Genomic DNA, 72,089 nt, shown 5'->3' with positions numbered 1-72,089 from the left:
CTTGGGGGACCTTTGAGTGTCCGGGGGGCAGTTGGTGGCCTGGGGGACATTTGGGGACCGGTGGAGGGCCTTTGGGAGCGTGGGGGGCCTTTGCGCCCCGGGGGCGACCGTGGGGGTGGGGGGAGGAGGATTGGAACCCTTTGGGGTTGGGTTAGAGGACCTCACAACACTGTTCAAATGAAACTTGTGTATTATAACGACCACAGAGTTTCACCATTAAATTCTCTTCTAAAATCTCTTCAAAAATCTTCTTTTAAAATGTCTCTATCTGTTTCGCCGAAATAGTTCCATAACCTGTCTAAAACGGTTTCGCCCAAATAATCCCTAAACGCAAATTCAGCTTGTTCCTTTGTTATTGGCATCTCTGTGCTAACGCATTTCAAATTAATAGGAAACCTTCTCACGCGCTAAAACAATTCATCGCTAAGATGTTTCTTGCCTAATTGTTTCCATGGCCTTGGGTTATTAATATCCTTTGGAGTTCAACCAGTAGAACTGTTCCCGAGGCAAAGACATTAATGACTTGGATCTATTACTGGAGCAGTACCTGTCAGACATTACTAAACTTTGCCCGGAAACAATTTGATTAATGACTGACAGCAAAGTGAGAAAAATACTGTTTTTCCATTCTCACTGACAAAAACCATGAAACATACATACATTGCTGTTGACATCCATGAAAGTGAGACAGTTCCTGTTTTTTCATTCTCACTGACAAAAACCATAAAACCATCCATAAATGTGACAAAATTCCTGTTTTTCAAATTCTCACTGACAAAAACCATAAAACATCTAGTTTTTCAAATTCTCACTGACAAAGTACATAAAAACATACAAAAATGTGACAAAATTCCTGTTTTTCAAATTCTCAATTAAAAAATCCATAAAAAAAATCAAATAAATCGACCGACACACATAACCATCCTTGAATTATGTAAAAAAAGTTATAGGTGGTAGCAGGGGTGCGACGTGGGGGCTTTAGGGTCCCCTCTACTGACACGGTCGGTCTTCTAGTGCCTATTGAAAGTTCTAGTGCCCTTTTTAATAATCAGAAGTGACTGGAGGGTGACAAGCCCCAGCCCCCGCACCAACGCACACTCATCGTTTCCTCAAACACATCCAATGAAATTTTTATATAGCCATTTTGTTTAGCATATTTGAAAAATCTAATAATTATAGCTTTGGGATGACAACCCCACCACAGCCCTCAGGACAAGGATTGTAAGTTATGCTCCGGGGACATATAAGGTTGTTAGGGAAAGCATGGTCATGTAAAATTCGGAGGTGACTGATTGGACTGAAAATTAGAAGTTCTAGTGCCCCTTTTAAGAGTCAAAGTGGTTGGATGGCATCTACTCTCCCCCTAACTTCGTAGTTCCCCAAATGCATCCGATAGAAAGTTTTATATAGCCATTTGTTCAAAAAAAGTCCAAACATCACTTAACAAGGCCTTTGGAGCTGACACAGCCCCCCTCGAGTCTTTGGGGCAAGAGTTGATAGTTGTGACCTGGGGGGCATATAAGATTTTTATGGAAGGGGTGGTCGTATGAACTTTAGGAGGAGCTCAGTTGATTGTAAAAGTGTAATTCTAGTTCTTTTTAAGAGTCAAAAGCGATGGAGCACAACTAGCCCCCTCTCCTGTTCCTTGATATCCTCTTTGTTCCAAACTCATCCGAATGAAACTGTGAGATAGCCATTTTGTTCACAATATTCTAAAGAGCACCTAAAATGTGTTCGGGGTGCAAACAACCCTCCAAAGACAATGGGCAAGGGTTGTAAGTTTTGCCCCGGGGCATATAAGTTTTTATGGAATGGATGGTTGCGTAAGCTTTGGATCAGATGGGTTTCATTTGATTGGAAGTCAGAATTTCTAGTGCACTTTTTAAGAGTCAAAAAAGAAAAGGAGGGCAACCAGCCCGCCCCCTGCCCCCACCAATCCTATCATTCCCCGAAACAAATGCGATTGAAATTTGAAGAGAGTTGTTTTGTTCAGTATTGTTGAAAGATCTAGCAATCATGTCTTTGGGGATATCAACCTCCCCACAGTCCTCAGGACAAGGGCTGTAAGTTAGGCAAATCGTTTGTTGTCTACATATAGTATATTCATTGTGAAAGGTATGCATGTTTGAACTATACTTTCCAAAAAAAAACCTAGGTCATTCAGGAGAGCCTTTAAGGGAATGTTGAGGGGGGTGTTAAACTAAATCAAAACAGGTTATGTTTATATGATTATCAAAAGGCGTAACTCAGGAATGACTGAGCATATTAATTTGGAGCTTCCAGGAAATGACAAGGGAGATTACCAAACAGGCAATTTTTGCATGTTACCACTACTACAACTATATCCACTACTTCTGCTACCATACTACTACCGCAATACGCAATTTATAATACTGAGGGGAAATTTGAACTAAATCTAAAGATGCTATGTGCAGGGGCGGATCCAGGATTCTTTTTAGGGGGGGGGGGGCAAATTAGGTTGATCCAATAAACTTGCAGTAGGAGCAAGTTTAATTAACACAATCTTGCGTTAATTTAGTAAATTACACTACTTTAGACTACTTTAGGGGGGGCACACCCCCTTTCCCCCTGGATCTGCCACTGGCTATGATTATGTAAATTGAGAAAAGAGTGTATCTCAAGAATTGATTTGGTTATTAAGTTGGAACTTTTAGAGATGCTTAAAGGGGAAGATAATTAGACCAAAAGGCAATACGTACATACTACTACTAATACTACTATCACTACTACATTTACTACTACTACTATTCCTTCAACTACTACTTCTATTGCAACTGCTTGTAAGGCTAAGAGCATTGAGATGAAAATATCAAGAAGTATATGAATATACTGGTTATCAATAGGACATATCAGCTATATCATAGCAAGGCTAACTGTATTAAGTTGAAACTTCCAGGGCTTGATGAGAAGGATGTTCTACTGACCAAACAGCAATACGTTGATACTACTGCTGCAACCAGTCCTACCGCTATTCAATGCTATTACTAGTAATATCGATACTAGTACCGTGACTACTAATAACTATGCCTATGGGTATGAAGGTGAAATTTTCCAAGGAATTTTGAGGGGGAAGGTGAACTGAATCACAACACACTGTCTGTATGCACGCAGTCAAAAGGGCGCAACAGAAATATCTTACGAGCAGCTTGGCGTGTGAAATTGAAACTAACAGGGCTTGTTGTGAGGAATGTAGAACAAACCAAAAGATAATATTTATATCCTAATGCTACTGCTTCTTCTTATACAATTACTGCTACTATTATTACTACTTCTACTACTACTGCTGCCACAAAAGCTAAGGCTACTACTATTAATTCTACTGCTACTACTACGGCAGCTGCTATTAAAACTAAGGGTATTAAGGCAAATGATATTGGATATATTGAAACTGTATGGAACTAAATCAAACCACACTATACCCGCACAGGTTGTCAAGAGGACGTATCAGAAATGCTTCAGGAACAATTCATGATATTAAGTTGAAACTTTCAGCCTGCGTTGAAGGGGATTTTGAAGAAGCCAAAGGTGTTATGCGCACGCTGCTACTAATGCTACTCTAACTATTGCTACTGCTCAAGTTAAGAGTATTAAGATGTAGCTTTTAAGGAATATTTAAGCGGATATTGAACTTAATCAAGAAAAACTATGAGCATGTCAATTTTCAAAAAAGGGACAAAGCAATATGTCAAGAAAAGCTTACACTATTAAGTTAGACCTTTAAGGGTAGGTTTCGGCAGATTTTGAACTAGCCAGAAGGCACTATGTGTATATTGTTAATACTTCAGTTACTGCAACTAACGACACTAAGGATATTAAGATGAATCTTTTAGGGAACATTTATGGGAGTCAATTAAACGAAAAAACTATAAGCATTTAAGTTTTCAAAAGGGCATATAAGCAATATCATAGGCAGTGCTGCTCTATAATAGCTAGAAACATCATTGAAACTTTTAAAGGATCTAATTTGATTCGAAATTTGAAGTTCTAGGCCCTTTTTAAGAGAAAAATGAGACTGGAGGGCAAACAGCCTTTCTCTCAAGTCCATTAACTTTCCAAACACATCCAATCAAAATTTTGAGACAACAATCTTGTTCAGCATAGAAGAACAGTCCAGTAACTATGTCTCTAGGGATATTGGGTATGCCAACCCCCCACAATTATGCTTAATTACTAAATGTTGCTTTAAAACTAAATCCACAGGGATTGTGTTTAAGGCTGCCAATAAGAAACCTCAGCAAAAAATTGAGAACGACTGGGGGTATTAAGCTGAAAGTATCGGAGCTACTACTATTACTACTTCTGCTCTTTACAATTTAATAAATCAAAAAAGTGTAAGTGTATCCAGGTTGTCAAAGAGCATAGATATAATTTTGGGGAAGGATATGAAGTTTTATTTTTCAAATCAACTTGAGGAGGTATATAATTAAATTAAAAAATATTATTTGTGTCAGTATTAAAAATTTTTAAAAAAGTTTCTAAAGAAAAAAAATATCAATCAAAACTATGGATTCCTATAGAAAAAAAAAACGAAAAGATATAAAATATTTTTTTATGAAAAAGACTATGTCAACGAAAATTGAACAGAAGTTGCTTTAAAAGACCTTTTCCACAAAATCAAGTTTTTAAAAGACAAGCCACGAGCTCCATTAAGCTAACAATGAGCAGAAACAAAGTCAAATAATATTCCAAGCGTGAAACTACCACAAAACCCCATCAATAGATAAATGGAACTCAAAACGAATAGAAATTACAGTAAATGATTGAGTCTAACTAATAACCAGCAAAAATTAACATGAGTAGGGCTGAAAACCCCCATGACTTCTCAAGACCAGAACATAATTTGCACTTTACTGAAAACTTAAATGTTTTCACTTTGATTTACTCTGATAAATAGAAAATTATTTAAACTTTAAGGAATAAATATTTGAATATTTTTATTAAACTGACCATCAACGGTCATTTTTTTTTTAATCTACGGTCTTAAAAACCCGTAGCTTTCCAACAAAAACAATCATTGGAGCATACATAAAATAGCACAAAAGTATAAAAGAAAATTTTCTCTACAATGGGTTTAGAATAGAGGTCTCCTATACTCTTGCCTCCTTCTCCTCTCTGCAGAAACTATCGCTTCCTACCAATGGTATCAATTAGAAGTGATCTGCGCTAACGCCAGCAAAATTTTCAACCATTTTCCACTTCTTATATGGCTCTGACTATGCAACCAGTGAAAGGAATAGGGATATCCCTGAGGTCTGTCTCCATATCGTATTGGATATGTTTCCTTGGTGAAAAGCACAAATAAGGTTCATCATTTCAGGTAGCGAAAGGAATAACAAAAAAAAACCTCCCACCTGCTATCCTTTGCCGATGATTAACCCCGTCTACTCAGCGGGTAGCTTATTTTAGCGACACCAAATAGTCGCCAAGCTGTCTGGAAGGGAAAACTAGAGAATTAAATTAGCCTTAATCTGCAAGATTGAAACCCTGTGGAAGAGGTTGAAATTTGCACCACGGAAGGGGGTATACAATTAAGGACAATAGGGTTTGACGTTAAAGAAGTTAGGCCAAGTCTTGGTGATCCCACTTCCGGCCAATTTATTATGACAAGCAAGACCCGAATAAATACGTGAAGATAAGGGTAAAATGAGGGGTCGGCAAAACGTGAATGTAATCAGATCAGGTATTAAGAATGTGGTATTCAAGTTTAAAATACAATGGAGAGATACTAAAGTGAGGGTAGAGAACGAGATGAGCCTAAGAATCCCATCCTAATTACAAATAAGCACATACAGAACTAACATAATAACTTTTTTTAGGGGGATTGGGAGGAGGAGCCGAAGCATGTGGAGAGGGGTAGAGGTTTATAACATGAACCCTAAAAATAACTAACTCTTAGAAAAAATCCTCAAAACCTCCAGATTTCGCAAAAACACGTTTACTATGATCTTCTCTGCGAACTTGCTTACCTCTACAATTCTTGCACGTTCTCTGCGAACGTGCTAACATATACAATGCACAACTAAGTGAAAGAAAAACAAGTTTACTAATAAATGATGCAATATTCGTTCAAAAAAGAATAACGTAGCCTTTGAATTTTGATTTGTTTGGGTTTTTTTCTTTTTCCCTTTTTTTGGAATCACTAGCGTTTTCTTAAGAAAATAATTCACAATGGGAAATTGTCATAGCACAAGTCAACTGCTTAGTTTAAATACAAATCTGAATTATTATGACAAAACCCTCGTATTTTCAAACAGTTCCTGGTTGGCAACAATAGATACATAAAAATGATTGGATTTTTATGCTGATTCCAAATAAATAAAATTCAATCCGGTTAATGTTACCTATCAAAAGCTACGAGCCTGAGAACATTTGTGGTATTTTTGACAAAGGGGGTAAACATCCCAATAAGTCAAGGAATCTTAATAAAATCGCACTATCAGACTCAGTGTATCAGAAAAATTTTCGAGCTCCCATCTGCAAAGATTTTCATGGGTAAGATCTTCCGTGTGGATGGAAGTTTTCGGGTTTGAACTTTCCAGGGAAAATTTGCCACGGAGGGAGTGCCACAATTTGCCACATTTCCTATAAGAATTTTTTTATTTCTCTTAGTATCTCTTTAGCAATTCAATTTTAGATAAGGAGATGTTCCGGGAGAAATTTACAGCGGGGTTGGAATTGTCTGGGGATGTTTATATGGGGGGGGGTCCAATAAAGAAATTGTCGATTGGTAACTTTTAATTAGAAATTAGATAAGGAACAAACCTTTTTAAAAATGAAAGTAAGCTATGGAGAATTTTCAAGGCGGAATTGTCCATAGGGAATTTTCCGTGGGGAATTTTTAACGAGGATAGAAACGTCCATAAGAAATTTTCTGGTGGGGAGGGGGGGTATTTTACGCAGGACGAATTCTACATGGAAGAATTTCTGTGGAGGGATTTCCTATGGAGAGAGGGGGGCAGATTTCTGGCTATAATTTGAAAAAATCAGAAATTAAATAAAGTTAAGTGTTTTCAACATAAAGTAAGGAGCAACATTAAAACTTAAAATGAACAGAAACTATGCGAATGAGGCTACCCCTTCCGCAATACCTCGCTCTATACGCTAAAATTTGCCTCTTGTACCGATTCTTTAAAAATAACTCCTTCAATGCAAGGGCCATTTAGTCAAACAGTTCGTGGTAACGAACTGTAAGTAAGGAGCGACCCGGCTCAATGGTAACCGAAACTCTAGAAAACGGGTTTTTGATACCAATAGATACATCAAATGAATTAGATTTTAATGCTGATTTCAAATACACAACTTTCATCAAGTTTAGTCCTAACCATCAAAAGTTAAGCGCCTGAGAAAATTTGGCTGATTTTCAAAAAAAGGGGAAAAGACCCCATAAAAGCTATAGAACCTTAATGAAAATCACAACATCATATTCAGCATATCAGAGAACCCTACTGTAGGGGTTTCAAGCTCCTATCTACAAAAATGTGGAATTTTGCATTTTTTACCAGAAAATAGATGCGTGTTTATTTGTTTGTTTGCTTTTTTCCCCAGGGGGGATCGTATTGACCCAGTGGTCCTAGAATATCGTGAGAGGACTCATTCGAAAGGAAATTGAAAGTTCTAGTTCCCTTTTTGAGTGACGAAAAAAAATGGAGGGCAACTAGGCCCCCTCCCACGCTTATTTTTTTCCCAAAGTCACCCGATGAAAAATTTTGAGATAGCCATTTTATTCAGCATGGTCGAAAATATGATAAATATGTCTTTTATGATGACTTAATCCCCCGAAGTCCCCAGGGGGAGGGCTAAAAGTTATGAACTTTACCCAATGTTAAAATATAGTATTGGTTATTGGAAAGTATACAGAAGTTTTCAGGAGGGTTTTTTTGTGGTAATGGGAGAGACGGGGGGGTCGGGGGTTATGTTGGAGGATCTGTCCATGAAGGAATTTTTCATGGGGGAAGGGAAATTGCCATGAAGGGGGCGCCGGACTTGCCAGCATTATTTATTGGTCATTGGGAAGTATACAGACATTTTCAGGAAGGATTTTTTTCTGGAGGGGGAGGGGCTAGAGGAGGGGGTTACTCTGGATAATATTTCCGTGGAGGAAGTGTTTTTGGGGTAAGGGACATTTCTATGAAGGGGGCGCCGGATTTCCGCAAGCATTATTTAAAAAACGATCAGAAACTAAATAAAAAAAAACAGTTTTTTCAACTGAAAGTAAGAAGCAACATTAGAACTTAAAACGATCAGAAATTATAACGTATGTGAGGGGGTTCTCCCCCAAGTCAATACCTCGCTCTTTACGCTACAGTTTTTTTTAGTGCTTTCAAAAGAGCTATCTATTCTAATTACACGGCCTTTGTGATTCAGCGGTTTGTGAATCAAATTTTTTTTTAACTTTTAACGTAAAGAGCGTGGTATTGACTAAGGGGAGAACACCCTCATATACGTAATAACATATACGTAATAAAAAAAAAACAAGCGATACGGCTCAATAGTAATCGAAACTTTTAAAAACTTTTAAAAATTTTGATGTCAATAAATGTATCAAAAGAATGTGTTTATAATGCTGATTCTAAATATATAAATTTTATTAAGTTTAGTATTACTCATCAAAGGCTACGAGCCTGAGAAAATTTACCTGATTTTTTAAATAGGGGAGAAACATCCCCTACAAGTGAAATAATTTTATTGAAAATCACACCGTCAGATTCAGCGTATCAGAAAACCCTAATACATAGGTTTCAAGCTCATATCTGCAAAAATCTGCAACTTTGTATTTTTTGCCAGAAGAAAAATATACGAATATAGAAGTTAGTTATGTAAGTTAATTTGTAAAGACATCCATTTAGCAAAAGAAAAGTAAAATTTTTATGCAAATTTTTTTTAATTATTCAATGACGGTTAGCCAAAATAAAAGCTGCATTAACTAAAAAACGATCATAAATTAAATTAAAAAAAACAAGTTTTTTAAACTGAAAGTAAGGAGCGACATTAAAAATTAAAACGAACAGAAATTATTCTGTATATGAAAGGGGCTGTCCCCTCCTCAACGCCTCGCTCTTTACGCTAAAGTTTTACTCTTTCTCACAACTCTATTTTTTAAAAAAAAAAAAAAATTTATAGTAAATAGAGATGCGTTGAGGAGGGGACAGACCCTTTCATATACGGAATAATTTCTGTTCGTTTTAAGTTTTAATGTCGCTCCTTACTTTCAGTTTAAAAAACTTGTTTTTTTTATTTAATTATATTAAGAATCTTTCTTTTAAGTATTATAAAACTATCAAACAGTTCCTGGTAGCGAACTGTAAGTAAGGAGCACAGTTTATAGACAGTAAGCTTATCGCAGATCATTTCTGGTCTTCGTTCTCGGTGCGAACAAAAAGCTCCTCCCACTTATTTCTGCATTAGCGGGATCGATGTTTCCGATTGTTTCGAACAAAGTGCATTATTCGTAATAGCGGGTTTCCACTTGTTTCCGATTAGATCACAGTCTGACTTTTCTACCCATGAAAAGATCTGACTTCGCTTATGTTTATATCTGCCTTGTCTCCGGAGCACTCGCAGGAGGAAGGGTTTACGGGGTAGCATCTTTCCATGGAGGATGTTTCCTTGGGGGAAGAGACATTTATATGAAGGGGGCGCCGATTTCCCAGCATTATTTAAAAACGATCAGAAATTAATAAAAAAACATTTTTTTCAGCTGAAAGTAAGAAGCAACATTAGAACTTAAAACGAGCAGAAATCATTATGTATATGGCAGCGTTCACCCCCAATTCAATATCTCACTCTTTACGCTAAAGTTTTTTTTAGTACTTTCAAAAGAGCTACCTATTCTAATTAACCGGCCATTCTGATTCGGAGGTTTGTGATTCGAACTAAATTCGAACTTTATCGTAAAGGGCGAGGTATCGACTATGGAGTAAACACCCTTATGTACGTAATAATAACATACGAATATAGAATTTCGTTACGTAAGTTAATTCGTATGTTACGTCAGAAAAAAAAATTTGAGAAAGCTATGTAGCCTAAAAAAGTAAAATTAATATACAAATTTTGTTTTAATTATTCATGCACGGTGAGCCAATATCAAAGCTGCATTAATTCATAAACTTTCAGAAATTAAATAAAAAAAAGTTTAGAAACGTTTGTCTAATTGTAGAAAGAAAAAGCCAAGACAGATAGTCCAGGTAATTGAGAGGCAAATGTTTAAATGGATGCACGGGTAAATGGCGAACATAATTTATTCCGCATATGAAAGGGACTCTCCCCTCCTCAGTGCCTCGCTCTTTACGCTAAAGGTTGACTATGTCTCACAACTTTGTTTTCTAAAACAATAAAAATTGTAGCGTGAAGAGCGAGGCGCTGAGGATGGGACAGTCCCTTTCATATACGGAATAATTTCTGTTCGTTTTAAGTTTTAATGTTGCTCCTTACTTTAGTTAGAAAACTTGTTTTTTATTTATTTAATAGCATAAAGAGCGATGTATTGACTAAGGGGCAGCCCCCCTCATGTACAGAATAGTTTTGGTTCGTTTTAGTTTTATGGTAGTCATTACAATCATTTGGAAAAACTTTTTTTTTTTATTTAATTGTGCTAAGGAATAATGAGAACCTCCTTAATAATAATAATAATAATAATTTTATTATAGTCCAAAAAACAGGCCATACAGAACAGTATTCTTAATCACACTTAACAAGAAAAGTAACATAAATATCAAGTTTCACTCATTGATGTCAACACTTCATTTACATATTTACATATCTGCCTGATTGACCTTTTCACAGTCGTTTTCAGGATCCGCGGGAACACCAAGTTACCACCCTCAAAATAATTTTACCTTAACAGAGAAAGTTGCTGGCACTCGGTGAGAATATGGGCGACATCCTCAATACCTAGGTTACATCTGGGGCAAGAGTAATCCGCATTTGCATCTGCAGCCAGTTCTTATCCCTCCTTAATATGGTTTGACAAGGGAAGGAATCATTTCTTAATAAAACAAAAAAAAAAGTTAGCGTATTCCTGTTTAATTACCTAAAGTTTATATCATTCCGTAACTTAAGATTAAAAGTGAAGAATGAGTTGGAATGATGAGACAATTACATCTATTTAGTTATATGCCATTCAGATGCGTTTTTGAAATAGTTGCAAGACATAAAAGTAAAAGATGGAAGGGGGAGAGAGCGAATACTGAAAATTTCGCCGATTCAAACTATCTTTCATTTTAAAGCAGTAGTAACTGCAACTGTAACTACCTTCAACTGTGACAACTTGCGACTGCGACTACTTGAGGCTCTAACTGCGAACACTTATAATTGAGACTGCTTATACTTGTGACGGTGACTGCTGCTGTTACTGCTATTACTATTGTTACTACTACTACTTCTACTACTTATGCTATCACTACTATTACAACTATTGAACTAAATCAAAAAAGTTTAAGTGCATCCAGATTGTCAAATTAGTATAGATGCGATATTTCAGAAACTTAGCCTAATAGGTTTAAAAAGTTGAAACTTTCAGGGAAATTTGAGGGGGTTGAAAACTAAGTAAAAGACACTATGTGGATCCAGATTGTCAAAGGGGTTTATCCAATTTACTGGTAAAGGCTCATGATACAATGTCGAAATTTTCAGGGCATGTAGTTGAAGACGTTTAACTAAATGCAAAGACACTATGTCCATTCAAGTTTATGAAAACGTGGACCTCGACCATACCCCTAGAGAAAAATGAAAAAAAAATGAAAAAGATATTATTTTATTAACCGATAAACTATGCAATTAAAAACAAACAAAAAATTATTAAAAAAACCTTTTGAAAAAAGAAGTTTTTTAAAGAAATAGTAAGAGCTTGGCGTATAATAAACCAAAGAAATAAAGTCAAATATATTTCAAGCGTTAAACCCAAGAGGAAAAGAAATCAGAGGCAACGCGATAGCGTTGTCTATAGTAAAGGCCATAAGGCTCCAATGTTTTATTATTATATTTTTTTCGATAGGCACTTAATATGGAAGGGTGGGTCATATAAACCTTGGAGGGGCTCATTCAATTAAAAATTGGAAGTTCTAGTGCCTTTTTTAAGAGTCATAAGTGATCGGAGGGCAACTAGCCCTTCCCCTTGTCCTTTTCCTCCAAATTTGTCTGATAAGACTTTTTAGATACGCATTTTGTTAAAAGTAGTTCAAAGATCAGAAATTAGAAGTTCTAGTATCTTTTATAAGAGTCAAAAGGGATTGGAGGGCAGCTAGCCCCTCCCACAAAGGTGATTGTTTCCCCAAATGAATCTGATCACAATTTGATATGCCCATTTGTTAGTTCTAGGATGACAACAAAAACTCCACGTTCAACACAGCCCCCAGAGCCCGTGGGCAAGTGTTCCAAGTTGTGCCCGGGGTATATAAGGTTCTCATGTAAGGGGTGGCCGTATAAACTTCAGAGGGGACTCATATATTGGAAATTGAAAGCTCTAGTTTTTTTAAGAGTCAAAATTCGTCTTAGAGCACCAATCTCCTCCCACCCCCCACACACCCTCTTTTCCCCAAATACATCCAGTCATAATTTTGAGATAGCCATTTTGTTTGAAATTGTAGAGCGATCAGATAACAAAACTTCGGGGTCAACATACCCCCTCCCTCCCAGAGCCCGGGGTAAGGGTTGTAACTTATGCCCCACGGGCATACAAGGTTTTTATGGAAGAGGTGGTCGTATAAACTTCAGAGGGGACTCAAATGATTAGAAACGGAAAATTCTATTTTCCTTTTAAGAACCAATATTGACCGGATGGCAACTTGACCTCCGCCTCCCCCCTCCCTAACCCTGTTTTCGCCAAATATGGCCGATTGAATTTTTTAGAAAGTAGTTTTGTTCAAAATAGTCCAAAAATCGTAAAATTAACCCCCCAGAACCCGGGGACAAGTGTTATAAATTGTGCCCCGAGGGGATTTAAGGTTCTTATGGAAGGGGTGGTCATATAGACTTCGGAGGGGGCTTATTCGATTGGAAATTGAAAGTTCTAGTTCTCTTTTTTTTTTAGAGTCTAAAGGCACTGGAGAGCAACTAGCCCCCCTGCCCTCCTTTTCTCGAAATCCTCCCGATCGACTTTTTTTAGATAACCATTTTGTTAAAATAAGTTTAAAATCCAGATAGAAAAACTCCAGGATCGACACAACCCTCAAGAGCCCGAGTGCGAGGGCTGTAAGTCATGGCCTGGGGAGCACATACGGTTTTTATGCGAAGGTTTTTAAAATAGTTCAAAGATGAGGCAAGCCTGGATCCGGCCTCTACAAAAAAAAAACTCAACGATATTTTATGCCAAAGCTTAAGAGAACTGACCCCTGGACCTCCATTCATAGCCCATACCCCCCAACCCCCAAGAGCCCGAGGACGAGTGCTGTAAGTCATGGCCTGGGGAGCACATACGGTTTTTATGCGAAGGTTTTTAGAATAGTTCAAAGATGAGGCAAGCCTGGACCCGATTTTTATAAAAAAAAATTCATTAGCGATATTTCATGCCAAAGCTTAAGAGAACTGACCCCTGGTCCTCCATCCATAGCCCATACCCCCCCCCCCCAAAAAAAAAATTATTGATGATATTTGTTCCAAAAATTATGTTAATTCACCATTGGCTCTCCATGGCCCGGCCCATGAAGGGCCAGTGGTGAGTTCCCATAATTAAGTTCAAAAATCAGATAACAAAAACAGACGTATCGATGCAACCCCCAAGAACCAGGGTGTAGATGCTGTAAGTTCTGCCCGGGAGACATACAAGTTCTTTATGCTAGGGTTTCTAAAATAGTTCCAAGATCAGATAAACCTGACCTCCACCCAGAAAAAAGCAAATTATTAACGATATTTTTTCCAAAACTAATGCGAGCTTACTCCTGGCCCTTTATTGTCCAACCCCCTCCCCCACATCACGAAAAAACTTCGACAAGTAATGGGAGCTGAACCGTGGTCCGTCCTCAATGGCTTGACCCCCCTCTCTAAAAAAACTCATTAACGATTCTTTATTTCAAAATTCATGGGAGCTGACCCCCTAGCCCTCCCTCCATGCCCCCTCCTCCCCAAAAAATATCTTATGAATGATTTTTCATTCCAAAAATCATAGGAGCTGACCCCTAGTCCTCCCTCCATGCCCCCCCCCCCCCAAGAAAAAAACAACTTATCGACGATATTTTATTTAAAAAATCTTGGGAACTGACCCCTGGTCCTTCTTGCGTGGCCCGAACCCCCCCCCCCAAAAAAAAAAAAATCATTACAGATATTTTATTCTAAAAATAATGGGAGGTGACCCCTTCCCCTCCCTCCATGGCCCAACTCCTCCTTCAAAAAACTAAAAATTGCTAACAATCTTTTATTCCAAAAATCATTGGAGCTGACCCCTGGCCCTCCCCCGTGCCCCTCCTAATAAAAAACCTATTAACAATATTTTATTTCAAAAATTATGGGAGCTGACCCTCGGCCCTCCTTCCATGCCCCCCCCAAGAAAAGAAAGAAAAATCAACAACTTATTAATGATATTTTATTCCAAAAATCATGGGAATCCAGTTTAATTTTATTAGCTCTTTCCAAAATTGTTCAAGACACCAATAGTTTTCACTAAAAACGAGAGTTTGGCTACTGCCTGTTTCTCTATTGGTAAAAACATAAAGTCTGCTGCGTATTTGGCGCTTAACTAAAACAAATTGTATTGCAAATATTTTCTTTTTTTACTTATTGTGACATTGAAAATAAAATGAAAATTGAAGCGAATAAAATCTTGCGTTGATGAGCTTTCAACAATTAATGTTATTTTATATCAAATATTCCGTTTAATTTTATTAGTTCTAATCAAGACTGTTTCAAGACGCATACAGTTTTATTTTGGAATTTATCTTGGAATAAAAAATCATTTTAAAATAGGGAATTTTGAAAAACTAGAAACTTTTTCAATCAAATATGAACAGAAATTAATTTAAAAAAAAACTTTCCGAATAAGAAGTTTTTCAAAGAAAAGTAAAGGCCATATTAAACTTAAGATCAAAAGAAATAAAAAACTACAATAACTCAAACTCAAAACGACCAGAAATTCCTATTAAAGAATAAATGAAGAATTACTATTAAAAAAAAAATGAAACTCAAAACAAACAGAAATTAAATAAACTATTAAATAAAACTGTAAAAGTGTAAAATCTACTGCATCATTGGCGCTTCACTGAAAACGAATTATATTACAAATATTTTCTTTTCCATTTATTACAACATTGAAAATGAAAATAAAATTACAGTGAAATAAAATCTTGAACTGAAGATCTTTCAAAAATTAATATCATTATATGTATAAAATATACAGTTTGACTATATTTTATTTATTCAATATGAATAAGATTTATTTATTCATTTATATTAGTTGCCTACCTGTTGTATATTTCTTTTGTTTTGTTTTTTTATTTAATTTCTTTTCGTTCTGGGTTTCACTTATCCTTTAATAGTAGTTTCTGGTTGTTTTGAGTTTGAGTTATTGTAAGTTTTTATTCCTTCTGATTTTAAGTTCAATATTGCCTTTAACTTCTTTGAAAAACTTATTTTTCGGAAAGCTTTTATAAAATTAATTATAATAAATATAGCTAAGCTAAACCCAAGAAGAACAGAAATTACAAAAAAAAACAGAAAACGTAGTATTAACGCCCCTATTCCTACTAAAGATTATAGGGTTTAAGGGTTTAAGGTTCTACATTTGTATGTTTTTTGTTTTTTCATTTTGTGGTAAGGATCTAGGTAGAAGATTAGAAAATGAAGTTCTCAATTTTGATACACTGAATAAGAGCAGGTTTTAAATTAAATATTTCGAAATTGTAATGTATTATTTGATTTTAGATTTTAATCAAAATTTTCAGGTTATAATAGTTAGCTTCAGGGTTTGTTCAGGATTTTTAAGCTTATTTAGTTGGTAAGATTTAAATTTAATTTAATAGTTATAGTATAGGATTTTATGAATTTTTAGATTATAGATTTTAGATTTGGTAATTTTTTTTAATGTTTGTTTGGAATTTATGTTAAAATAGTGGAATTTATTTTATATTTTGAGGGGGATACGATTCACCTAGATTGTGACGTATTTGATTTTTGGGAATTGTTTTGAAGATTATTGTAGCTACCTAACAACGCAAGGCCCAGCGACAGTAGAGTGTGTTGAAATGTGATACATTAGAAAAAAATGGTGTTATATTTTTAATTTTTTCTTTTATTTATGTAAATATAGTGAAAAGTGTTTTAAAGTGTTATAAGAAAGGTGAATATATTTTAAAGTACAAAAACGTATATCACATAAAGAAAGAAAAACGAGCAAAAATGGGGTTTTTATAGGCCAAATGAAGATACTGAAAAGAAAAACGTATATGCATTGTAAATTTGTATTTTAAGGTTATATGTTATAGGCCTAAAATAATTTCTTAAACCACATTGGCCTGACTTCACATAAAGAAAGAAAAACGAGCGAAAATGGGGTTTAAGAAATGATCTTCGTCATGCTTATGGGGAGCATTCTACCAATGTTGTTACTACATTCATATCTCTTGTGAGAAAAAAAAGCTAATTTGATTAATCAACAGTATTTTCTTCATAATTGTAAAATAAACCGTATTTTACCCAAGTCAATGCGACTTTCACTTCACTTAAACACACGTAACGAACGGCAATTTACAGAACGTATAGGGTTTGGTATTTTGAATCGTGTTATTAGAGATTGCAAAAGCAAGCGCTACCGGTTAAATCAGGATATTTTCAGGCTAGAGCGAGAAATATTATGTACGCTTTCTTATGCTGATTTTCATCAAATTAAGGCTATTGCTGAAAATACTTTTAAGCATGATTTTAGGATTTCTAGACAAAGACTTTCTGAGAAATTACACCGTCTAAAATTGGAAAAACTCTCTAATAATCCACCTTTTGTCCCAAATGCGTATCCTGGTCCTGCTGTGATAAATCTCAGCTCCACGCTCCTTACAACAGAGCAAAATCAGGTTCTGTCGAAAGGATTGAAATTTTCGATAGCCCTTTTAAAAATACCTTATAATGAAATTATCGGGAACACAGAGGGGGCATTTCATGACTCTCGTGCGGATATTGGAGAGATTGCTGAGGTTAGATCACAATTTGTTGAAACTTTGTTGGATTCGCCTTCTGTTAATAATCCAAATTAAAAATTTTTTAGTAAAAATGAACACTTGGTCTTACACGCCCTACATAAAGATCGTTCCAGGATTATTACGAAAGTCAATAAAGGCAATACTGTGGTTGTATTAGATTCAGAAGACTACGACAAAAAAGTCAGAGACATTTTAAATGATTCTGACCAATATGAACAATTAGCTACCTATAACACAGAGCAAAATGTACAGGAATTCTAAAAATAGCTTTTTCATCTAAAAGGCAAAGATGAAATTACAGGTAAATTGTACAAAAAGTTTTACCAGCGCGGGTGTATGTCCACTTACTTTTATGGTCTGCCTAAAGTTCATAAGCCCGGTAATCCACTTTGACCCATTTTTTCTTCTATTAGTTCTCCTAGAGCAGAAACAGAGAAATTCTAATCAGTTGTATTTCTCCCACTAATTCAGGCTCAAAAACCCTATATTAAAAATTCCGATGATTTTGTTTCCAAGGTAAAGCAAGTTTCGGTTAAACCAAATACAAGAATTGGCAGTTTTGATGCATATTCAATGTACACCAATTGTGATCCTCAAAAGGCCGAAATAATTTTGGAGCATAAACTTAATTTTAACTCATCTATATCAGAAAAATCTACTCTTTCGTATCAGACACTTCTTTCACTTACAACACTTTGTAACAGAACTTCTTTTACTTCCATTATAGAGGCATTTTTATAGACAGAAATATGGGCTTTCAATGGGTGCCCCCCCCCGCTTTCTCCAATACAGGCTGATATCATAATGGAATACCTTGAAGAAAGGGCTATTTCGTTAATTTTTCCTAAACATGAATTTTTGATTCATTTTAGAGACGATAGTTCTTATTAGCTGAAGTATTGTGATGAGTCTCTGGGTTCTTTCCTTAACTTGCTCGACTCTTTTAATCCAAAACTTAAATTTACTCAGGAATCAGAGGTAGAGAGGCGTCTTCCTTTTTCAGATGTTCTGGTGCACCGAACTTAGACATGTTTCGAGTTTAGTGTCTATAGAAAACCAACACATAATGACCGTTACTTAAATTATTCCTCTAATCATTCTCCTGCTGTGAAAAGAGGAGTTGTCACTTCTCTAGTTGATAGAGCATTGAAAGTTTGTTCAACACGCTTCTTGGATTTAGAGCTCAACCACCTTAGAGATATTTTATTTGAAAACAAGTATCCAACTAGTTTAATCAATTATGTAATTGCAAAACGCATTAAAAGATTATCAGATAGTTCCACAGAAAACACAAATCAAAGGGAAAATTTAGCTTATCTTGGTCTCCCATATGTTAAAGGGGTTTCAGACCACATTTCAAAACATCTAAGAAAAAATAACATTTACACTTATTATAGACCCAGAAAAACTATCAGGTCCCAAATTTATCAAGGTAAAGACCCTATGCCAATAGGTGAAAATTCCGGTGTCTACAGAATTCTTTGTTCGTGTGGTCTTTGGTATATCAGAAGAACTGATCAGCGACTAACGGATAGATTAACTCCGGACTATAGTTCAATTAATAATACACTTAAGAAGCGGAAAAAAAACAGAAAATTTTGACTCTGCCCTTGCAGAGCACATTTTTGAAAAACCAGACCATACTATTTTGTTTAATCAAGCCAGCCTTATTTTGCATGACAAAGGTCCAGCACTACAGAGAAGCTGTTGAAATTTATAAATACCAACATTTAGGTCTAGCTTTAAACAGAGATTCCGGTGATTTAAGAATAAACGAGTCATGTTTCGGTTTTCTCGAAAGAGAAGCCGATACTTTAGTAATCCCTGAAATAAACCTTGAACCACCTTCCCAGTCATATAATCAAACACGTGAACAACCCGTTAGGTCTCAAAGGGTGTCTGCAAGAAATGCATTAATTAAAATCCGAAGTCAGATGATATAGTTCTCCAAGTTATTTAATTGCTGGTTCGTTCTGTTTTTAAGTGAATGAATGGTTTTCTTTTCTCTCTCGGTTGTTCGCTAGTATCCGTCGATGGCAGTTCATAATTTTTTAGATTTTGCGCAAATCGCGGACATTGGCGAATAACTCGCTTTTATGGTTGTTAGGTATTTGGTTTTAATTCTTTTAATTTTTGGCTTTTATTGAATTTTATTCATCTTTTAAATTGTTTTTTTTCTTTGGTTTTTTGGTTCTTTTCACATTGACTTTCCGCGTTTGTTTTTGGATACATTATTTCGTTTCGCTCTGAAGAAGAGAGGTGTTTGTCCTCTCGAAATATTCGCTTTGTTGTGTTTTTTTTTCAGTACTTTCATTTGGCCTATAAAAAACCCCATTTTTGCTCGTTTTTCTTTCTTTATGTTATAGGCCTAATGAATGGGAGCAGCCCCTTGCCGCCGTGGGTAGATAGAAGGAGAATTTCGAAATTTTTGTATGGTAAATTAATGGACGGAGAATCGTATGAATGAAAAAAAAGGTTTTTATGAAAAAGGTAGATAGAATGTACTAGGAGAAAAAAAAAATTATATATATGATGAATTTTAAAAGGGGAAAGCTATGGAACGTCGAGTAAGAGGTAAGATAGATAGGTAGTAAAATGAAGGGATAATAGAGAAATAGGGACAAATTAGATTACAAATAAGCAAAGAGTCTCATATAAAAAAAAGAAGAAAGAAACAGGATTTTTTTTTTCAGGAGTACGAAAAGGAAACAAAAACCGGTTTGATTCTATCCATTACGTGATGTATCACCATTTATTATTGAGAACACAAAAAGAAGAGGAAGTGCAGAAAGGAGGACCAAATACCGCTGGCTAAAAAAAAGAAAAGAAGAAGAATTTAAAATATTCATTAGAAAATAATTTTGTACCTTTTCAATATTATAGTCTATTTTTGATAAAAAAAAAAGACCAGAACATCATTTTCACTTAACTAAAAAGAATGAATATAAATACAAAATGAACTTTCAATCGACAATCATTTATTCTTATCAGTAATGTTGGTTATTATGGTGATTTTTTTTGATGCTATGACAAATAAAAACACTTAGCTGGAAATAAAAAATAGTTTTAAGTAAAATACAAAGGATTTTTTGGTCTTCAAAGATTTGGGAGGCGTTAGCCCTGCTCTTTTTTTGTGGAAATATATGTTTGTTTTAAGTTTCGATTTGTTATACATTATGATCAGTTTTATGCGGTTTTTTGTTTTTTTTAATCGGTTTATGCGGTTTTATGCTCTTTACTCTTCTTCTAAAACTTCTATAAATTCTAAAACTATTGTTCTTCTAAAACTTCTAAAGCTTTTTTTAATTAATCATAAATCAATATCTAGTAGCTATTGTAAAATATCTGTTTTTAAAAATCTCATTGGCTGTATTTCTGTAGTTGTTATCAAGGGCACCGGCGGATAATTTTAGAGGGGGGAGGGGGGGGGGAGGGTGCAAACACCAAAATGTCAATGGTGGTTGGGTGACATGGAATATATTTCAGGAATTTTTTTCGAAGGAATTAGTACTTTTAGGAAAAAACTCTCAAAGAAAAAGAGCAATTAAATTGCATGCAAAATCAAACAAAATACAGTAAATTTTAAACAACAAGGATTCCTGGCAAGAGGATCAATTTATCCAATCAGGAATATATTTAATTATTATGCATTTAATATTAAAAGAAAATCAAACCCTAACCAAAATTACAGAAAGATTTATTGCGTCCATAGATTATAACAGATATAGGCTTGTCTTTATGCAATTTCCTATACCTTAGAATAGTTTGCAGAAGGATTAGAGACACTAAAAAATCATCCTGCCTACACAGATACTGCGTTTTGATTTTATAACGGTCATGTAAAATGTACTTCTTTCGTAACAGGACAATTCTTCCTCCCTCTAACTTAGATACCTTATATATTCGGACATTAAAAAAAAAAAAAAAAATAGAATAGCGAAAAAAAAACTAAATTTAAAGTTACTATCCATCTGTCAAATAAACCCTCTTTCTTTTTAGTGTCCTGTTTAACTAAATAAAATGAAAAGGTTAAAAAAAATTGTCACAAAAGAATCTTATCAAATAGTTTATGATAAAAAAAAAACTTTAAGTAAAAAGTGACTTGGACCAATATTCACCAAAACTAAAATGAAATTCTCATGACAATTGCTACACCGGCAGTATTGGCATTTTATGCTGATTCAAAATATAAAAAATTTTTTTAGTTTATTGTTACCCACCAAAACCAAATATCTGAGAAAATGTGCCTGATTTTTGAAGAAAAGGTTAAACACCCCCAAAAATGCAAGCGATCTTATTAAAAATCTTTTTATTAGATACATCATACCAGAGAACCTTACCATAGAGGTTTCAAGCTCCAATTTTCAAAATGTGGAATTCCGCGTTTTTTTAAGAAGAAACATCGTCGATGCATGTTTATTAGTTTTATTTTTCACAGGGGTGATTGTATCAAACCGAAGGTCCAAGATAATTTGGAGGGAATTCATTCAAACGTGAATTTAAAGCTCTTTTTTAAGCAACCATATAGATTGGGACAGGGAAAAGTCTTGTTTAAAAATTAAATGTTGCCTTAAGATTAAATTAAAATGCACTGTGTTAATGCTAATTCCTAATAAGGCATCTCAGTAGTATCCCAAGAACGACAGCGAGTATTATGTTCAAACTTTCGGGGCTACTTCTGCTCTTAAAATTTAACCAAATCAAATTAGCGTAAGTGTATCCAAGCTATCAAAGAAAGTAAACAGATTTTTTTTTCCGAATGGTATCAAGTTTTCTATTTCAGGTCGATTAGAGGAGGTATGAAACTAAATTAAACACTACTATTTGTGTCCAGATTTTTAAAGGGTGTATATTGTTAAAAATTGATGAAAATTGTTCTCCAGCATACAAATAGCAGGCCAAACTACAAAGTCTTAAAAAAACGAAAAGATTTAAAGTATTATTTTCTTTTTCCCTGAGAAGACTATGCCAATATAAAACGAACAGAAATTAACTAAAAAATCTTTTTCCATGAAATAAGTTTTTCAAAGAGAGGTAAAGAACTCCATTAAACCAAAAATGAGCAAAAATCGAATCAAATAATCTACCAAGCGTTAAACTACCACAAATCAGCATCGATAAATAAATGAAACCCAAAACGAACAGAAATTACAATAAATGACCGAGTCAAACTCAAAACGAGCAAAAATTAACATGGAGCTCAAAACCCCTATGCCTTGCCAAGTCGAGAATATAATTTGCACTTTACTGAAAAAATACAAATGAATTTGCATTTTCAGTTTAATATACATATACTAATAATTGATTTATTAAAGTTGTAAAAGCAAAAAAAATTATATTTTTTCAGTAAAGTGCAAATTATATTCGAAGTAAGTGCAAATTAATTGCGAATTATTTTGCAAAGCTTTAAAAGCAGTTGATTCGTTGACTATTGTAAGCCCAACAGAACAAAAGGAAAAACATTCAGATAAGATTGACCAGGAATGAAATTAATTTGAAAAGAAAGCATTAAAAGAGACACAAATCCAACATTAGTGCCTTGAATTGTCACATAATTAGATTCCAATCTTTTTACAAGAAATTAGAAGGAAAAACATGTAATTTCGCAAAAACAAAGAACAATTTAACAAAATGATACCTAATGCTAGTAATAAACCCCAGAGATTGCTTTTAATGCATTGGTTTAAATTGTATTCCTTTTTTCCAATCCAGACCAAGTTAAAACTAGACTATTGCTATAGAAAACTAACCTTGTAACGTCGCAGCAACAGAAGTATAAGGCAGGCTAGTAACAGACGGTCGTTATGAGGGATTAAAGACGATCATACTGCATATATTATAGAGTTATCCTCAAGTGAAAAAAAAATTAAAAATAATAGTCTAATAGTAAAATATTTAAGCAGTAAATGAGGGATCTAAAACGGGAATGATCTGTTCGACACTACAACAAATATGGATTTTAACGTACCCTTACATGATTGTTGAATACCAAGGTGAAACAGCTAAATAAGAGCTCTTTGATAATTATCAGGGTTGGATAAACTCTTGAATCATACAAATGAATCAAAGTTTTTGTTGCACTTACATTTCCCAAACTATAGGTCTCTTGTAAGTGCACAGTATTTCTTTTTTTTTTCGTGTGGGTGTGGAGGGAGTGGTTTGCAAAAACTGAATAATATTATGCGCTGACAACCTATACATATTTCAATAATTGCAAAGGATAAAATATGATGAGATTTTCCAATATAAATGTGACTTTGCTTGCAAACACATCAAGCATATACTCAGGCAGCCTCCATTACCACTAAATCTTCAGCACTCTTGCGATTTTTTTGTGTTTTTTTTTTTGCTTAGATTCTCCGTATTTTTTTTTATTTTCAGGCTTGAACCCCCTCCCCTCCCTCCTAGATACCCCACCCCCTTCAAAGTAAATGTCTACATCCGTACTTAATACTTTTCTCTCTTTTATTAGAACTTTTTCACGTGAAGCCTTTAGGAAAAGTTCCAAAGCATTTGCAGAAAAATTTGTCAATTATCATTCTGTAGAAGCTTGCATGGTTTGCGTATGGTTTGGCTTTTGTCAAGCCTTGTTAAAATATATTTTATCACTGTAAACCTTGCCAAAATTTGTAGGCTAAAGGTCCAGAATAACGATGGTGCACGCATTCTAAGTTTTCTGGGTTGATGAATGTGGCATCTCTCAATTCTCTCCTTCCCCTCGATTTAAAGTCCTTTTCTTTTATTGAAAGTTCGAAGCTGATGCATTATGTGGGCACTGCTAAAGAAGTCAAGTTTGGTTAATGCTGAAGAAATAAAATAAAAGAGGATGAATATATGATAGTTTATAAACAAATTTGGGCTATATATTTGCACATTAGGGGGTGGGAGTGGGGGTTAAAGCATACCATAAATTATATACGTAACCTAACATAACCTAGGTACCTTCCCTCCCCCTAAACCCAAAAAACAACAGTTTAGATATCGTAAACGCAATGAAAACAACGCTTTGTATTCCATTTCTCTATAGCAGTCTCTTCCAAATAACCCGTTTGGCGGGTTTCGTATCTCGTAAATATGTAGCAGTGCCCACATAATGCACCAGTACCGAAAGTTCTTTGGATGGTTTTTTTTTTTTTAAAAAGTCCTAGGGCATAAAAAAAGTCGTCAAATGCTGTTCCGCAGAAAATGGCATGGCTTGAATGCGATTAGGTCTTTGTCAGACATTACATTAAGATAATTCATTCTCAGACCTTTTTTTCAAGATCCACCTTCTTCCTGCCTCTGGGTTTGACCAATTTTGTTAATTCAATTTTTAAAATTTTTTTTATATGTCTGAAACTCTGTTTATATTTAAATGTGTTGTTTCAACCTTCTGCTCCCTGGAAACGTCTATAGAAATTTAGCTAAATAGCATTAACATGATAAAATTTTATTTATTCGATATAAGTTTAATGTACATCGAAGCATTTGCAGGAGCATAAACATATCAACAAGAAAACTGATCACGGTTAACATTACAAACTCTTTGGCAATACATAAATAAAATTAAACTTATAACTATTTACAAAACTTATTCATATGGACTAGTGTATGGGAACTTTCGTCTTCTGCCAAAATTCAAACCAATCTGCAGAAAGAACAGTGACACCAATTGATGAGGGATGCATTTGTCCCATCCTAAATTACCACTTCCCCTAGACTTAAAAAAATAACCTTTTTAGTATTTTCACTGGATAAAATAAACACATCCCTCTCCCTAGATTTTGAAAAATGTGTTTTTCCCCTCCCAGAATTTTCATGATTTGGCCCCGCTGTGAAAGAAATGTATAAATTATTGTCCTTACTAGGCATGGTGTCAAGGTCACATATATTATTTCTATATAGCTCATTAATTAAAAAGTTTTACTCTTTTTTGTTGAGGAAACACTCTGGTAAAACACCTCGATAGTTGATTAATCTGTGTGGGTTATTTTAATAGGTTACAACTTTCCAACGTAAATATAAATGCAGACAAGTGTACCCGCCAGGGACGAGGGCTGATATTCGAAAAGAATTTTCATTGCGAAAAAGTTCTCCCTTCCCCTAAAAAATTAAATCAGTTTCTACCCCACTTCTATAGGTTCTTAAACATCGTCATGTATAGCTAAACTTATACATAGCCTTTGAAAAAGCTACGCAAATGAAAGTGTTCCAAATTTTTCTTTTGGAAGAGGTTGTTGAATAATGCTGAAGGCCGGAACAGCCTGTTGGAAAGGTGTGAAAACTAATGTAGTAGAAGCAGAAATTATTTTTTAATATTGCTCTTTTTACATAAGCTATTGGTACAGTATTAGCGCCTGCGAGAAGCTGATGACCAGATTTGATAATTGAAATACATTAGCTGTAAGAGTGGTAATTCAAAATTCCCTTTTTTAGAACAGGCTATTAAATTTGTTTGCTTAGTATACACACTCAAGAAAGGAACCAAATACAGAAAAGCTTTTTTGCTGTATATGCCTGATATTCATAAACAAAATCTGGTCTACAAAAGATTTAAGATATGATTTTTTAGAATTTGTTTTAATTTATTTTAGTTTAACTTGGTTGCATACGAAGGCATAAAGAAAAACTAGAATTTAAGTGTTGAAAAAATATTTGTTGAACTAAATGGGTTTTAAGAAATTTTTTAGCTAGATGATAAATAAAAATAAAAATAAGACAAAAGAAATTAACTACTATTATTGAACGTTAAAACTTGGCATAAATTGCTTTTTTTTATTATTAGACCAAAGATGTTTGTGAAGGTGTCAACTTAACTAGTCCTTCTTCTTTAAATGATGTGTTTCAGATGTAAATCGTCCTACATATGTGACGCTGATTTTTCATAGACCGGAAATATAGACCGCGATATTGCCCTGATGATGTATAATAAGGCTCATAAAGCATAAAGTTTTGGTCCATTTTTCTTACTATCTTGTTATAGGGTCAAGCAAGTTTTTAATGTGATATAAGCTATTTTTCTGAAAGATTGTAGAACAACCCAATTTCAAGGTTAATGAAGAGTTTGCAAGTTTCAGTTCATTCCAGGTGTGCGGCAAAACTGTATATGTATTAAACTTTCCCGGCTGTCGAAATTAACATTTCAATCGTGACCTTGACACGGTTTTGGCTGATCGACGAGGAGTGTATCCACATCGAGGAATCGTGCAGAAATGAGCGACTATGAAGTATTTTCGTGCATATATGAAGCATATTCTGGTTTAATCCGCTTTTGTTCTGATTCGGAGTCAGAATTATCACTATCGCTAAAGTCCTCGTCAGCATCATGCTGTCGTTTTGCTGTGGCCATTTCTGCAGCGTGGCGTTTGCGCCACTTTGTTCTCCTGTTTTGGAACCACACCTACAAGAAAATGCTAAGCTTAGAATATAAAATTAAATGAATAATATAATCTTGGACGCAGGCACGTACACGCGAAATTGTTTCGGGGGGGGGGACATCCTTCAAATCCCTTATTCTGTGAGAAGTATCAAAAAATTGTGGGAAACTAAAAAAAAATCATGAGATTCCCCTGCCAACTTGGACGTAACCACTTTCTGGACAGAAATTTTAGAGTCTGGCCGAAATTACTTTAAATTATCATTAATAAAAAAATGAAACAACCTCATTTTGGATAACAATACGATTTGCGACGGTTTAGTCTTAACCGGGTATTAAATTATTCATTAAGTATGGTCTAATTTAGCTTAAACGCGTTAGTGGAAAAAAGCCATTTTTTCAAAATGACACGACTGTATTTAGGATAATGATACACATATAAATTAACAATCAACATAAAGTATAGATTAATTAGTTTATTTTTAATTAATCTTAACCGCCCTTGACTTAATATTAAAAACTGATAATAAACCAGAACAGAAATAAAATAGTTTTAAATTGGAAGATCAAGCAACAAAAATAAATCTGAAAACTAAGTAAGCTAGCGCTGTAAGAACATGGATTTTTTTCCTAATATCTAACATAGACTGTACATATTACTTTCACCCTTAGTTTACAAACATCGGATGTAAACCACAATCAACACGAAGTATCAAGTCCAAATAAATCTGAAAAAATAGTGACGAAACCCTTTCTAGTCCCAATAAGCTGAAGAATCTGGTTTTTGTCCCGGGTTTTGTCCCTGCTCCCCTCCTTAGAATTTTTTTGTGTAGAAAAAACAATGGCAAAATGAGCTGTACTACTTTTTTTAGTTAATGGCTTTTTTTTTAAAAGCAGTATTTTAAAAGTATTTATACATCTACTTCGCATTTGGGCTTTGTATAAACATAATAGAAGTGAAAAAAACCTCGTAAACTTCTATTGAAATAAAATTCATTCGCACACATAAAGAAAAGGGTTTAATTTTGACCTTGAAAGAATTATTCCATTGACTGATTAGTAATTAAAAACATGTATTACACTTTAAATATGGAAAAAAATCCATAGTTTATGGATAGAATTAATACCAGAATGAATTCTTATATTAGATATCCAAATCATCTCAGCAAATATTTAATTTCCTAGGCCATATTTGCCAAGCAGCAGACTTCTTTTTCAACTTTTCTTTCTACAATCAAAAGTTTCGTATGATCCATAAAGTCGGAACAACGACGTATCAATTATGTTTAGAGTCTCATGGGTAGGACTTGACCGGAATTATAAGCAAGTTCGTATCATGACCTGCCTTTCTTCAAGCTATAAATTGCCTCTCAGATAGACTTATGGGATATTAGAACCAGCAACTAATTTATACAACTGCTGTTCTATGGAGACCATTCAAGAATAAAGGAAAAGTTTACGGCGAGAATATACTTTGGTGATATTAATTCCTCCTTGTTATTTCTCAGGGGTTGGTAACTTCAGTAGGAATGGCCCGCAATGTTTTTATTCTTTAGGCATTCATTGCCTAATAAGTTTTATATCATAACAAGCTAGCGTGGACATACGTAATATTAATATTAAACTGCGGTCAATGATAACAGGTCCTTATAAAAGTACAGTGACTTCATTTAACCCATTCCCCTGGAAGACATGGACTACTATCTATAAGATATTGTTACGTTTTGAGGTTGGGGGCAAGGCGCCCCAAAATCAGTTTATCTGTTTCTACTATTTTTTTTTTAATTCCTCCTCTAAACACAGAATATCGTGCCCCCTCGAAAAGAAATATCTAACTATATGCCTGGTTAACATCATTTCTTAGATATGCGTCAAACAGTTTGTGTTAACAAACTAAGTAAAAAGTTACTGTGGTATAGTAACCGAAATTTATTTTAAAAACGTATGTACACCAAAAGAATCTGCATCAACTGATGAATCCAAACATTAGAAATCTATTGATTTTAAGGCTACTTGTCAAAAGCTAATAGAATAAGAAAATTGTTATAGTTTTACACTAAGGCTGTAATGTACTCCCCCCCCCCCCACAAAAAAATAAAGTGGGACGATGTTGATGAAATTTATATCATGGACTTCAGCCTATCCGAGAGCCATAAAGTCGAAATTTCAAGCCCATATATGTGAAAATACGATTTTTTTTTTCCTCCAAAAAGTATTTCTTAAGAGAATCAAGTAGTGCTATTGTGCTGCCCCTAATTACCATTGGCTGTCAAAACAGCCAATCATGTAAATCCCACTCACATCCATATTGTCTCATATTCCTTAATGTAACTTCACCGACACTGAGAGTCTGGCTATCATACGTTCCCCGGTCTGAACTTACCATCAGATTCAGATTCTACCACTTGATAACAGACAAGAAAACATGAAAATGAGGTGAAATAAAAGAAACCCGGTAAAAGATATAAATGTGCCGATTTTTTATTGAAAGAGCCCGCACAGTGGCATTTTATCTGGGAATCAGCCAGTGGCGTAGATAGGGACGTAAGCTACAAACAGGGCAGTTGCAACCCTAAGACAGACAATAAATAAGAGTTAAATGTGTTTTTTGTAAAGAAAAAACTCTAGCACATAATCATAGTGACCTTTTCTTTTTATATGATTATCGCAACATACCTTCCAACATAGTAATTCTAATACTGCATCCATTACCATTAACTAAGAACGACAATTTTTGAAATATCGCAATCCAGGAATTTTTTCCCGGAAATCCAAACCTGCTGAAAAAGCCCCCCCCTCCCAACGGACAATTCTCCTGGAACATCTCCACATGCAAAATTTATTTTGTAAAGAGAAAGTAAGTGTAACAAAAATAATTTCGTATAGGAATTCTTTCAAATCCCCCAGTGTAAAATTTGCCCTGGAAAGTTTGGCTCCAGAAATTTCTCTCCCCATGGAAAATTCTCCCCATGGAAACTCACCTCAAGCACAACCCCTCCCCCGACAAGCGTCTGTGTGCTTTCCAATAACTAATACTATATGTAAACAATGGGCAAATTTCATAGCTTAGAGGCTTCTCCCTACAGGCTACGGGGGGTCATACTAACCCTAAAGACATTGTTATTGGGTCTTTCAACTACGCTGAAGAAAATGGCTATCAAAATTTTTGTCGGACAGCTTAAGGCGCGTAGGAGGGGGGCTAGTTGCCCTCCAATCTTTTCGTTCATTTAAAAAGGGCACTAGAACTTTTAATTTCCGTTTGACAGCTTAAGGCACGTAGGAGGGGGGCTAGTTGCCCTCCAATCTTTTCGGTCATTTAAAAAGGGCACTAGAACTTTTAATTTCTGTTTGAATGCACCCTCTCCCAATCTCCGAGGACCATTGGTTCGACACGATCATCCCCGGGGGAAAAAACACAAAAAAAAAGAAACAAGTAAAGACGCATCAGTGATCTTTCTTCTGACAAAAAATGCATAATTCAACACGTTTGTACACAGGAGTTCAACACTTCTACAGTTTCAGGGTTCTATGACACGCTCAATCTGATGGTGTAATTTTCATTAATATTCCTTGAATTTTAGAAGCTATTTTCCCCCTTTTTCTAAAATCAGGCAAAATTTTCTCAGGATCGTAGCTTTTGACGGGTAACACTAAACTTGATTAATTTTCTATATTTTGAATCAGCATACTAAGCTGAATCTTTTTCTGTATTTGTTGATAACAAAATTCTATTGATGTATCGACTGGTATCAAAATTCCATTTTTTAGTGTCGCTCCTTTATTACAGTTCAGTTCTTAACCATGAACTGTATGAAAATATTAATTTGAAAACAAACTTACGGAATCAAACAGTTCGTGGTAACGAACTGTAAGTAAGGAGCGACCCGGCTCAATAGTGACCGAAACTCTAAAAAACGGAATTTTGAAACCAATAGATACATCAAAAGAAGCAAATTTTAATGCTGATTTCAAATATATAAGTTTCTTCAAGTTTAGTCCTACCTATCAAAACTTAAGTGCCTGAGAAAATTTGCCTGATTTTCGCAAAAAGGAAGAAAAACCCCTAAAAATTATAGAACCTTAATAAAAATCACACCATCAGATTCAACGTATCAGAGAACCCTACTGTAGAGGTTTCAAGCTCCTATCTGCAAAAATGTGGAATTTTGTATTTTTTGCCAGAAGAGAGATCACGAATTTTTTTTTCCCCCAGGGGTGATCGTATTGACCCATTGTTCCTAGAATATCGTGGAAGGGCTCATTCAAACGGAAATTAAAAGTTCTAGTGCCCTTATTAACTAACCGAAAAAAATGGAGGGCAACTAGGCCCCCTCCCACGCTCATTTTCTTCCCAAAGTCACCCAATCAAAGTTTTGAGACAGCCATTTTGTTCAACATGGTCGAACATTTTTGAAGGGGGATTTTTCTGGTAGTGGGGGGAGGGGTCTGGGGGCTATGTGTGAGGATATTTCCATGGAGGAGGTTTTTATGGGGGAAGGAACATTGCTGTGAAGGGGGCGCCGGATTTTACAGCATTATTTAAAAAACGATCAGAAATTAAATAAAAAAAAACAAGTTTTTCAACTGCAAGTAAGGAGCAACATCAAAGCTTAAAACGAACAGAAATCATTACATATATGATTGGGTTTTCCCCCTAGTCAATACCTCGTTCTTTACGGCAAAGATTTTTTTTTCTTTCGTAAGAGCTATTTATTCTAATTAGCGGCCCTTGTGATTAAGGGGTCATTTTTAAAGAATTGGAACAAAATTCGAACTTTAGCCTAAAGAGCGAGTTATTGACTGGGGAGCGAACCTCTAATATACTTATTAAAAATATATGAATATAGAAGTTCGTTACGTAAGTTAATTCGTAAGTTCCGTATATTTATTACTAATAAAAACGTTCGTAAATAAAATTAAAGAACTTTCGAGAAAGCCATTTAACCAAATAAAAGTAAAATTGATATGCAATTTTTTTTAATTATTCATATACGGTGAGCCAAAATCAAAACCTGTGTTAATTCAAAAACGTTCAAAAATTAAATACAAAAAAGAAGTTTTTTTTAACTGAAAGTAAGGAGCGACATTAAAACTTAAAACGAGCAGAAATTATTCCGTATATGAAAGGGGCTGCCCCCTCCTCCACACCTCACTCTTTACGCTAAAGTTTGACTCTTTGTCACAACTCTATTTTTTAAAACAATAAAAAACTTTAGCGTAAAGAGTGAGGCGTTGAAAAGCACTAGAATACCGAATTTAAGTAAATGTGTTTAAAAATTCTCTCACTATCTCCCCAGATTTCAACCTTTACATTTGCTTTTTCGGCAATTCTAATTGCTTTGTACCTAAGAAACTAAGATCACTGCTTTAATAAGTCTTTAATAAGTTTTTGTTGAAAGGCTGTCAAAAAGGCATGACCGATTGAAAGCGATATTTGTTAGACTTACTGTTTACAACTGGCATTATCGTTGACGCCCTTTATGATTCAAGAGAATATCAAACATCTGTCGCACTAGAAAGCTCTGAGCTTTCTACCTAATAAAGCTGTAGTATATCTCTCAATCCCTGGCAAAACGATGGTAAAAATTATTTTATTACGAGGGAGAGTTCCGCCCAACAGTTTAGCCTAACGAAGAATCAATAAATATAATGAATTGCTACAACTTATGCCTTGAAGGAAATTCAAAGGCAGAAAGTAACGGCTAAATTAATGCCTGCAATCTGAAATAGATAGGACGGAGGTGAACTCTCACTAATATGAATTTTTATTCAATTCTAATATTTACGTAAACTTCAATGGATTAAGGAAAAAGAATATAGAAGAAAAAGAGGTAGTCTTGCATTATGCGGGCCTCTCGGGTTAACTGCTATAGAGTAGGCAATGATAAAACCCGTTTTTGACATGTTTACCGCTATAGACTAGGTAATGATAGCATGGTTTTTACTGCGTATACGATATTAAACTGTGTTTTTTGGGGTTTAGGGGGCGGGGGGAGGTACCTAGGTTAGATTAGGTTACGTATTTAATATATACTATGCTTTACCCCCCCCCCCTCCCCACCCCCTAATGTGCAAATATATAGCCCAAATTTGTTTCTATACTATATATATATTCATCCTATTTTATTTTATTTCATTAGCATTAACCAAACTTGACTTTTTAGAAAGGCCCGCATAAAACAAGAGTACCGAAAAAGAAATATAGGAATGGAAACTTTGGGAATAGAATTTCAGAGATTTTATACGATATTTCTGAAATAGAAATTCGGAATAGAAATTTCAGGTGCACGTTCACAGTTTACCGACAAGGATATGATAACAAAAACTCTAAGCGGTGGTATTGTTTTTATTTATTTTATTTTTATTTTTTTGGGCACTGAGAGATCACATTTTCGAAACTTTAGTTATTAGATACTTTTTGAAGACACTACTCTCATCAGTAACACTTTCTGTTTAAAACTGTAAAGACACTACCCTTTTCTAAACAGAGACAGGAAAATGCACATTTACTTCACAAATTCAATTAGAAATAACTAAATCATTATGAAATTGCATCTAAAAGACAAACAAGGCTAGTAACCAAAAAAGCAAGAATAGCAATGCAAAGCCAAGCAATTAAAAAGTAGCTTCCGATCTGATTTTATTTGTATTAATTACCTTTTTTGTTAGTCTTAACTGAACTTGCGTAAGCGAATGCCATTAGGACAATTTTATGGCTGGTTCAGATTTTAGTTTTCTCACTTTTTATTGTAAGTTGAATTTCATTTATTTTACTCTCCTGTTTTGCTGAGAGCAGCTATTAGATATGGTCTATAGTCGAAATATTCAGTTTGTTTTCTTCAGTAATACACCATGTTTTAAATTTCTTGATTAAAATACATTCCTTATGGTTTCTATGATGGAAAGGCAGTGTGGTCTTCTATGTTATTTTCTCTCTCGTTCTCCTCGCTCTTTTTCCTTTGAAGAAATGAAGTCACCAATAAATTACAAAGCCAACATACGCCTTCTGTTAAAATAGATTATAATTATTTATTTTGATTAGAAGTTAAACATATCCAAACAAGTTTTATCTTGAGGTTTACGATAACTCTCGCACCAAAATCAATAGCAAAACGAAACTTACTTTAACTTGTGACTCTGTCATTCCTAGTGCATATGCAAGTTTTGCCCGCTCAGGTCCAGCTAAATATTTAGTTTGCTCAAACGTCTTTTCTAAAGCGAATATTTGTTGACCACTAAACGTTGGTCGGGTATGTTTCTTCTTAGAACTCTCTCTATCAAGACCAGGAACTGAAAGACTACCCGCAGCTGCTGCTAGAAAACAGGAAATAGGACTTTCACGACTATAAGACTTGAGTTGATAAATAACTCTGGACTATCAAAAAATTGACATCAATGATAATTTGGCGATCCCCAAAAGGCCTGTTTTATCAAGAAAGCAGTCGTAGGAAATAAAAAAAAAGATGTTGTTTCCTTCTCTGTTTCTTTTCTTCTCTTGTTTGCTTCATTTTCATTCGTATATTTCCGGTTCAATTAGTGTAATTATTAACTTTTGTATCTCTGCTTACAGGTTAGCTGACCTTATAGAAATGGCTAATATCTTTGGTTTATTTTATACTGTATGAATTAACGAACTACCCTCAAAGCTATATACACATATATTATTAATTTAAAAAATAAACAGGGCACCATCCATATGCAATAAGAAAATAGTGATGAACCACACAATAAGAACCGAATATATCTCTATTTAATGCTGCGAAAATTGTGATGTAGATAAGATAATATGAACAGTTTAATCTTTGGTAAATCATAAACCGTGTCTTCTCAATTTTTTGTCAATAACTGTATAAATAAATTAGCCATAATAGGGAATCAAGCAGATGTTCCAACTGATAACCATCCTATTCCACTTTAATTAACTGATAAAAGAATTGAAACCACGGATGTACGCCGCAAAGTTCCACCTGTAAATCATAACTTTTATGTAGTAATTCCCCAGCTAAAAAAGAACTAATATTATTTCATGTTGATTAAAGGGTGTAACATCTCATATAAATGTTAAAAACGTTAAATGGGGTTTAATAGACACAGTGTTGGATAAAGAGCATCCGACATCAGGATTTATTGTACCCATTCATAGCTTTAGTTTATTACCGACGTTATTGCCAATGTTATGTCGGTGATAAGACTATTAAATGTAGCAGAAAAATAAGATGTGAAAAGATATAACAGCAATATAAGCCATCAAGAAGAATTCCTTAACTTGAAAATGTGCCTAGAAGACCTTCTTCATAACACAAAGTAATTTAAGAGTTTCGAAAAAATGAAAACTATTTTAGCATAAACACTACTCAGGGGCTTATAAAGGAAGGAGGATACCCCCTCGTTAAATCCAAGACTTTCTGGAATATTGCAGCGCTTTTTATTCAAATAATTAAATAAAATTCTTTTTATTACTATTGTCCCCTCTCCTTAAGACTTTTTAACGAATTGCAGCCAAATAGATGAAACTATACCTAAGGTAAATGAAATTACTGTAGCACTACAGTTTTTTTCAATTTTAATTCCTTTTAATTTTAAGGCAGTTTCCAAAGTTTTGCCACCCATGGTAAGTTGAAAGAAAATACTGTCTCCACCCGTAAAAATAGTTTCCTTACTAGGACAAATTCAAAGCTGAACCTTTCTTTTCAATGGAAAAAACCGTTTCTTTCAAACAGTTCGTGGTAACGAACTGTAAGTAAGGAGCGACCCGACTCAATGGTAACCGAAACTCTAAAAAACGGAATTTTGATACCAATAGATACATCAAAAGAATCAAATTTTAATTCTGATTTCAAATATATAAGTTTCATCAAGTTTAATCTTACCTATCAAAAGTTACGCGCAAGAGAAAATTTGGCTGATTTTTGAAAAAAGGGGAAAAGACCCCCTAAAAGTTAGAGAACCCTAATGGAAATCACACCGTCATATTCAGCGTATCAGAGAACCCTACTGTAGAGGTTTCAAGCTCCTATCTACAAAAATGTAGAATTTTCCATTTTTTGCCAGAAGAAAGATCACGGATGCGTGTTTATTTTTATTTTTATTTATTTTCTTTTCTTTTCCCCAGGGGTGATCGTATCGACCCAGTGGTCATAGAATATCGTGGGAGGGCTCATTCGAACGAAGATTAAAAGTTCTAGTGCCCTATTTAAGTGACCAAAAAAAAATTGAGGGTAACTAGGTCCCCTCCCACGCTCATTTTTTTCCAAAGTCACCCAATCAACATTTTGAGATAGCCATTTTGTTCAGCATGGTCGAAAATATTATAACTATGTCTTTTAGGATGACTTAACCCCTCGAATCCCCCAGGGGGAGGGCTGAAAGTTATGAACTTTACCCAATGTTAAAATATAGGTACCCGGTTATTGGTACCCGGCTCAATGGTAACCGAAACTCTAGAAAACGGTATTTTGATACAAATAGATACATCAAAAGAATCGGATTATAATGCTAATTTCAAATATATAAGTTTCATCAAGTTTAATCCTACCCATCAAAACTTACGCGCCTGAGAAAATTTGGCTGATTTTCGAAAAAAGCGGGAAAGACACCCTAAAAGCTATAGAACTTTAATGAAAATCACACCATCATATTCCGCGTATCAGAGAACCCTACTGCAGAGGTTTCATGATCCTATCTACAAAAATGTGGAATTTTGCATTTTTTGTCAGAAGAAAGATCACGGGTGCGTGTTTATTTGCTTTTAGTTTTTTTTTTCCAGGGGTGATTGTATCGACCCAGTGGTACTAGAATATCTTGGGAGGGCTCATTGGAATGGAAATTAAAAGTTCTAGTGCCTATTTTAACTGACCAAAAAAAATGGAGGGCAACTAGGCCCCATCCCACGCTCATTTTTTCCCAAAGTCACCTGATCGAAATTTTGTGATAGCCATTTTGTTCAGCATGTTCGAAAATATTATAAGTATGTCTTTTAGGACGACTTAATCCCCCGAAGTTCCCGGGAGGAGGGCTGAAAGTTATGAACTTTACCCAATGTTAACATATAGTGTTGGTTATTGGGAAGTATACAGTATAGACGTTTTCAGGGGAGATTTTTCCTGGTAGTGGGGGGGGGGTCGGGTTTTATGTGGGAGGATCTTTCCATGAAGGAAGTTTTCATGGGGGAAGGGACATTGCTATGAAGGGGACGCCGGACTTCCCAGCATTATTTAAAAAAAGATCAGAAATTAAATATAAAAAAAACACGTTTTTCAACTGCAACAGCATCAACATCAAAACTTTAAATGAACAGAAAATATTACATATATGATTGGGTTCACCCCCTAGTCAATACCTCACTCTTTAAGACAGAGATTTTTTAGTACTTTCATAAGAGCTATCTATTCTAATTAACGGCGTTTGTGATTAAGCGGTCAGTTTTAAAGAATCGGAACAAAATTTGAACTTTCGCTTAAAGAGCAAGGTATTGACTAGGGGGCGAACCCCCTAATATACGTATTGAAAATATATGAATATAGAAGTTCGTTACGTAAATTAATTCGTAAGTTACGTATATTTATTACTAATAAAAACGTTCGTAAATAAAATGAAACCAGTTTCGAGAAAGCCATTTAACCAAATAAAAGTAAATTAATATGAAAATTTTGTTTTAATTATTCATGTACTGTGAGCCAAGATCAAAACCTGCATTTATTCAAAAACGTTCAAAAATTAAATGAAAAAAACAAGTTTTTTAACTGAAAGTAAGGAGCGACATTAAAACTTAAAACGAACAGAAATTATTCCGTATATGAAAGGGGCTGTCCCCTCCTCAACGCCTTGCTCTTTACGCTAAAGTTTGACTTTCTCACGACTCTATTTTTTTTAAACAATAAAAAACTTTAGAGTAAAGAGCAAGGCGTTGAGGAGGGGACAGCCCCTTTCATATACGGAATAATTTCTGTTCGTTTTAAGTTTTAATGTCGCTCCTCACTTTCAGTTAAAAAAACTTGTTTTTTTTTATTTAATTTTAAAAAGGCTGAATGCCTCCCTAGAATATTCCTGTGTACATGCCTGTTACTTTTATAAGAGTGAGTTTAGCTTCATATAGTTGCATCATAAATAAGTTAAATATAGTTTCAGGGCTTGAGTCTGGTTTGACACTTGTAAAGCATGCTTAAATGTTTGAATTGAATTTGGATTTTGAAATATGTCTGATTATGTTTAATTTGATCATATTTTGATAATTTGTTTATGTTTAAAATTTATTTGAAATTGGCAACATCCGACAGATATCCAGTGGTGACTATGGGGTACCTGCTATACAATAAAATTCTAAGCATTAGAAAACAGGGGTGGTCCAAATACAAGAGACCCGCTTCAGCCAATTTTATCCCAGAACCACTTCATATGAAAGAGGTAGCCGTAGAAACTTTGGAGCGGGGTCTGTGATTGGAAATTGAAAGTTTTAGCGTCCTCTAAAAAAAAAGTCAAGAGTGGCTGGAGGGGAAAGAGCCCCTCCTCCCACGCCATTTTCATCTGCCCTTCTATTCAAAGACTTCCGATCAAAATTTTGAGATAGTCATTCTGTTCAAAATGGTCAAATAACAATGCCTCTAGGGAAGAAATTACTCCCCCCATAGTTCCTGAGTTAAGGGCTGTAAGTGACGCAATTTGCCAATTGTTTAAATAAAGGCTTTGTTTCTGCGAGGGAGGGAAGATCTGTTTGATCCTAGGTCTCCAAAGATGCTTAACGTAAAAACGGAAAAACTTTCAAGAAACGTTGAGTGGGATGTCGAACAACATCAAAACATACTATCATATCATACTATCGTATCAGGGGCGGATCCAGGATTTTTTTTTTAGGGGGAAGAGGCAAAATAGGTTGATCCAATAAAAAATTTAGGGGGGGGGGCAAAATAGGTATTGATCCGATAAACTTGCGTTATGAGCAGGATTAATCAACGCAAACTTGAGTTAACTAAGTAAATTCCACTACTTTAGACTACGCTAGGGGGGCGCCCTCTCGCCCCCTGGATCTGCCACTGATGTGTATGCTGGTTGCCAAAGGGGCAACCTATAGTCTCCGGAGCCAGGGCTGTAAATTGTGCAATTTGCCCATTGTTTACATTTAGGATTTTTGATTGGGAAAGAGGTTAATGTTTGATCTTGGGTGGGTCTAAAAAGGCTAAGGGTATTAAGGTGAAACTTCAGGAAATGGTGAAGGGTATGTCGAATTAGATCAAAAGACACAACGCATATATTTTATCCAATATATATTTCAATATTTCAGGGACGGCTAAAGGTATTGAAACCTTCACGGCTACTATTACTACTGTGACTACTTAAGACTGTGAATGTGAATACTTGGGAGTGCGACTACTCGAACCCTCTTAGCCCTAAGCCGAGCAGTAGTCATTGCTTTAGTTCAGATACAAATATAAGGGATACGTTTACACTGTGTATTACAAACTTATATAGATATTGAAACTAGTAGAATACACATTTTTGTTCAGCAACTGCACATTTTGGGCCTTATGTATCTAGGCGCATACATTTAGTACATTCTACGAATAACCTCTATTTCTAGAAGAAATATGATTTTATGCAGCTTTTTAAAAAAGCAATGTCTAGGCAACTTTTATGATTATTCATTAATTCTTCACTTATAAATATTATAGCCTACTTGTGGGGTCACTATACTTTTTGGGCCACTTAAAAATTACACATTGGATCTAGATACTATAAAAACCCTTATATAATCTAAATCCTTTTTTCAAAGTCATTATCTTTCGTAATTATGAATTGAGATGAATACAATGAGTTAGGCTACCAGAAAAATATTTCATACAATATATTTAGGACAAACAGGTCCAATTTAGGATTTAGTTTTAAATACTACAGAAAAACACTTGAAATATATGTAAAAAACAAATTTTTATTAATTCCTAATATATATCTCCTCAAATATGCTAGTTCTGAAAACTCAGTGAAAATTAATGCTAAACCACCAGAGGAAAATATTCCGGTGAATGGTTAATTCAAATAGTGATATTACAACACCATGTATATCTAACATTTAAAGGGTTACGTCTTACCTCCCGCCAGTCTTTCTCGCCATGCTTGTAAGCCAAGTTGTTGCAATCCTTGAAACCCGGCAGTCGACCAATACGCACCAAGTCCCACGGGGAAACCCAAAGGAAGGGATCCAGCAGGCGAGGAGTTTTGCTGAGATGCAGCTGACAGCCGGGGAAGAGGACGGTTCAACAAGTAATCAATGCTGTGAGGATTGTTACTTGGATGTGTCGTGACTAGACTCGGCAACGAAGACCCTCCTGAGATACCTGTTGCCTAATAGAAGGATAAGCTATTATTAATATTTTTAAGTATTACAACTTTGGGCTTTATAATACTTAAAATCCTACCCACAAGCATGATAAAAATAAACTTATTGTGACAAGGAGGATCCACTAAGACTATCATAAACGTGTATATGATTATACTTGGGGGAGAGGAAGGGACACCATTTCGAAGGAGACCTGATTATAAAATAAAGTATGCTAATTTTGTAAAACTGTAGTTAACTGTAAAATAAATCGTAACAATCTTACGATATTTTTGCAGGGGGTTGTTAATGGGTTATTCCTGCGTGAACCCCATCTTACTAAAATTTAATAGATAATTTGAGATTCTGTTTTCGCAAAAATCTAGATATTTAAAATTTGCTTTGTTTCTTTCAAGCATTAAACCACCCAGAATTTTTTTTTTGCGCCTACCCCAAGAATTTTGAATTTGTGATTCTATAATCAAGATCTTATAGTCACCCAATTTTTCCTTCGAGTCTCAACCATTGTACTATGATAACTAAAAAATATATATATTCCAAAAACACATACAACGTTTAACATCTAACGTTACAACAATAAAATGTTGAACAAATAAAGATTATCCTGAATATAAGGCAACTGCCCCGTTGATCTAAACTCTTTAAACTAAAATAAAAAAAAACAAGTTTTTTTTAACTAAAAGTAAGGACCGACGTTAAAACTTAAAACGAACAGAAATTATTCCGTATATGAAAGGGGCTGTCCCCTCCTCAACGCCTCGCTCTTTACGCTAAAGTTTAAAAAAAAAAGAGTTGTGAGAAAGTCAAACTTTAGCGTAAGCAGCGAGGTGTTGAGGAAGGGACAGCCCCTTTCATATAAGGAATAATTTCTATTTGTTTTAAGTTTTAACGTCGTTCCTTAATTTCAATTAAAAAAAAACTTGTTTTTTTTATTTAATTTTTGAAAGTTTTATAATTAATGCAGGTTTTGATTTTGGCTCACCGTACATGAATAATTAAAACAAAATTTGCATATTAATTTTACTTTTATTTGGTTAAATGGCTTTCTCGAAACTTGTTTAATTTTATTTACGAACGTTTTTATTAGTAATAAATATACGTAACTTACGAATTAACTTACGTAACGAAATTTTATATTCATACATTTTTAATACGTATATTAGGGGGTTCTTCCCCTAGTCAATACCTTGCTCTTTAAGCTATAATTCAAATTTTTTCCAATCCTTTGAAAATGACCTCTTAATCAAAAAGGCGGTTAATTAGAATAAATAGCTCTTATGAAAGTACTAAAAAATCTTTGGCTTAAAGACTGAGGTATTGACTAGGGGGTGAACCCAATAATTCACGTAATAATTTCTGTTCGCTTGCAGCTTTGATTCTGCTGATTACGTTCAGCTTAAAAAATTGTTTTTTTTTATTTAATTTCTGATCTTTTTTTAAATGGTGCTGGGAAATCCAGCGCCCGCGTCATAGCAATGCTTCTTCCCCCATGAAAATTTTCTTCATGGACAGATCCTCCCATATAACCCCCACCCAATCCCCCCAATCCCCCCCCCAAACCCACCCCCTTACCAGAAAAAATTCCCCTGAAAACGTCAGTATACTACCCAATAACCAATACTATATGTTAACATTGGGTAAAGTTCATAAATTTCTGCCCTACCCCCGAGGACTTCGGGGGATTAAGTCATCCTAAAAGACATAGTTATCATATTTTCGACCATGCTGAACAAAATGGCTATCTCAAAATCTTGATCGGGTGACTTTGGGAAAAAATTAGCGTGGGAGGCTAGCTGTCCTCCAATATTTTTGGTCACTTAAAAAGGGCACTAGAACTTTTAATTTCCGTTCCAATGAGCCCTCCCATGATATTCTAGGACCACTGGTTCGATACGATCACCACTGGAAAAAAAAACAACAAAAATAAACACGCATCCGTGATCCTTCTTCTGGCAAAAAATGCAAAATTCCACATTTTTGTAGATAGGAGCTTGAAACGTCTACAGTAGGGTTCTCTGATACGCTGAATATGATGGTGTGATTTTCATTAAGGTTCTATAGCTTTTTGGGGGTATTTCCCCCTTATTTTCGAAAATCAGAGAAATTTTCTTAGGCGCGTAACTTTTGATGGGTAGGACTAAACTTGATGAAACTTATATATTTGAAATCAGCATTAAAATGTGATTCTTTTGATGTATCTATTGGTATCAAAATCCCGTTTTCTAGAGTTTTGGTTACCATTGAGCCGGGTCGCTCCTTCGTTACAGTTCGTTACCACGAATTGTTTGAAAGTTCTATAGTCCTTTACTGAAAGTAATTTTTAGTAAACAGATAGAGTTAGCAGGTCATTACAATTGTTTTATTTACTAATTGCCTTTCAAAACCACTTAAGTAAAAAAAAATATTTTTTAAGCAAATACACATCCCAAAGCCCAGTGGCATCGTTGAGGGGGGAAGGGGGGGGGTTAGTCCCCCCATTTACTTGGAAAAAATGATAATTTTTTAAGTAGCTTTAAAAGTGTTGCTCGTTTTAAGTGTCAAATTTGCTCTTATTTTGAGAAGATAATATTTTTTAACTATTACATACTCATTTTTAACATAAGAAAAACGAGAAAAATAGCGATCCCTTACGCTTCGTAATATGTTCCATATTAATATTTTTCCAAATATACTGCCTTTGAAACCTTATCATCAAGTAAAATGTGAGCCTAGTAAATGACAAGATTGGAAAATGTTCTATTCTTTCTATTTCGCCTGATTTGCTCAGGTCAATTTTTTTTCCTGATATTTAAGGTGCTTTTACTTCCTAAAATGTATCATTTCAAGACTTGATTCTCTTGTTTCAAAACTTTCAAAAGTGGAAATAAATACACCCTCTACATCTGCAAATAGGACAGAAACGCAATCACTGAAGCGTAAGAATGCAGATATACAGAGGATATAATACACCGAATGAAAAAGAAATCATTGAAAAAGAAAATACGACCTAATGTTCCTTATTATTACATTTATACTATTATTAGATAGACCAAATCGGTTGTAGTCTGGTCATGGAATTTGGTAAAGGGAGATCCGCCCCAGGGATCAATTTTTTTTTAGTTTTTATTTCTAGTATTTAATTAAAACTCCAATTTTCTTATTTGTCATTAAAATGCCTAATAAGCGCTGATAACGTCCTATTCCTTGCGTTTTGGGTTCACATACTAACTCATAACTATTAAACTGCCTCTGTGTACAATACCATGCTGACTTCTATCTATTTTTGATTTTCTAGAATTTCTTTTAACCAGCTCGAAAAAAGGAACTGAAATAAATGTGCTAATAATTATGACTGAAATTAGTCGCATTTCACACAAAGCCAATACTACTTGTGGGACATTTATCTCTGCATCAGCATGCTGTACGAAATGTCTGCTGAGAATGGAATAAAGTGAATTTAAACAAAATATGTATATTTTTCTCACAAACTGGAAATTGTCTGTGCGCGTATAAGTGGTTTCAACCTATTCTTTCTTTCTATTGTTATCAGTTTTATCATGCGGCACTATGAGACCGTGCTTTTCTTGTGAAGGGAATTATAGACATAAAAACAATATTCAGTGTAACCCCCTCTGTAAATATACACCCACTTAACCCTGATTTACACAAGAAAAACTTTTGTGTAATTTTCATAGAATTCGTTTTTTAAAACAAAGATACAAAAGGGAAAGTAATTTTCAATAACTAGGGGTCAATTTTCCCTTCCAATTGCCATCCCTGGTAATTTTTAACTGATTTAAGGTTTCTGCCGCAATGCTGCCAAAATTTGTTCACATTTTCTGGATATTCTTTGTCAAACAATACCCAATGGATAAGTTAATAATTCTAACTTTATTCTTCGAATACTGTCAAATTTAAGGTACGGTCGCTATTTAAATACTGGGAATATGTCAGAATATAATGTTTAACAATCTGTGGTAATACTTTGACTTTTCCAGTATTTTTACTTCGACAGCGCAATTGCCCTGTCTATGATTTTTGTTTCAGCTTTGAAACGGCTGATATCAATGCTATTTACTGATATAAATTGGTGAACCCACAAACAAATCATTTTAATAAAAAATTATAAATAATATTTAAATAAAAATTGTATATTATAAGTTTAGTACAACAAATTAAAATCTTACAAATTCAAAATCCATTCGAAATTACGAGCAAATGAATAGGATGATACCCGGGGCTATTAGAATAGAGCTTGGTTAAATTATGAGATTGAGCATCTTATGCTAAGCGCGGGGGAAGTGGAGGGAGGATATGTACTGCAACACTATTGGTGAATCTGGTTGGAAAAAAGCCGAGTGTATATGACATTCGCCTTCACCCACCCGAAAGCTTGTTTACGATATACTACTGTCGTCTGCAGCAGCTCATTGCTGACAATTTTAGTAAAAACCGATCCCCAGTACTTATATTTATGATTGTTTCATGTGTATTTATTGTTTACTATGTGTTATATAGTACTTTGAAATTTAGAGGGAAACACCATTGTTAAATAGTTACTTTTCTTCACCGCCGATTGGATTGTACCTACCTTAAAAGCACCCACCATCCTCCCCCCCCCCCAATATAAATACTGTAGCTACACCCCTGCCTAAGTCGTTCCATCTTGAGCCACTGTGAAAGATGCTTTTATTTCATTCCCATTGCCCCTACGTTAAAGCATTCATTTCTGAAGTATTGAAAAAGGAATCCAAACTTTCGTGAAATCACACAAAATCATCTTTTGTGTAAGGGAGAAGCAGTCCCTTTACAAAAAGATGATTCCCGTTGGTCTTCAGTTTATATATATATATATATATATATATATATATATATATATATATATATATATATATATATATATATATATATATATATATATATACTCTTCCCAATGGAAGGTTTAATCAGCATTAGTCTCAACACCTATTCCAGAATGCTTTTGAAATCGGCATTTGAAATCACGCCATGGTTTGGCGTGATCCGTTTTGTTACTTAAAAAAAAAAAAATCCTAGATCATTAAAAACTAGTTGCAATGAGCCCTGTTTGGATAATCTAAGACAACTGGTTTCATACGATCATCCCTTGGGGAAAAAACAAAAACAAAAACGAAACAAAAAAAAACACCTATGTATTACCATTATTCTCTGGAAAAACGGAAAATTTTTACTTCTGTAAATAGTGGCTTCAAGAACGCATCCAGGATTTCTTCGGAGGGGAGGTTTACAAAAAATACCTTTAAAAACCGCACCAAAAAATCATTTATATTCACTGTTGTTATGTTTTTACAAGTCAGACAAATATTTCGGTGGGGTTGCCTCCCCCTGGATACGGCTTCGAGTGGCTATAGGGTTTTTATAAATGTTGAATATACGTGTGCGATTTCAACAAAATCAAAACAACATTTTTGTGGGTGTTGAAGCATTTTACAAAAAATAACCTAATTTTCATACCCTTATAGCTTTTAACGGGGAAATTTACAATTAAATGAGTTTGCATGCTTGGAATCAAAATAAGTAGTAGAACTTGTTGATGCATATTTTGCATCAAATTTTCTTCTTCTTTTGAGTTCTATTTTCCATTGATGACGATTACTCTATAGTTAAAGTTTGCTACTTTTTAGTTAAAGTAAACTATGTATACAAGCATGAACGCCACCAAGAAATTTCCCTGTTTTTCACGAATTTTGGGGCCGCTATGTTCATTAGCTGCAAGGGGAGCTCTCTGAATAACTTTCTTTTGCAGAGGTTGCCCCGCCCCCTTTTGATCAGGCTAGGATAAGATATGATAAAATTTATCCCTAACGAATTGTTTACCAACATTACATTGCACTAATACCTACAATGGCTCATGGCCTGTAAAGGAGGGGGAAGACACACGAGTCATTTGAACATTCACTCAGAGAAGAGAGAGAGAAAAAAAAAGCAATTTAAGTTCACTCAGCAAAAGCTGAAATAATGAAAAATAGATAAAAAAAAAACTCAATCAATGTTAGACACAAAAAAAAATTAAAGGAAAAGATTAAATTTCTAAGCAGTATTCTTTTTTTTCTTTTGAAGTTCCTAAGCGAGTGACACCTTGGAGCTGGTTCAGGCATCATGTTCCATTTAATGTGCCTTGTCATTACCTAGACCGTTACAGGTTTGACGACTTTACCGATGGAGTAAAAAGAAATTTTCAGCGTATATATATATATATATATATATATATATATATATATATATATATATATATATATATATATATATATATATATATATATATATATATATATATATATATATACATACATACATACATACATACATACATACATATACATACATACATACATACATAGACATACAGATAGACAGATACATACAGAGATATACATACATACATACATACATACATACATACATACATACATACATACATACATACATACATACATACATACATACATATATATATATATATATATATATATATATATATATATATATATCAAGGCGTATCCAGGGGGGGGGGGTTACCCGGTTTGACCCCCCCCCCGAAATTTTTGACCGAGTCGAAAATAAGTCGACAATATAATAAAACCTAGGTAAAAATCAGTAAAATTAGTCAAAAACTGAGCCAAAAGTTAGTAACCCCCCCCCCGAAAAAAAAAATCCTGGATCCGCCCTAGATATATAGATATATATATACATATATATACTATATATATATATATATATATATATATATATATATATATATATATATATATATATATATATATATATATATATATATATATATATATATATATATATATATATATATATATATATATATATATATATATATATATATATATATATATATGTATATTTAGCACATATATATTTAAAACGAGTTAGCACTTTATTCTATAGTCCAAGAGAAAGGTAACCATCGCCCTTGATTTCCATGAGGTGAAGTCAAATCTCAGGAAGGTTTAACTCCACCCTCCGAAATTTTGACGAAACGAAATATGCTCCTACATAGGATATATAGTTCTATATCAGGTTCTGCTAGCGTAAACGTTTACCTTTTTCTAAATATGATAGAAATTGAAAAAACAAACCTTAGATTTACCGAATAAGAGTAAGTGGTTAAAAAGTGTGTGTGTAACAGAATCCCCATCTAACTGAACCCCATGCAACAGAAACTATTTAACTAAACTTTTGTTCGACTCAAACCCTGTTTAACTCAACTCCCATTTAGCTTAACCCCATTTAGCTGAACCCCCGTTCCACCGAACCCTCATTTAACTCAGTCCTCGTTTAATTAAATCTAGATGTATCTCAGCCCTTTTCAACTCAACCCCCGTGTAACTCAACCCCCATTGAACTGAGCTCCATTTAACCGAACCATAATTCAACTGAACCCTCGGTCAAATGATACCGGTTAAACTCAACCCTTACTTAACTGAGCCCTCATGTAACACAACCTACGATAAAATCAAGCCCTGTTCGACTCAGCTCATTCCAAGGCCTAAGAATAAGCTTGAACTAGCGCTGAGTAGAACCTCAAAATTTGCTTCTCCCTTCGGTCATGGAGTCTCTAGTCTACGAATACACAATAACAAGATAAAATTTGAAAAAGGCTTTTTAGAGATATATGGAAGAAACCGAAGTTTTAGAGGCTTAAGAATTCCTACTGGAAAAAAGGTTCTAAAATAAGATTACGCCGGTAGCGACTATCAAGCGTAGGAGTAGCAGTGATTAGTTAATCAATCGTCTTTTTTTTGAACTTCCGGGTAGATTGTGGTATGTAGCATTAAAACCAGTTGCCAGTAAATGCACACCTTTTACGGGGTGGGGGGAATGAAGCCCTAACTCTGGGAACTTTTGATGGCTACCCATTTCGACGCCCCTGCGACGTTCCAGTGACCCACTGGTGCTGGAGAAAAAGAAGACTCGTTCTTTTTTAAAATTCACAAGAAAAAATTTTGGAACTAATTTTAGCATTAAGATGAAAGGAAATAGTATCTATCATTAAAGAATCAGCTTTGTATTTGAATGAGTTTTTTTCACTGGGTAGTTTTTCCAAAACTCTTTCTTTTACTTTTCACTTGTAAATGGGGCTGGGTAAGGGGAGTATCCAAAAGGGAATTTCAAATACCAGTTAGCGGGTTTTCGATCATGGAGATTTAAGGGGTAGACCTTTTATGGTACCAATCATTTATACTCTAGAAATGAAACTAAAATAATACTTTGATGCCATAAGGCATTTCATGACGGTGTTGTCATACCGAAATTATAAAAAGCTTGTTAATATAGGCATTAACTTTCAAATTATCATAAACAAATTTTTCCAATTTTTTGGTGCCCTATTAGTGCCGGAGAAATAAAAAATTAAAAAGCAAAAACTTTTCAGTGTTTTCATCTGTTTTTATAAATTCCTATACATTTGTTCCCGCACTTAAGTTGTACTATTAAGATAATTCTAAATAATATATATAATTCCTGAATCAGTATTAACCGCAAAATTTCTCTTACGACAAAGTTTTTTTTTAAACCTGTTTTAAGTTCTGATTGTTAGGGGCAATGGTGGTCTCTGTACTAGGTTGCAGTTATTGCTGCAACCATGAGATTCAAGTGTCTACGGGCCCTGTGCATAATAATTTTCGCAAATTTCAAATATAAGAGATAGAAGAATAAACTGTTATTTTTCAAAAGGGAGGATAGAGCCTTATGGCATTCAAGCAGCATAAAATAAAATATATAAAACAAACACTTGCAAAAGAATTAACCAATGAATCAAAACCATTTCATTCAAGTCAACTTCTATCACTTCCAACAAAATGGGCTGAATTATTTTTTAATATTGTTTATTTGAAAAGGGTTGAGCTTAATGGGGGATTGATCCAAACATGGTTGGGTTGATAAGTGGGTTTGAGTTGCTTGAAGATTGAGTTACATGAAGGTTGAATTGTGCGGGTGCTGAGTTGAAAGAGGGTTGAGTTAAACGCGGGTGGATTTACACGAGGTTTCAGTTAAACGGGTTCAGTTTCACGACGTTAAGATGAACAAGGGTTCAGTTGCATGGGATGGCATTGGACAGGGGTTGATTTTCTTAGGGGTTGAGTTGCACGATGCTACAGTTAAATGGGTTCAGTTGCACGGGAACTGGTTAAAAGTTAAGCTGAAAAAAAGAAAAAAGCAGAAAAAAAGAAAAATCTAATTTACTAATGAGAAAATATTAAATTAATCTGCAATACTTACAGGCTCTGTGCAAACTGAACCTTGGTGTGAAACGGGACTATCCCTGGCAGAATTAGGTGATATTGAAAATCCCGACGGGATTTGAGCATGTAATAACTGGGTCGCAGTGGGTGAAAATCCTGTTGGAAATGTGTCTCTTCCAAAAGATAACGCTCTCAAATGTTGCAAACTCTGACTTGCAATTGTTTGATTTGAAAGTAACTGATTCGCAAAATACATCTTACTCAAATCACTATGCGAACTAGGGAATTGTGACACACGTCCTGGTGGCGTAACCGTCCTTTCAAGTGGCGATGAGACCTTCGGTGATTCTTTTGGTAATAAAGGATTATCATAAGGTAAAAGTCTTGACCCAGAAACACTATCCATATATGCTATATTGAGCAAGTTCAACATAGAAGCACTACTTGTATTCGCGTTCTTTAAGTCTAACATGTCACAAAAACAGTTTATTACAGTTTGATGATTCTCCAACGACTTGGTTCTACTCAATGAAGTATCATATTGCTTCTCAAGGGATCTCTAAATAAGGAGGAGCAATTGTGCTTCATCACATTTTGATAGCTGCGCTATTCAAAGCTCACTGATTGGCTGATTTAATTTAAGGATCTACGGGTTCCCAGAATCTAATTGGCTAAATTGTTAGCACTGGATATTAAAGATCTAAGATCCATTGTTCATTCTAGATAGATATCCTGTCATGTATATAATATCGGCAATGGTATTTGTGAGAGAGCTTAACGTTTGTATAACTTTGACGGATTTTATGAGTGCAGATTATTAGTCTGATATGAGGACATGATTGATGGCTGAGTATTGTAAAGACCAAAATTAGCTTTCAAATTCAAAAAGTCGGGCAAAATCTCGGGAGACCGTTAGGAAAGCATATGAGTTGAATGAGTTTAAAACTAATTTGCTAAAGTTTGAATAATCAGAAGTGAACATGATCAGAGGAAATATATTAATAGACGATGCTGATAATGAGTATATGAATAATTACAACCCCTAGACTTTCAAATCGGTTTTAGTTACAGTAGAGTTTATTTAATTTTCCCCTCAATTTTTCCTTACAGGATTTAAGACTGTATGCTCAACTGCCACATGTCTCGTTTCTTTAATAAATCAAACAGTATTAACATTTTGATTAATAAATATCAGTATATGTATATTAAACTGACAGTGCACATTCATTTGTATTTTTTCAGTAAAGTGCAAATTATGTTCTGGCCTTGGGAAGGCATAGGGGTTTTGAGCCCTACTCATGTTAATTTCTGCTTGTTTTGAGTTTGACCCCGTTATTTATTGTAATTTCTGTTCGTTTCGGGTTTCATTCATTTATTGATCCTGATTTGTGGTAGTTTTATGCTTGGTAGATTATTTGATTCTATTTTGCTCATTTTTTGTTTAATAGAGTTCTTTACTTTTCTGTGAAAAACTTATTTTGTGGAAAAAGTTTTTTAATTAATTTCTGTTCGTTTATGTTGACATAGTCTTTCCAGGGAAAAAGAATTAATAGTTTAAACCTTTCCGTTTATTAAGACTTTATAGTTTGGCCTGCTATTTGTATGCTGGAGAATATGTTTCAGCAATTTTTAACAACACACACCCTTTTAAAAATCTTGACGCAAATAGTAGTGTTTAATTTAGTTTCTTACCTCCTCTAGTTGACCTGAAATAGAAAAGTTGATACCATTCACAAAAAAATCTGTTTACTTTCTTTGATAGCTTGGATACACTTACGCTATTTTGATTTGGTTAAATTTTAAGAACAGAATTAGCCCCGAAAGTTTGAACATAATACACTCAGCCGTTCTTGGGATACTGCTGAGATGCCTTATTGGGAATTAGCATTAACACAGTACATTTCGATTTAATCTTAAGGCAACATTTAGTTTTTAAATATAATGGGCAAATGGTAGGGTGGGCGTGGGAGGGGAATTATTTGCCCTCCAGTCACGTTCAGCTATTAAAAAGGGCTATTAAATTTTCAATCGAATGAGCCCTTTTCGAAGTTTCTATGACAACTACTTCGATAGATGTTTTTCGTGTTTGAACTTAAACACCCCAAGTTATTAGAACATAAAAATTTTTTCGCATAAGTATAGAAATAGAAGGAAAACAGCTTAAAAAGGGGACAACCCTGATAATTTTCACCGTCAAATTTAGCAGGCATAAGAGACTAAGAGTGCATGAGTTGATATTTGAAGACATTGTAATAAGAGATGTTTATTTTTGTGTTTTCCCAGAACATAAACTTATTTTCTGTGTGTTTTATTATTTTTATTTTTTACCTGGAGTGATTGCGTTGATCTAGTTCTCCACTTTGAAATAGCTTTAATTTTTTGTATTTAAGAAGTATAAAGCCTTTAATTATATTGGTTTTTGGTATTCAAAATTACATTAAAAATATCAATATTACTCTGCAACGTTCAACGCTTAAAGAGCTTCTTAATAAAGCCCAGCACTAGAAATTTTTGTTCGATTTTCTTAATCTTAGTTTCAAGGCTTTACTTTAAACAAACTACTCTAAAATAATTTACTTTTATAGTTGCAGAGCCTGAAGGCGTTAAATATATCGGTGTTTGATAACCAAGTTCAAAATTTTCGATATTGTTCAATAATATCCGTCCTACACTTCGGCCTTAATCAATAGAACTGAATGCTAGTAGTTCCTATTTCATTTTCCATAAGTAGAATATTGTTTTGTGTAATTTTTATAATTACTTTTCTTTTTTCGTTTTTATATACTTTTACTTTACTTGGCATACTTTTTTCATTACCTTTCAAAAATGTTTTTCTCTAAGCTATCCTACCCATCAACAACCAGACAGGGTGTAGCGAATATTGACCGTTCTTTCTGCTTTAGCAAAAGTATTGTGTTCATAAGACTTTATTGGCAATTCATGAAATATAGTTAAACAAATAAAAACATTTTTTTTTGTTTTTTTTTGTAAATATAAAGAGAAAGTTTAAAACTTAAAAAGAACTGAAATTATTCTGTATATAAGGAGGACTTTCCTCTGGTCAACTCATCGCTCGTTAAGCTTAAGTTTTCGAGTGCCGTGAAAAAGCTCCTTTTTCCAATTCAATTGCCCTTGTGTTTCATTAAATGTTCTTAAAGAATTTTTACAAAAAGTCAAACTTCAGGGTAAAGACCAATGCGTTAAGGAGTAGACAGCCCCCCTCATATAAGAAAGTAGTATCTGTTAGAATAGTTTCAAAGCTGTTTCTTACTTTCGGTTCAAAAAACTCTTTTTTAAACTTAGTTTCTGATTGTTTTTCAAATCATACCCAGGCCTAACCAAGATATAATGTGAGTTACCGGCCTCTTCAGCCCCTGGTTTACTGCTACTAAAATGTATAACTGTAAAATAACTCTAAATTGATTAGAACCACCGTAGTTTTTCAATTTTTCTTCTAAAAAATTAAATTTTTGGATTCAAATTTAAATTTTGGACAAATTTTTTATTTTCCTTTGAAAATCTGCGATGAATAGCATTTTATTCAATAGTTCCTTATTAATTTTTCTACTGTAGAATTTTGGGTGGACGAAGAGGGGTATTAATGTTCATATGGACGGAAATTCTGTGTGATTGTTTGGCTTCTACGTGGCTGAAGCCATCACAACATCTACAATAGGATTCCTTGGTCGATATAGGCCTATGCATTACATACATATGTTTAAATACATTCAAATATCTCATATAAATAAAAAACAGCAATATTATAATTTAAAATTGCTGAAAATATGCTTAATAATTAGCATTTGACATCCCCTCCTCCCGAAGATATTTTCTGCCGTAGCTCATGATGGCCCGCCTTGCCTTTTCCACGTCTGTGCAGGTTGTCATAGAAATGTAATATTTTACGCAACGTAGAGAACTATTTTAATTAATTCTTACTCCTCCCTCCCTATATCTTTTTTATATTCATCTGAAGCCTCATGGAGAGTTAGCGATTTTTGCATTAAAATGTACTTTTTTGGGCATCTACCCCCACCGTGTTCAACACAATTACTCACTCCCTCATTTTTGATAACTGATATACAATTACACATTGCCAAACGTAACTTGATAAAAATAGAGTGAATCAACTTAGTTAAATCTAGTACTTAGTTAAATCAACTTAGTAAAATCCAATCGACATTATCTCTTCTGCTTTTGGTACTTTTAAAATATAGTTTTTGATACTTTTAAATGGAATACTACCACTACCACTAATACTAGCAGGTCACTGTAGCACCAAGCGGCCTAAGACCAATACAGCTACACACGCCTGTCCTCCTTCCCAATCTATTAAAAGCCTCCCTCTTTACACACTCGCAGGAAGTAGCAATTTTCCTTAAATCTTTCCTCACGACTCCCTACAAACCCCAACCGTGAACGACTTTCTTTTCGTTTGGCCCTACACGGTTGGCCAACAAGGACAATCTTTGTCATCTCTGTAGCTTCCAATATTCTAATCTTTGCTTTTAGACCTATCTTCCTATTGTTGGAATTTTTTTTAACTTTGAAAAACGCTCTGGGCTTTTGCTGTTCTGCTTATAAAATCTTCACTGTACCCACCGTCCTTACTAATGATACTACCTAAGTAAGTGAAGCTATCCACTCAATGGATTTTCTGGATACCCAACATCATCTTTTCAGTTTCACTTATTCCTTATAGCCTTGGCGACTTAGTCTCCTTAACATTAATTTTGAAACCGATTCTTGCGACCTGAACGCGCAAAACCTCTAAAACTTTATTTGTTTTGGTAACACTTTAATCTAGGACGCTTAATCATCAACATAATCCAGGAGAGTTTTACTTCCCGATTGAATTCCATGTTCTCTTATTGCCTTGTTGTGCTTCTTAGGACAAATTCTGTCAAAATAATCCATGTAAATGGGGATCGAACGCAACCCTGCTTAACTCCTGATTTAATATGGAGCCAGCTACTAACCTCATTTCCTACCTTAACCACAGCAATGCTATTCTTGTATACAGCATTAATCACTTTGATGGATTTTTCTGGTATATCATACAAGGATAAGACTTTCGCTAAAGCTCTTCTATTAGCTTTATCAAATACTTGCTTATAATTCATAAAACTGAGGACCAAAAGTGTTTAGCATCTCCAAGTCTAGAAAGTATCATCATACTAAGTATTTGTTACCTACAGGAATCAGGGTAATGCCTCTACAATTAATACGCTAACTCTTATCACCCTTCTTCATAGTGGGGCTTAATTATAGTTTCCCTAAAATCGCAAGATACCTCCCCTTGCTCAAATAACATTTTCATAATTTTAAGTTACTCATTTCTAGCCTTATAACCACCATATTTAAGAAACTCATTTACCACACTATCAACATCTAGGGCGTTATTATTATTTTATTCCTACCAGTAATGTCATTAATTCTTCCTCACAAAATAAATCTAAATCTTCACATCCAAAGTGTCACAAGCTTTTTCGTTCTTCTCAATATCTTTTCCTGTAACTCTGTCACTATTTAGCACAATCTCAAAATGTTCTATCGTTCTGTCTTTAACTCTTTCTTCGTCATTAATTATGGCTCTATTCCTATCTTTTACTAGGATAAGTCCAGATTGACGATTCCCTTTCAATTTTCTAACATGCCTGTACGATATTTTACTATTTTGCCGTCTGGCTGCATCTTCCAGATCTTCGGCAATTTTATCCATGGCCTTTACTCCCCACTTCCTTAGTTCATATTTTAATGTTTTCTCCACTCTCTTTACATTTCTCTTATTTTCATATGATCTATCACTCAAATAATTCCGATACAAGCCCCTCCTCCTCACTAGCAAGAAGCCTCACTAGCAGAAGCTTTTTCACTAATATTCCTAGCTGCGTTTCTAACTTTCCCAAAGACACCATCAGCATCTTCATAAGCCATTTTGCTAAAATTATTCCATCTATCTCCTACATTGTCAAATTGTAAACTCTCCATTAGTATTCAACAGCATAAGAATTTTACATTGATTTCAAATTGGTCCTCTTCGGGGCAAAATCTTAGTTTGGGGCCAGAAAATGACAGAAAGCATCACTTTTCTGTGTTTTCCGTGGTACAATCTTTATACTCACTTAAAAAGGAACTTTTAATTTACGTTCGAATGAGCTCTCTCCCAGTTTTCTAGGACCTTCGGTTTAATACGATCCCCCCGGGGAAAAAAAAACAAAACAAATAGACAGTCATCCACTTCTTTCGCCTGGAAAAAATATAAATTACAAATTTGATTATTTGGAGATTGCAACCATTCCCGTGGGGTTCTTTAACATAATAAATCTAATAAAGCGACTTTCATATTAGTTAAAGCGCTGCCTAAGTAAAGAACGATGTTGGCACAATTTATTATTCAATTGTTTTTTTTTCCTTTAGACCAGGGCACTTCGTATCAAAGGAGTTGTCGTAGAAATTTCGAAAAGGACTCATTCGATTGGAAAGTGGAGTGGCTTGTGCCCTTTTTAATAGTCCAAAGTGATTGGAAGGCAACTAAAACCCCTTCCATGCCCATCATTTCTCCAAACACATCCAATCAAAATTTTGAGATACCCATTTTGTTCAGCGTAGTTGATTTCCAAATGGAAATTATGTTTTTGACGAGGACACTTCCCCACAGCCCTCAGGGCAAGGGTTGTAAGTTATGCCCTGGGGGTATATAAGGCTTTTATAGAAAGCGTTGTCGTAGAAACTTCAAAAAAGGCTCATTCGATTGGAAATTCAAAGGGCCAGTGCCTTTTTAATTGTCGAAAGTGATTGGAGGGCAACTAACCACCCTCTCATGCCCACCTTTTCCCCAAACAGATCCAATCGTATTTTGAGATAGCCATTTTATTCAACGTAGTTGAAATTTCTGGAAATTAGGTCTTTGAGAATTACAACCCCCCCCCCCCCACAGCCCTCAGGGCAAGGGTGGTAAGTTATGCCCTGGGGGCATATAAGGTTTCTTATAGAAAACGTTGTCGTAGAAACTTCAAAAAGGGTTCATTTGATTGGAAATTTTAATGGCTAGTGCTCTTTTCAATAGTCGAAATTGATTGGAAGGCAACTAACACTCCTTCCACGCCCACCATTTATCCAAACACATCCAATTCAAATTTTGAGATAGCCATTTTGTTCAAAATAGTTGAAAGATCCGGAAATTGTATCTTTGAGGATGATACTCCCACCACAGACCTCAGGGTAAGGGTTGTAAGTTATGCCCTGGGGGTATATAAGGTCTTTATTGAAAGCTTTGTCGTAGAAACTTGAAAAGGGGCTCATTCGATTGGAAATTCAAAGGGCTAGTGCCCTTTTTAATAGTCGGAAGGGATTTGAGGGCAAATAACCCCTCTCAGGCCCACCTTTTCCCTAAACACATCCAATCAAAATTATTTGATAGCTATTTTGTTCAACGTAGTTAAAAGTCTTAGAAATTAGGTCTTTGAGGATGATAACCCCCTCAGACCTCTCGGGGCAAGGATTGCAAGTTATGCCCTGGGGGCATATAGGGTTTTCATAGATAGTGATGTTGTAGAAACTTCAAAAAGGGCTCATTTGATTGGAAATTAGAAGGGCTTGTGCTCTTTTAAATATTCGAAAGAGATTGGAGGATAGCTAACACCCCTCTCACACCCACCATTTCCCCAAACGCATCCAATTAAAATCTGAGATAGCCATTTTGTTCGACGTAGTTAAAAAGTCCAGAAATATTGTTTTTAAGGATGAAACGCCCCCACAGCCCCCAGAGCAAGGGATGTAAGTTTTGCCCTTGGGGCATATAAGGTTTTTTCTTATAGAAAGTGCTGTCGTACAAAAATTCAAAAACGAATCCTTCAATTGGAAACTGAAACGGCTAGTGCCTTTTTTGACAGTCGAAAATGATTGGAGGGTACGTAACCCCCCTCTCACGCCCACCATTTCCCCAAACACATCCAATCAAAATTTTGAGATAGTCATTTTGTTCAACGTAGTTGAAAGTTCTGGAAATTAGTTCTTTGAGGATGACTTTGAATTATGTCTTTGACCCCCTTACAGCCTTCAGGGCAGGGGTTGTAAGTTATGCCCTGGGGCATATAAGGTTTTATAGAAAACGTTATCGTAGAAACTTCAGAAAGAGCTCATTCGATTGGAAATTGAAAGGGCTAGTGCCCTTTTTAATAGTCGGTAGTTATTGGAGGGTAACTAACCCTCCTCTCACGCCCACCATTTCCCCAATTACATCCAATCAAAATTTTTAGATAGCAATTTTCTTCAACGTAGTTGAAAGTTCTGAAAATTAGGTCTTTGAGGATGGACCCTCCCCCAGTCATCAGAGCAAGGGTTGTAAGTTATACCATGGGGGCATATAGGATTTTAATCGAAAGTGTTGTCGTAGAAACTTCAAAAGGGCTCATTCGATTGGAAATTGAAAGGGTTAGTGCTTTTTTTTAATAGTTGAAAGTGATGGGAGAGCAACTAACGCCCCTCTCACGCCCACCACTTTTCCAAACACATCCAATCGAAATATTGAGATAGCCGTTTTGTTTAACGTAGTTGAAAGTTCTGGAAATTAGGTCTTTGAGGATGACAACTCCCCCAAGGCCCTCAGGGCAAGGGTTATATGCCCTGGGGGCATATAAGGTGTTTATAAAAAGCTTTGTCGTAGAAACTCAAAAGGGCTCTTCGAAAAGGGTTCATTCGATTGAAAATATAAAGGGCTAATGCCCTTTTTAATAGTCAAAAGTGATTGGAGGGCAACTAGTCCCCCTCCCACGCCGTCCTTCTCATTTGCCCATTATGTTTAAAAACTAAATATTGCCTTAAGATTAAATCAAAATGCACTGTGTTAATGTTAATTCCCAATAAGGCATCTCAGCAGTATCGCAAGAACGACTGAGAGTATTATGTTCAAACTTACGGAGCTACTTCTGCTCTTAAAATTTAACCAAATCAAAATAATGTAAGTGTATCCAAGCTATCAAAGAAAATTAAAGATATTTGTTTTGCGAATGATATCAAGTTTTCTATTTCAGGTCAACTAGAGGAGGTATGAAACTAAATTAAACACTACTATTTGTGTCCCAAAGGTTATATGTTGTTAAAAACTGCTGAAAATTTTTCTCCAGCATACAAATAGCAGGTAAAACTATAAAGTCTTAAAAAAACTAAAAGATTTAAAGTATTATTTTCTTTTTCCCTGAAAAGACTATGTCAATATAAAACGAACAGAAATTAATTAAAAATATTTTTCCACAAAATAAATTTTTCAAAGAAAAGTAAAGAACTCCATTAAACCTAAAATGAGCAAAAATAAAATAGAATAATAAGCATGAAGCTACCACACATCAGCATCGATAAATAAATGAAACCCAAAACAAACAGAAATTACGATAAATAACCGAGTCAAACTCAAAACGAGCAGAAATTAGCATGAATAGTGCTCAAAACCCCTATGCCTTCCCATGGCCAGAACATAATTTGTACTTTACTGAAAAAAATACAAATGAATGTGCATTGTCATCTTAATATACATATACTGATATTTAGTAATCAAAATGTTAAAATTATTGGATTTATTAAAGTTATAAAAGTAAAAACATTTATGTTTTTTCAGTAAAGTGCAAATTATGTTCTGGCCTTGGGAAGGCATGGGGGTTTTGAGCACTACCCATGTTAATTTCTGCTCGTTTTGAGTTTGACTCGGTTATTTATTTTAATTTCTGTTCGTTTTAGGTTTCATTTATTATCAATGCTGATTTGTGGTAGTTTGACGCCTGGTAGATTATTTGATTTTATTTTTGCTCATTTTTGGTTTAATGGAGTTCTTCATTTTTCTTTGAAAAACTTATTTTGTAGAAAAAGTTTTTTTTTAATTAATCAACGTAAAAGCCAATTCTGCTGATGGGTAAATTGTTATTACAATTGGTTTTTAATCTGTTCATTTTATTCAGTTGAATTGAAGTATTGAAAGAAAAATTATTAATTTGACAGCTGGATTGTAAGATTAAAATAAAATCTGATTCTTTAAATTTGCTAAACGGAAATTTACATAACGATATACGTCTTAAAAAATCAGGAAGACCTGGGAACTCAATATTCAATGAAAGAGACCTAGATGGCATTTATGTAATTTTAAAACTTAGCATGCACCAAGTTCGAAAATTAGGAACACTTGTGCAAAATCAGAAGAAAATGAAAACAAAAATTCATCACGGAGCTTTAGAAAGTGTATTAGAACAGAATGGTGTATCCTTTCCTGATTCTTCTAGCAAAGGACAAGCATTACCAATTAATGTGAGTAAACCATGTAAAAAAAGAACAAAAAACGGTGATTGAATGAGTAAAATTATGTAAGTAAATAAGCCAAACATCTCTTTACCAAACAGAAACTGAAAAGAAATTTATATTATGTTGAATAGCTAAGAAATCTAAGCTACGTGTTATCGTGGTTATTGTCAAGATTATTCAAAATTAAACACTTCAAATTATTATTTAAGTGACTTTCCTACAAGAATATCATTTGTACAGGTCCTTTGAACCCCATGAGCCAGGTATTCCTTTGAATCTCCATCCCAGCATTTTTTTAAAGATTATTCAAGATGCAGGTGCTTGTTACGTAATAGGAGTTGCGTGACTTGCTAAATTTATTGAGGATGGCGTAATCTCGCGTGACTTGTTTTGCTAGAGCCCAGGAACCGCTAGTAAAGTGAGGAACCCCAGTTGTAACTGAGCACGGCGCACACGTGGGTGTGACGCAATAATTTAGGAGATTTTTTTCAACATATTTTGTTTCTTTAAGGCGTATTTTTCTTTCAATGGTTTTTTCCTTTCAAGGCGCTTTTCCCTCAGGACATTTTTTCCTCAAGATCTTTTTGTTTCAAGATATTTTTTCTTTAAGACATTTTCTTCAAGATATCCTTTTCTTCAAAATTTTTTCCTCAGGGATCCTTTATAATCCGTCATCAAAGGTTTTTGTCCACTGTAGGAATCGACTGTAAGACAAGATATTTCCCCAACAGAATTCTGTATTAAACCCATGTGCCAACAAATTCTTCCTAATATTATGTTCCAGGAAGTAAATTCTATGAAATAGCCTGTTTCTCGCACGGAAAATTCTCTGCAGAGTTTCTTGATCGATAAAGCTATGAATCGGGTGTTTTATATTTATTCTCCCCGAGAGCACGCTAGAATACAGCAATGTTATTGATTATTGATCTATTAAGCAGAACTGGCTGTTATATCTTTATTAATTTTCTGATGTGAGCTATATAGATTAAGTTAGGTATTGAAGTCAGTGAGATGTTACGTAGGATTGGTTTGAGGTATTTCACTGTGTAAATGATTTCAGTAGCCAGTTATCAATCCCAAATTTAAAGGGTTATTTAATGTTGCTCGGTTTCTAGATCTGTGTTTCTTGCTTTTTCTTTCGGATTTGCTTGTTTTCTTGCGTTTTTCAGTTATTGATGGATTGTCGTTTCCAGTTTTACGATGAAAAGGGAGGGGTTATTTATTCTTGCTCAGTTTCTATGTCCGTGTTTTTTTCCTTTTTTTTGAGATTAGATGGTTTTCTTCCGTTTTTATAGTTATTGATGGATTGTCTTTTCCAGGATTACGACGAAAGAGGGTCATTTATTGTTGCTCAGATTACCATCGCTCCATACTTTTAGAAAAACAGTTTGATCTATTTCTATATTTTTTCATCTTTAATTTCATATTTTATTATTGTTGAAAAAGGACATAGAATTTAAAACATTTTCATGAATGAGCCTTCTCCTTATTTCTAGTGATTTTGTATGAAATTTGCTAAATTGTGGCACCCTGTGATACCCGTCATCATCACTTAAACGTTTTCTGGCGGCTGAATATCGCGATAGATATTTTTATTTCAACAGCGGGAACATATCATTTTATTATTATATCGTGATACTCCATAGCATTTCACGCCAGCGTGCCAGTCTGTGACTGGCCCGTGGCACCCTCTGATACCCCTCATTATTCCTAAAGAGTCTTGAGACATTTTCTTGATAAAAATAATGTTTCCAAGTGTATTTTGGGATTTGAAACGTTAGATTTAGGATGTTTGATTTTGCTGTTACCTGTTTCAGCTTATCTAGTTTAGCATCGTTAGTGTTTCCAAGTGTATTTTCGAATTTTTTTGTTTAAAATGTAAGATTTAGGATGTTTAATTGTGCCTTCTCAAGGTTTAGCTTGTCTGTGTTAGCTTTGTTGGTGTTTCAAAGAGTATTTTGGAATAAATTGTTTAGTTCTGCTGTTTAGTGGTTTAGCTTGTCTGTGTTAGCTTTGTTGGTATTTCCAAGTGTTTCGGAAGTCTTTCCTTTGAAACGTGTGATCTACGGTGTTTAGTTTTGCTTCTTCGTGGTTAAGATTGCCTGTTTTAGTGTTGTTGCTGTTTCCAGGTATATTTTGGAAATTTTTGTTTGGAACATATGATTTAGGATGTCTAGTTGTGCTGTTTTGTGGTTTACCTTATCTGGTTAGCTTTTTTTATGTTTCCAAGTGTGTTTTGGAAGTTTTTGGTTTGAAATGTATGATTTAAGATGTTTAGTTTTTGCTGTTTCGTGGCTTAGCTTTTCTGTGTTTGCTTTTTTGGTGTTTCCAAATGTATTTTAGAAGTTTTCGTTTGAAAAGCAATATTTAGGATGTTTAATTGTACTGTTTTGTGGTTTAGCTCGCCTGTTTTAGCTTTCTTTGTGCTTCCGAGTGTGTTTTGGAAGCTTTTCGTTTGAAACGTATCATTTAGGACGTTTAGTTGTGTTCTTTCCTTTTTTAGCTTGTCTGTGTTAGCATTGTTGGTGCTTTGAAGTGTATTTTGCAGTTTTTTTTAAACGTATGATTTTAGATATTTAGTTCTGATTTTTCGTGGTTTAGTTTGTCTGTGTTAGCTTTGTCTGTGTTTAAAAGTGCATTTTGTAACGTTATGGCTTAGGATGTTTAGTTTTGATGTTTCATCAGAACTAAAACCTATCTGGTTTAGTATTGTTGATGTTCCCAAGTGTATTTTGGAAGTTTTTCTTCTGAAACGTATGATTTAAGATGTTTAGTTGTGCTGTTTAGTGGCTTATCTTGTATTTGATAGCTTTGTTGATGTTTCCAAGTTTGTTTTGGAAGTTTTTTTTTCATTTGAAACGTATGATTTCAGATGTTTAGCTCTGCTCTTTTGAGGTTTAGCTTGTCTGTGTTGGATTTGTTGGCGTTTCCAAGTGTATCTTGGAAATTTTTGTTTGAATCGTATTATTTATGATGTCTAGTTGTGCTGTTTTGTAGTTTACCTTCTGTGGTTAGCTTTGTTGGTGTTTCCAAGTGTGTTTTTGGTGTTTTTCGTTTGAAACGTAAGACTTGGAATGTTTTGTTTTGTTGGTCCGTGGTTTACCTTGTCTGTTGTAGCGTTGTTGGAGTTTCCAAGTGTTTTTTGGAAATTTTTCGATTAAAAAAAATGATTTTAGGATATTTAGTCGTGCTCTCTCGCGGTCAAAGCTTATTTGGAAGAAGTTGTTTATTTCTTCTGTTTCGTGGTTTAGCTTGTCTGTGTTAGCTATGTTGATGTTTCCAGTGTATTTTGGAAGTTCTTGTTTAAGACGTATGATTTATTTTTTTGACAAGTGGATGATTTATGATCCACTTATGTTGGTATGAGGTTTATCTTGTCTGTTTTAACTTTTTTTGGTAGTTCCAAGTGCGCTTTGGCAGTCTTTCTTTTGAAACATATGATTTAGAATCCCATGAGCCAGGTTTCTCTTCGAATCCTGATCCTGGCATTTTCTTAAAGTTTCTTCAAGATGCAGGAACTTGTTATACAAAAGGAGTGCCGTGACTTGTTTAATTTATTGAGGATAACGTAATCTCGCTCTGACTTGTTTTGCTAGAGATCAGGCCTGCTAGTCAAATGGGGACACACAGGTTGTAACTAAACACGGCTTACAGGTGGATGTTGCGCAATACTTTATGAGGGGTATTTTCCGCAACATGATTTTTTTCTTAAAGGTTTTTTTTCTTTCAAGGCGTTTTTTTTTTCTTTCAAGGTGTGGTTTCCCTAAGGCCTTTTTTTCTCAAGATATTTTATTTCTTCGAGATATGTTTTTCTTCGAGATGTTCTTTTCTTCAATATTTATTCCTCAGGGAACCTTTATAATCCGTCATCAAATATTTTTGTCCGCTGTAGAAATCGAAAGTAAGACCAGAGATTTCCCCAACGGAATGCTGCCTTAACCACCTGTGCCAACAAATCCTTCCTAATATTATGTTACGGAAAGTAAATTCTACGAAATAGCCTGTTTCCTGCACAGAAAATTCTTTGCACAGTTTTTCGATCGATAAAGCTATGAATGGTGTGTTTTATATCCATTCTCCCCGAGAGCGCGCTAGAATCTAACAATGTTATTGATTATTGATCTTTTAGGCACAACTGGCGGTTACATTGATATTAATTTTCTGACGGGAGCTAGGAAGGTTAAGTTAGGTATTGAGGCCAGTGAGATGTTACATAGCATGAGTTATAGATATTTATTGCGTAAACGATTTCACTAGCCAGTTATCAATCCCATATTTAAAGGGTCATTTATTGTTGCTCAGTTTCTAGGTCTTTGTTTGTTGTGTTTTATTTCGGATTTGCTTTTATCTTGCGTTCTTATAGTTATTGATGGATTGTCCTTTTCAGGATTACGATGAAAGTGGGGTAGGGTGGGGGGTCATTTAATCTTTATCAGTTTCTAGGTCTTTGTTTTTTGTTGCTATTTTTTATTTAGAGGTTTTCTTCCGTTTTCATAGTTATTGATGGATTATCCTTTCCAGGATTACGAAAGGGGGTCGTTTATTGATGCTCAGTTTAACATCGCTCCATACTTTTAGCAGAATATTTTATGTATTTCAATATCTTTTCATGTTTAATTTCATATTTCCTTATTGTTTAAAAAGGATATTTTCATGAATGAGCTTTTTCCTTCTTTCTATTAATTTTATAAAAATTGGCTGCATGGTGGTACCCAGCGGCAACCTTCATCATCACTTAAATGTTTTCTGATATTTGATTATCCCAATAGATACTTTATATTTGAACAGTGGGAAAATACCAATTCTTTATTAAACCGTGATGTTCCATAGTATTTAATTGTGCTGTTTTATGGTTTAGAGTGAGTCTGTTGGCATTGTTGCTGATTCCAAGTGTGTTTTGTAAGTTTCAACAGAACTGAACATCCTAAGCCTTGCGTTTCAAAATACACTTTAAACACCAACAAAGCTAACACAGACAAACTAAACTACGAAACATCAGAACTAAACATCCATAATCATGCGTTTCGAAAGAAAAACTTCCAAAATACACTTGAAAACACATACAACGCTAAGACAGACAAATTAAACCAGGAAACAGCAGAACTAAAAATCCTAAATCATACGTTTCAAACAAAAAGCTTTCAAAACACACTTGGAAGCACCGTTCCAATAATCATATCAACAATGAATAACATTGCTGGATTCTAACCCGCTCTTGTGGAGAATGGGTATGGAACACGCTATTCATAGCTATATTGCTCTAGAAACTTTGCGGAGAATTCTCCGTGCGGAACACAGGCTATTTCATAGAATTTATTTCCCGGAAAACTATATTAGCAAAGATTTGCTGGCACAGGTGGTTAAGGCAGCATTCCGTTGGGGATATCTCTGGTCTTACGTTTCATTCCTACAGTGAACAAAAACATTTGATGACGGATTATAAAGGTTCCCTGAGAAAAATAAATCCTGAAGCAAAGAACTTTTCAAAGAGAATGTCTTGAAGAAAAAATATCTCGAAGAGAAAAAAACATCTTGAGGGAAAAAGGCCTTGAAAAAAAACTTCTTGAAATAAAAAAACTATGTTGAAGAAAAACAATGTCAAGAAGAAAAAAAATCTCCTTGAGTATAACTAACACCCACGTGTGCGCCGTCCTCAGTTACAGCCGGGGGCTCCCCTGTTGACTAGTGGGCCCTGAGCTGTAGCAAAAGAAGTTACGTGAGTTTACACCATCCCCAGTAAATTTATCAAATCATGCGAGATTATGTCATCCTCAATAAATTTAACAAGTGACGCAACTCATATTACGTAACAAGCAGCTGAATCTTCAAGAAACCTTAGAAAAAGTGCCGGGATCGGTATTCGAAGGGGTACCTGGCTCATGGGATCCAAAGGGCCTATACTGCAAATATTTTTTCTGAAAGAGCAATTATCCTATTTGTTTTGTTTATCCCTTAAGACCATTAGTTTAATTCACATTTCAATCAAATCCTTATTTTCTTCTGGTTCCAAAAATATCTCTTTTGCGATCTAATTTTTACTATGATAAAAATAAAGGATAAATTCAATTGTCTGCTTCTGACTCCATGATGGAAATCTCATAGACCTGATGCGTTTTGTTTTTCATCGCGTAGTAGAACTTATAGAAAAATAAGTGCAAACCTTGGGGATACTAACCCGTTTTTAAATAGCATGTGATTAACACAGAGAATAAATTTTTTTTTAACGTTTGAATATTTACAAACAAAAAGTATTGTAATATATCCCGGATTTGTTTGGGCTTTTTTTCACGGTTCCGTGTGGCAACAATGGCAAACTTTACTCAAAACAATATATTTCATGATCTTCAAAATTCTGTAACAACTAAAAAAATATATTAGAAAATCTCGGTTTTCAGGTACGAATAGACCTAAGATAGATCAATGGAGTAAAAAAATTTAAATGTTAATGTCCTTGGTACTTAAAAGGGGACAAAAAATAGGTGGCACACACAATGTCATTAAATTTTTAATCTGGGTGATTTCCTTGCTAAGAGGAACATGAAGGAAAAAATTTTGATAAGAAGACTTTAGAAAAAACATTTTTTTTAGCAATATAGAAGTTACAATGAGGACGGTAACTTTTTCTAAACATAGATTGTTAAATAATATAAATTGGTAGCTATTTTGTCTTTCTTCTGTTATTTTCTCATAACATTTATTGGCTTGAACGATCCTGTGTCACTTCAACATACCTTTATAGTTTATTCAATGGAAAGTTAACGGACTGGAACAACAGTAAGAGAATCGAGTTTTGTGCCTAATAACTGTCTAATAACAGTTGTAATAATTCAACTGTCTTAGATTGTTCTGAGAAATCAAATAAAGCAATTCCAGGAAAATACAGCAGAAAATGTTACAGATAAATAGAAAATAAGTAGATTTTGAAACTATGGAAGCAGGTGAGTTAAAAAGTGATTATTTGGCTGGAAAAATAAGTGAGGGTGAAGACAGTGGCAAGAAGAATCACGGCTAAAATTACTTTAGCAAAATGGAGCTCCTAGAAATCCTGTTAGGATGTCCTCCAGGTTTTTAAATAGGGTCAAGCGAATAACATGCTTATTTAGATCTATTCAATATGCATTTAGCCTAGTCTATACTCTGTCGATTCTTCTGAATTACATCCACTTAGTCAGCTAAGTTCACTGAGCTATCGGAAAAACAAAATACTCAAATGTGTTTTATGCGTAAGAACTTCACTTGACTTCGAATTTTGCAGAAATCCTTTGTTAGATTTTGTTATCTACACAGCTGAATTTGACTTTTTATACCTCTAGGTCATATTTTTTTTGCATCCTAGCCTTATATTTAAAAAACTTTTTTTCAACACAAAGCAAAGAGCAACAATAAAACTTAAAACGAAAAGACACCATTCTCCATATGAGGGAATAATCCCCTCCTCAATCCATTGCTAGCACTAAAGTTTTTTAGGACTTCAAAAAAAGTTCTTATTCCGATTAAGCGCTGCTTGTGTTTCAGGAGTCGTTCAAGAACTAGGTCGTTCGGGACAAAAAAAAAACAAGAGTAGTTCTGGACGAAAAAACAAGAGCGCGAAGAAGGAAGGATTTAGGATGAGGTAGCCCCCCCCCTCATGTGAAGAATAATTCATGTTCATTTTAAGTTTTAATGTTGCTCCTTATTTCAAGTTGAAAAAAATTGTTTTTTATTTAATTTCTGATTGTTTTTCCAATAAGTCCTTGATGGGCAGTTTTTACTGTGGAAAATTACCCCATGTGGAATTTTTCATGTCAAAAACTTCCTCCCCCAGAAAATTTGCCCCGGACAAATCCTCTGGAACATCTCCATACGATAAACTGATTCGTTAAAGAGAAAGTAAGGCAAATATAAGGAATTCCGTATATGAATCCTGGCAAATTCCCCCCATGTAAAATTTTCCTAGGAAATTTCCCCCGGGAAAATTATCACGGCAGGCAATTCTCCCCACTCTGAAAAAGGTCTGTATATTTCACAATGACAAATACTACACGTTAACAATGGGAAAATTTCATAATTTACAGCCCCTTCGCCATGGGCTGTAGAGGTTCAAATTGTCCTTAGAGGCATAGTATTGGATATTTCAACTAAGTTGAACAAAATGGCAATCTCAAAATTTTGATCAGACGTCTTTGGGAAAAAGGGCGTGGGATGGGTCTTAGTTGTCCTCCGATTTTTTGTCACTTAGCAAGGATACTAAATTAGGAGTCTAATAATTATACAATAGGATTCTCTAATATTGGAATCTGATGATTGGAAGTTGATTAAGATCTATTGAATTTTTGGAAATGCTTCCTATTTTTTTGGAAAATCGGGTAGATTGTCTCAGGCTCGTAGCTTATGATCGGCAAAATCAGGTTTAGTGACTTTTATATACTTAGAATCATAGGCGGGGCAATAGCGCTGCTAAGTAAAGAACGATGTTGGGGAAACTTTTTTTAAGGCCAGGGCACTTCGTATAGAAGGAGTTGTCGTGAAAACTTCAAAAGGAGATCATTCGATTGGAATTTGAAAAGACTAGTGCCCATTTTAATATTTGAAAGTGATTGGAGGGCAGACAGCCCCCCCCCCCACCAAACGCCTATAATTTCCCCAAACACATCCAATCAAAATGTTGAGATTAACATTTTGTTCAGCGTAGGTGAAAGATTCAAACATTATGTCTTTGAGGATGACAAGCCCCCCACAGCCCTCAGGGCAGGTGTTTTAAGCTATGGTCTGGGGGTATATAAGGTTCTTTTAAAAAGGGTGTTCAGATAAACCTCGGAAGAGGCTCATTTGATTGATAATCAGGAGTTCTAGTGCCTTTTTTTAGAGTCAAAGCGATCGGAGGGCAGCTACTCCCCCTTCCACACACGCCGTAATTTCCCGAAATGTGTCCAATACAAGTCTTGAGATAGCTCTTTTATTTGATATAGTCTAAATATCATATAATAAGACTTTTGGAGTTGAAACAAACCCCCAGAGCCTGGGGGCAAGGGTCGTAAGCTATTCCCCGGGGGTATTTATGGTTTGTATAGAAGTGACGGTTGTATAACCTTTAGAGGAAGCTCATCTTGTTGAAAAGTTCTATTTCCCTTTTAAGAGTCACAAGTTGTGGAGGGCTAATTGCCCCCCCCCAGACCACCTCTCTTTTCACCAAACGCATCTAATTGAAATTGTGAGATAGCCATTAGTAGAGTAGTAGGTACCATTTTGCTTGAAGCTATGGCAATTACCATGCTATTTGCTTGCAGCACGTTCCTTAGTACCTCGCCAAGCTATTCTACGGGACCTCCACACCTTTTCAAAAAGAGTGAGTATCTTCTCACACCAATGTTCCTTGGTACCTTTCCAAGCAAAGTGATCAAAAACACGTCTTTAGCAACTTTGTTCATCATAACGTGTTTTTTTTTGTTTTTTGGCAATTGACATTTTTTTCTGATAACAAGTACCATTCATTGCGATCGTAGCTCTATGTTGGCTCGTTTTATATATTTCAGCTTGTCTATTCATTCGTGTTAAATAAAAACTTTAAATCTGGAAAATGAAAAAATAAGTATTTAAACAAAATGTACGATGCTGCTAATTAAAGAATAGTAGACTACACTCAGAATTGTTTGATTGACATATGCTGTTAAATCACTTTACGTAAAAGCTAACTCTACTTGCAAAAAAAGGGTAAGGGATTCACGAATTGGAGTGTATCAACGATATTAATTGAATAATAGGAAAAAACAGAGCTAGATAACATTTGCGAATTGGAATCATATGAAGGTGGAGAAAAAAGGGTTAAACTGATTAGAACTTAAGGTAACACCGAAGGGCTTGTTAACTCAGGTAATTTGTTATAAATTTGAGACAACATGAATCTATGAAAATGTTTTTTTATTCCAGTATTCACGGCGCCAGGTACTTAAAAGTATATAATATGCCGCTATTCATTTACCTCTTTCAATGGCCTCGAGGTTTTAAATATCTATTGAACCTTCTTTTGAAGGTGTCAACAGAGGGATTTGCAGGGAAAATATCCCCAGGAAGATCGTTCCAGATAGAAGTGCAACGCCGGATGAAGCTGTTCCTCAAGTACTCGGTTTTTGGCGTATCCTCCTTTAGATAATTGGACCAAGCTGTGTGCCTTCGTGTCTGCCTTGTCGGCTGGAAAAAGGGGGGCACAATTCGAGAGAGCTCGTCCAAGGGAGGCGAATTCATGTACTTGTAGAAAACAGCCATCGACGCTACATCAAACCTTTCATTTAGAGGCTGGAGCAATTCTTGTGTAGAGGTGCAGCCCGCCCTATTTGCCCTATTCTGGATCTTCTGAACTGGCGCCAACAGCGTTTTCGGAGCACCAGCAAATAGCGGGTATCCATATTCCGCTATGGGTATGACACAAGTATTGTATAGCGAAACAATTGAGCTTCCCGGACGAAGATTTTTGGAGTGAGGAAAGACTCTCGGTAGTCGCGCATATGGGTCTGTCACTCGATCGTAATAACTGCTTTACAAGAAATCAATGGAGCAATTAATCCCATTTGGTCAGGATATGGCAACCCTCTTCACAGCGTTATTTTTGAAACAAAAATTGGAATTTTCACGGGATACCGTTGATCCAGTAATTAGAAGCTCCTTTGCTTTCGATGCATTTAAGTTGATCATCCATGCATCAGAACACTTTTCAATTTTCCCAGGCACTGGGACACGCAAACATCCGTGGACACACACACACACATATATACAAACACACGGACACACACACAGATATATACACACACACACACACACACACATACACACACACACGGGGCGGGTGTTTGCTTATTCTAATGCATGTCTTTCTCGGTTTGCGGGTCTGAATCTACGTGTTTGTATGTGTTTTTGTCTCTCTCACTCTTTTTGATTGTGTGTCAGGGTGGGTGTTTGGTTATTCCAAATGCACGTTTCTCGGTTTGTTTGTCTGAATATAAGTATTTGTATGTGTTTTTGTCTCTCTCACTCTTTTTGCCTGTGTGTCTGAGCGGGTGTTTGCTTATTCTAATGCATGTCTTTCTCGCTTTGCGGGTCTGAACTCTCTCACTCTTTTTGCCTGTGTGTCTGGGCGGATGTTTGCTTATTCCAATGCATTTCTTCCTCGGTTTTTGTGTCTGAATCTACGTATTTGGCTGTGTTTTTGTCTCTCTCACTCTTTTTGCCTGTGTGTCTGGGCGGGTGTTTACTTATTCAAATGCATGTCTTTATCGTGTTGTGTTTCTTAATCTACGTATTTGTATGTGTTTTGTCTCTCTCACTGTTTTTGCTTTTGTGTCTGGGCGGGTTTTTTCTAATTCTAATGCATGTCTTTCTCGGTTTGTGTTTCTGAATCTAAGTATTTGTATGTGTTTTTTGTCTCTCTCACTCATTTTGCCTGTGTGTCTGTGCGGGTGTTTGCTTATTCTAATGCATGTCTTTCTCGTTTGCGGGTCTGAATCTACGTATATATTTTTTTTTTGTATCTCTCACCCTTTTTGCCTGTGTGTCTGGGTGGGTGTTTGCTTATTCCAATGCGTGTATTTATTGTTCTTTGTGTCCGATTATACGTATTTGTTTTTTTTTTTGTCTCTCTCACTCTTTTTGCCTCTGTGCCTGGGTGGGTGTTCGCTTATTCCAATGCATGTCTTTCTCGGTTTGTGTGTCTGAATCTACGTATTTGTATGTGTTTTTGTCTCTGTCACTCTTTTTGCCTGTGTGTCAGGGCGGGTGTTTGCTTATTCCAATGCATGTATTTCTCGGTTTGCTGGTCTGAATGTACATATTTGAATGTTTTTTGTATATCTCACTCTCTCTGCTTGTGTACCGGGGCAGGTGTTCGCTTATTCTAAATACAGGTGTTTCTCAGTTTGTGTGTCGGAATCTCCCTGCTCGTATGTGCTTTTGTCTCTCTCAGTGTTTCTTACCTCGTTCTAGGGCAAATGTTTGCTTACTCCAGTGCATGTCTTTCTCGGTTTGTGTGACTGAAACTACGTATTTTTATGTGTTTTTATCTCTCTCACTCTTTTTGCCTGTGTGTTTGGGCGGGTTTTTTTCTTATTCTAATGCATGTCTTTCTCGGTTTGCGGGTCTGAATCTGCATATTTGTATGTTTTTTTTTGTATATCTCACTCTTTTTGCCTGTGTGTCTGTGCAGGTTTTTGCTTCTTCCAAATGCATGTCTTTCTCGGTTTGTGTGTATGAATCTACGTATTTGTATGTGTTTTTGTCTCTCTCACTCTTTTTGCCTGTGTGTCTGGGCGGTCGTTTGCTTATTCCAATTCATGTCTTTCTAGGTTTGTGTGTCTGAATCTTGTCTTTCTCGGTGTGTGTGTTATGTAAGGTTTTATGAGGAATTAAGAATTATTAAACTATAAATTTTGACGTCTCAGAGCTTTGTTTCCATGGCACAATTAGATCTGACTTAAGAGATACGAATTCTTATAGGCTAGCAGGGGTTAGAAACATTCTTCTAAGCTGTGGCGATAACGACTTTTGATGTTTGTAGGGATGAAAAACGTGGCCTCTTCTTCTCGAGCTATCTGGAGATCAGATTCCTTTGGGAGCATTTACCTTGGAGACTTACGAACTAATTACCTATTATTAGACTAAACGCAGACATATAAATGAAATAAACACAGATAAAAAGACAATAGATTTATTGAACTTACATACTTAGTTGCACAGCAACGGGTCACTTCAATGACAATATTTTCTACTGGGATTATTTGCGGTACTAATCG

At 35.0% G+C, this 72,089-nt stretch overlaps 1 protein-coding gene across 2 annotated transcripts; it reads right to left on the bottom strand.

Annotated features, from left to right (window-relative positions):
- Positions 1–24,560: 24,560 nt before the first annotated feature.
- Positions 24,561–49,541, bottom strand: LOC148956626 (uncharacterized). 2 transcript variants are annotated; one of them, XM_089095984.1, is made up of 4 exons: positions 49,079–49,541; positions 39,579–39,831; positions 33,620–33,810; positions 24,561–26,520 (listed from the first exon to the last, which is right to left on the bottom strand). In XM_089095984.1, the coding sequence occupies exons 1-4, from the start codon at positions 49,511–49,513 to the stop codon at positions 26,341–26,343; spliced, it is 1,059 nt and encodes a 352-aa protein (XP_088952110.1). In that variant the 5' UTR covers positions 49,514–49,541; the 3' UTR covers positions 24,561–26,340. The 2 variants fall into 2 exon arrangements, with proteins under 2 accessions (XP_088952110.1, XP_088952113.1); XM_089095987.1 differs by having other exon boundaries at positions 33,620–33,807.
- Between the last annotated feature and the right edge of the window lie 22,548 nt (positions 49,542–72,089).

The sequence above is a fragment of the Artemia sp. Qi Xiang Cuo genome, chromosome 1 (genome assembly GCF_049724085.1).
Source record: "Artemia sp. Qi Xiang Cuo chromosome 1, ASM4972408v1, whole genome shotgun sequence".
NCBI lineage: Eukaryota > Metazoa > Arthropoda > Branchiopoda > Anostraca > Artemiidae > Artemia > Artemia sp. Qi Xiang Cuo.
The sequence above is the reverse complement of the archived record's forward strand: the minus strand, read 5'-3'. Positions and strand labels throughout refer to the sequence as shown.

Excerpts from the sequence above, each read along its gene's own strand:
- LOC148956626 (XM_089095984.1), bottom strand. The coding sequence starts at position 49,513 with ATGTTAGACTTAAAGAACGCGAATACAAGTAGTGCTTCTATGTTGAAC. Across the intron at positions 39,832-49,078 it reads GTTCAGTTTGCACAGAGCCT|GCAACAGGTATCTCAGGAGG; the intron begins GTAAGTATTGCA and ends TCCTTCTATTAG. Across the intron at positions 26,521-33,619 it reads TGACAGAGTCACAAGTTAAA|GTGTGGTTCCAAAACAGGAG; the intron begins GTAAGTTTCGTT and ends ATTTTCTTGTAG.